The 64346-nt window shown below is 47.5% G+C and overlaps 2 protein-coding genes across 2 annotated transcripts; one reads left to right on the top strand and one right to left on the bottom strand.

Moving 5' to 3' along the window:
* Positions 1-3694: 3694 nt before the first annotated feature.
* Ndufb8 (NADH:ubiquinone oxidoreductase subunit B8) lies at positions 3695-8966 on the bottom strand. The gene is made up of 5 exons (XM_021152513.3): positions 8836-8966; positions 8455-8581; positions 7128-7227; positions 6165-6320; positions 3695-3866 (listed from the first exon to the last, which is right to left on the bottom strand). Exons 1-5 carry the CDS (start codon positions 8918-8920, stop codon positions 3774-3776), a joined length of 561 nt encoding a protein of 186 aa, XP_021008172.1. The 5' UTR covers positions 8921-8966; the 3' UTR covers positions 3695-3773.
* A 7264-nt stretch (positions 8967-16230) lies between these two features.
* Hif1an (hypoxia inducible factor 1 subunit alpha inhibitor) lies at positions 16231-29985 on the top strand. Its single transcript, XM_021152512.3, has 8 exons — positions 16231-16475; positions 16712-16962; positions 19307-19455; positions 21934-22079; positions 23043-23149; positions 23559-23622; positions 23899-24009; positions 24786-29985. The coding sequence occupies exons 1-8, from the start codon at positions 16299-16301 to the stop codon at positions 24828-24830; spliced, it is 1050 nt and encodes a 349-aa protein (XP_021008171.2). The 5' UTR covers positions 16231-16298; the 3' UTR covers positions 24831-29985.
* Positions 29986-64346: the final 34361 nt, after the last annotated feature.

The raw sequence follows: 64346 nt of genomic DNA, 5'->3' as shown, positions 1-64346 counted from the left end.
TCAAGACAGGCGGGGCCCAAGAGCTAGGGAGACCCGGTGTTGCTGATAACAGAGTTAAAACCTCGAGGCAGAGGAAAAGAGAATGTAAAGATATCACAGATGTTTTTCAAGTTGAGATAATTGTGGCAGGTGAAGATACCCAGGTTGATTCAAAAGTGCCACTTGATGCATGAATCCTATGGTGAGTTCCACCCGGGTCACCTCTGAAACTGGGGTGCCCATTATCTGATTGGCAGTTCTGAAATCAGATAGACACCCATGTGTGGCACCATCTGTGCCAGGACCATTCTTGCTACAACTATTTTTTTTTTTTTTTTTTAGTGTCCTATCACAGGTGAGCTGGCGATGGGGGTGGAGTTGGGGAGTGAACAAGGTCAATGACTGGCTGAGCCTTAGGAACTAGAGGTGTGGATTGGCTGAGAGTGCTTGCTTGCCCGAAGACTTGAAACCCTGGTTTTATTTCTCCAGCACTAGTCGTGGAGACTTCAGGGTGGAGGGTCAAAAGTTCAAGGTCGTCTTCAGGTACCCAAGCTACCCAGCAAGTTCAAGGGCACCCTGGGTACAGGAGATTCTCTCTCTCTCTCTCTCTCTCTCTCTCTCTCTCACACACACACACACACACACACACAGCTGAACCTTGGACAGTACTCCCAAATTAGGGAATAAAGCAGAAGTACCAACCACACTGATGGAGCACCACAAAAGAAATCTGCACTAAAGTCCTAAGGTTCAATTCCCAGCACCCACATTGCAGCTTCCAACTGCCTAACTCCAGTCCCAGAGTATCCAACATCATTTCCTGGCGGCACACAGCCATATACATTCATATAAATAAATAAATAAATAAATATTTAAGAATGAGATGATTAAGGAGTTTATCTTTGTTAAAAAAAAAAACTTAAAATGACATTCTGTGTGCATGTGTGGATGCACACACACTATACATAGTACACGCGCAAAGGTCAGAGGACACCTTGAAGTAATGGATTTTCTCCTCCAACCATGTAGGGCCTAAAGATTGAACTCAGGTAGGTGTTCACCACATATCTTTACCAACTGAGCCATCTCAGCAGCCCGCAATAAATCTAAGAATTCTTCAAGAAGTAACGTTTTCAGTTCCACTCCCTAATTTTTGCACTTTTTACCTGCCCAGATAATCCACTAATGGAGCCCATATCTAAGTTGAATGATGTGACGGTCTGAGTAAGATTGGCTCCCAAAGGCCTGTATACCTGAATGCTTGGTCACCAGGGAGTGGGACTCTTTGAAAAGGTTAGAAGGTAAGGAAGCATGTTCGTGATGTATGTCAATGGGGGTAGGTTTTAAGATCAAAAGCCCATGGCAGGCCCAGTCAGACTCTTATCCATCCGTCCCCCCCCACCCACCCACTCACAACCCAGATCAGGATGCAGCTCTCAACTACATCTCCATCATCATACCTGCAATGCTTGCCACCATGCTGATAATGGACCAAGCTTTTAAAACTGTAAGCACACCCCCAATGAACTGTTCCCGAGTTGTTACTGTCATGGTCTTTCTTCGGAGCAATAAAATAGTGACTTAAGTCTGATGGGTTTATTTGTACTGATGCAGGAGAAACACTGTTTTCTTATGGGTCAGGTTTCCAAAGGAAATGAGGTTAACTTAAGAAAACGCTCTACTTTTAATCTCCGCCAAAGCTACATAGTAAGACTCTTGTCAAGAAGCCACCCCTTAAACAGAGTGTGCGTTGACTCACTTGCGACTGCAGATGGGCTGACATGGGGTCAGTGGTCACGGGAAACTCGACAGGCACTGTACTCAGGTCATCCTCTTTGGATATCTCACACATACAATTTTACAAAATCCAGAAACCATACTTAGACCATTTCTTTTCAGGCATGAGCCACCATGGTTCCTTCCACCAATTCTTGAAGGTTAACGATATCTGCTTGGCTTGCCTGGAAGCCCACATAGCCCAGACTTTTTAATGGTTGCACCAGTCACTTCTACTCAACGAGCCTTATGGCTTAGACTACAAATGTGGCTATTTTGTCTGTTATTCCACGGCCACCCTGGTGACTGTTATTGCTTTCTTATAAGGTTTTTTTTTTTTTTTTTTTTTTTTGGTTTTTCGAGACAGGGTTTCTCTTTATAGCTCTGGCTGTCCTGGAGCTCACTTTGTAGACCAGGCTGGCCTCGAACTCAGAAATCCGCCTGCCTCTGCCTCCCGAGTGCTGGGATTAAAGGCATGCGCCACCACGCCCGGCTTTCTTATAAGTTTTAATCTGATTGCTATACTTTTTAATCCTTTTGGGTTTTTGTTGTTGATTTTGAGACAGGGTCTTTCTACCTTGGTCAGTCTGAAACTCACTATGTAGATAAAGAGATCCACCTGCCTCTGCCCCACCCACCAGGTGCTAGAATTAAAAGCATGTACCACCACAACCAACCTTTAAAATTTTTTTTTTTAATTTTATGAGTGTTTGCCTGAATGTCTGAGCACCACATGCAGTGTCTCTGGAAGTCAGAAGATGGTGTCAGGTCCTGAGGACTGAGTTACGGATGGTTGTGAACCATCATGTGGGTTCTGGGAGAGCACCCAGTACTCTTAAGCCCTATTTCCCCAGTGGAGCCAGCTTCTTGAGACAGCACCTCACTAGCTGATTTAGAGCCCAGAGATCTTTCCTGCTTCTCCCTCCTAATGCTGGGATTAAAGCCATCTGACCAAACACTATAAATCTGAGAACTTTAGACCGTCACCTCCAAAGGTGACAACTAGAGGTCAGGGTTGGAGTAGTTCTCAGTGACACATGTACCCTTTAGGCAAAGTGGCCATGATGTCCTTGCATATTCATCAATGATGCCTATAGATACTTTGTGGTTGACAACATATGCTTTAGAAAATAGAGATGCATTATGACAGCTTTCTTCTAAGGCTGTCACCGGAGCTTGGACGCATCCCTTATTTCATAAATAGGGACAATGCTAACTTACTAAGAAGCTGTTTTAGAAAACTTGCTCTGAAAGGGGGGGATGAAGAAATGCCACAGATCTGACCAGGCATTTCCTACTGTTCCATCGCTTGAAATGCCTTACTTTCTTTTAAAACTTATTTAAGAGTTTAAATAATGGTCTTTGTTTTGAAACCACCTTACTATATATAGTTCAGGTTAGCCTCAAACTCACTAGATAGCCTAGACTAGTCCTGAACCCATGGAGATCCTCCTGCCTCAGCCTCCCAAGTGCTGGGATTACAGGCACCACCACACGTCTTTAAATCTAACAAGTATTACTTAAAAGTTGGGTTGTCTTGATAGCCTTACTATGTAGCCCAGACCAGCTTCAAACATGCAATCCTCCTGCCTCAGCTTCCTGCATACTAAGATTATAGATGTGCTCCACAAAAATGGTTTTTAAGGAAAATGAATCTTGTTCCAAATTGGGAAGAGAGCACATCCCTTCCCTCTTGGCCCTGGAAATGGGCAACAGCGGATCCTTCACTCTCTGCTGTGCGACTGCAGCTGAAAACCACTCTCCCAGCCCCAGTGAGATGACCTGTGATTTTCTTACACTGATTTCCTAACCTTCCTTCCCATCCTTCCAATATCAGAGCAGGAAAACAGGAATGCAGGCAGGCAGGCAGCACGCAGAGGGAAGGACAAGGACCTGGATCCTCACAGCAGTGACTATTCCTGGAGAAAGAGACACAGAAACCAGAGCACTGAGCTTTATTAGGGATTTCATTACGGTTAAGCCTCTAGGAACGAGGGCACAAAGCCCATCAAGCCTCCTCAGATATCATAGTGAACCACAGGCTCAGGCTCTTTGGTAGGGTCACCGCCTCGCTCCAGGTACAGATTATTGTAAGGGTACTGCTTCGGACCCTAAGGAAGAAGACAAAAACAAAAAAAACAAAAAAAAGCACAAGGGTCAGCAAGAACAACAGCCAGCCAGCCAATACCTGACTATACCCTACTTGAGTTAACAATCACACAGAGCAAATGGGCATATAGTAGCCTTTGGTCAGACCCAGCTGAGCAAACTGGCAGAGGGATGCTCTTGCCATGCTCAACCCGCAGCACAGAGAGAGCCTAAGTTGTTAGAGAAGTGGTGTCTGCCTGCAAGTGAGCAGTGGAGGGGGGGAGGTCCAAGCCAAAGCTTTCTAAATGGGATGGTGCATCCATCCATCCATCCTGCTCTCGCTCTCTCTCCCTCTCTCTCTCCTTCTCCCTCTCCCTCTCTCTCGGGGTCGAGACAGACTCAATCTCCTCTAAGTCACTCAGCCTCTAATGGCTCCACCACTAAAGTGGCCTGGCAAATGAGGCGTGTAGGAGCAGTGTGGGGGAAAGCAGAGGAGACGCGGTTGGAACGTGCTTTCAGGGCTGCTGGCTTTACCAACAAACAGCTGTCAGAGAACACAGCTCAGAGGGAGGAGAAAAGGGTGATGTGCTTACAGAACTGAAAAATGGAAGGGCCACACTGTTCCTTGCTCTCCTGAAGGGAAGTCAGTGCTCACCACAGCCCCATATGCTTTCCAGCAAAGGGTCCCCAGGGCTTAGCAAGGCTTGTGTCAGTGAATACACTCTGCCAGCTCCCTTCAGAGGCAGCACTGGGCAGCCAACTGCAAAGACTGCAGCCCCTGTCTGCAGTTCTTCTCCTCCAAACACCCTGGAGACACTCCTAGACTAACCTTCCTAAGAGCCTGGCCCGTATCAGTGCCAGGCTTCTTGTCACAAACAAAGATGGCTCCCTGGTACTAGAGGAAGCCCAAGAAATCCCTGCATCCCTTCCCCCTAGCACACAGTCTGCATCTGGCACATAGCAGAGGTTATATAAATATTTGTTTGATTAATACACCACTCTGCCATCAAGTTCAAATCCTCAGCTCTGCAATAAAAGCTGCCCAACAGAGCTAATCAATTCACCTCATAATCTAGTGATCTTCAGTTCTAAGTGCATTTCATAATTACCTAGAAACTGTTGAGAATATTGATTCTAGAAGCCTATTGTAGAGCCATAGAATTAGGACTTCTAAGAACCAGGCCTGAAGAACATTAACATATGGGAGTTCTCCAGGGAACCTATGTAGCTGGTTATTTAGGAACTAGTTTTTTAAAGGCTGATTTAAATTTTTGGATTATTTTTATTACATTTACTTATTTACTATCTCGGTGTGTGGGCACACTGCCACCACGACACTCACGTGGCAGTCAGAGGGCAGCGCACAGGAGCCAGTTCTCTCCCTTTTACCATGGGGGTCCCAGGGATGAACTCAGGTCAACAGGCTTGGTAGCAAGTGCCTTTACCCACTGAGCCATCTCATTGGCCCTATTTATATTATCACCTAACTCACCATCTGTCCCCCTCCTACTGTCTCTCGTGTCCCTCATAGTTCTCTGACCTCTCATGACTCAGATCCTGTGGTTTTTTTGGCCCCTAGTTTTTTGGTTGTAGTTGTTTTATGTATATGAGCACACAGTTGCTGTCTTTAGACACACCAGAAGAGGGCATCAGATCCCATTACAGATGGTTGTGAGCCATCTGGGAATTGAACTCAGGACCTCTGGAAGAACAGTCAGTGCTTTTAACCACTGAGCCATCTCTCCAGCCCTGTCCACTAGTTCTAATCCTCTTCCCTCCCCATGGGCCATCCCCCTCTGTACAGCCACTGTAGGAGGACGAATACAAGCTGTGCCAGGCTCGCACACACATGTTCACATGATGCTCATTATTATATCTTCTACCTAAGGGGTCCTACTCCCTCCTTTAAGCTGGGAAGTATACTTTCTATGTCCTTTGGATGCTCTGAATCACAACTCTTTCCAGTACCCTGCAGAAAGTGCCCTTCATTGTTCAGTACAGGATAAGGTTTCAGTTCTAGAGTCTTTGGTTACTACTAGAATATAAGTGGTAATGACTGTCCTCAGATGGAAACTGAAGATTAGCCTCAGCATTCTCAGCCACTAGTTAGTGCTCAAGTCTGTCTCCTCAGTTATCTGGTCCATGCAGTGGGGCAGAGCAGTGCTCTGACGCCTGTTGGGCGGGAGGGTAAGGCCTTTCATCTTTCTCTTGTCTAAAACTCTAGGAAGCCAAGCTTGGCACTGGCTATTATCCTACCCCAGCAACTTCACTCCCTCAGGAAAGGAGGCAAATGTGCTTCGGAGAGCACGTAAGATACTCACCACAGGCTGGTAGGAAGGGAACATGTGCCCTACCCAGAACATGAAAACCATAAAAGCCACGAAGCCGAAGAGATGTTTACACATGACATCCCAGGACACAGGGGTAGGCGATGTGTCCACACGATTCCTGATGTACATGTCTAGGTCCCAGTGTATCTGTGGCAGAAAGGCACATAACTAACTGTCACAAACTGTTCTTGCAAAAGACAGGCGTTCTGGCTAGTCCTGTGTCAACTTGACATAACCTAGAGTTATCTGAAAGAAGGAACCCTCAGTTGAGAAAAATGACTCTATAAGATCAAGCTGTAAGGCATTTTCTTAGTGATTGATGGGGGAGGTAGTGCCATCCCTGGGCTGGTGGTCCTGGGTTCTACAAGAAAGCAGGCTGGGCAAGCTACAGGGAACAAGCGAGTAAGCAGCATCCTTCCATGGCGTCTGCATCAGCTCCTGTCTCCAGCTTCCTGCCCTGTTTGAGTTCCGGTCCTGACTTCCTTAAAAGATGAACAGTGATATGGAAGTGTAAGCCAAATAAATCATTTCCTTCCCATCTTGCTTTTTGATCATGGTGTTTCATTATAGCAATAGAAATCCTAACTGAGACAACAGGCAATCTGGAATGGACAGAGCCTGAGACAAGGCTTCAAAGAAGCAATACCCTTCTTAGGGCAATATTCTGAGCCAGGTCCAAGACACACAGGGCCAGCCTTAAAGATGAATGCTGGCTCCAGCAAAGGTAGCTCAAGCATGACCCGCACAATGTTCACAGTACACAGGGCTTTGAGTATGCCGGTAAGTTCCATCCTGTGTACCATATGCAGAACTTCAGGTCTCAGATCACTGGACCTTGCTTCCTTGAGCAGAAAAGCTTAGCCAAAAAAGCACCATGTGCACTGAGGATAAAGCCCCAGGAAAACACAAGGAAACTGAGAGGAAGGGAAGGGTAACTGGTAATGCTTTTCTCACCGGTTCACCCCAGTTCATCCTGAGTTCTGAGTGGTCCCACTGATACCACGGATCCCTCTCATGCTGTGATCGGTTGGGGAGCATTGGGTAGTCGCCATACCTGAGAGAGACAGCAAGAACTTCTGGAAAGGGCTGTGGTAATCCCTGACAATTCAAAGCCCTCGCCCCCAAAGATCAGAAACAAATCGACATATATATAACTACATCACTTAGAATAGAAGAACTTGCCCCCAAATCAAGATGTCTTAGTACTAAGCACAGAACCAAAGAAGTCCAAAATATAGTTAGAGGTTATGTCAAATCCTGAAACAATATGGCCTTATCTTCTTTTACAAAGAAAAGTCACACATCTCAGAACTAAAGGGAATTTAGCAATCAACTACACCCACATTTGTTGGATAAACCAAAATAGGTACACATTAGAAAAGGCTTTTCTTCTCCACAGCTACTATGCTTCTTAACCACAAGGTGATATATACCCTCATGCTTCAAACACCTCAAACATGGCGGTCTCACTTAACTTGGTTTCCCCCCTAAAAATCCAAGTTCACCTTATACAGACTCCTGCCCAGGCTGTTCTAGTCCACAACAAAGTAAAAAACAAGCAATGGAAACTGGACACGTGTCCAAAAAGTGATTGGAAAAGAAAAAGAAAAGAAAAATGCTAACACGGGAAGTGAAGATGATGTTTAACCACTATTCATAATTAACTTTGTTACAGGGAATAGAGGGAGGGCCAGAAGGGACTAACACCAACTGAAGAATGAAGGCTGACATGGAATCCTGTAATCTGCTTAACCATCAGTGACATTTTCATATCCCTAATGGCAAAAAACAAACAAACTAGCAAAACAAACAAACAAACAAACAAAAAACCCAGACGTACACAAATATAGAGTATCCCAACCTCAGCAAGGTTCTCAGGACAGGGGTCCCAGTTCCCGCCTGGTCACGTGCCTAGATGTCAGCACCTGAGCCCAGCAGATGCTCAATCTAAATGAAACGCAGTGCTCTGGATGGAGCCATGGAAGAATCTCACTATTCTAGAGTCCTCGAGGGAGCTATGATAACCTCGGTTTCCTCATTTGAGCAAACAGCCTGAGCCAAGCCAAAAAAAAAAAAAAAAAAAAAAAAAAAAATGGAAGTCTTCTCGGCTGCAGCTGCTCAGCCACCCACTCCCACCTCTCCCCCAACCTAGAAAAGCACCCGCACTAATGACTCTGAAGGGTCACTACAAGGATCCGGGAGAAAACGCCAGAGTCGCACCACCCAATCCAACAGCCTTCACCCACTACTGCTCCTGCCCGGAGTCCTCTACCTCACTCACCCCATGCCATCATCCGGGTATGGCTCGTAGTCTTCCACACGCATGTTATACTTCTTGGCGGCCGCGGCGCGTTCCTCTGGGGTCCTAGGATATGACCCCGGCAACATGTCCTTGGTCATATGGAAGGCTGGACGCAGAGGGATGCAGGTCAGATGGACACGGTGCTTCAGGCGCCCACCCAGAAAGCACTAAGCCGCAGTGACTGCAGAGGCTGGAGTTCCGCACCTTGCCGGACTACAGCAACCCTGTATCCCTTCTTTTGGGCACACGAATCCACCGCGACCTCCCCAACCCCAGCCAGGACACCTCCGCCACCGTCCCAAGGATGCCCCCCTCCCGAAGCAGTAAACTTCAGGCACCCGCTTCCCACACCGTGCACACCTCTCCGTGCCTCCAGTGGCACCACGCCCCGGGTTGTCCTTTGCAGCCATCGGACTCCCAGGGCCGCAGCCCGGGCGGCAGCCATCTTCACCTTCTCCGCGGTTCACTCTGCACATGCGCAAAAGCGGGTCACGGTGGCTGAGCCGGGCCAAACGCGATCTCCGAAGCCAGCGCAGAAGTCCCGGCGTCGAGCTGGGCGGGCTTTATTTAAATAAGCTGTAGAGCCTGGACGGTGAGCGGCTGATGAGGTGCCAGGACAGAGAGCAAGAAGGAGAGAAAACAAAGCTACTGCTTACTTGATATTTCAAGTTACGGTATTCCTTTTCGCCTTCAACCGACTGAGGCCCTTTCGGGGCTGCACCGGTCGAATATCTCAGACAGCTGTGCAAAGTAAACCAGCCTTCTGTCCTCACACACAGTTCTTTTTCACGTTTAGCTCTTGGTTTTGTTCGATCCTTTCTCCAAATAGGTTCATCTCTTTACTTATATACTCAAAGTTGTCTCAGTTCATCTAAATGTCTCAATCACCTCAACCCAACAAATACAAAAACCAAGCCTATTACTGGAGGCGGCTCTCCTGACTCAACCCCAAACCTCCCATTTTTTTTCAGGAAAAAACAGATTTCAAACAGAAAGACCATAATTAACAAACTCTTAACACAGACTGGGAGACAGGTTTGCATACTATTAAGTTTTCATTTTATTTGTACAAGTAGGGTTTGGATATATTACCCATTGTGAGTATGCACGTATTTCCATCAACTCTTTAGACACAGTTACTGTAATAGAATCCCTTCTCAAATGTATACCAGACCGACAAACACAGGCGTGTACTATTCAACATATAGATTTGGGGAGGGCTACTGCAGTGCATTTTATCCTCTTGTAGTATCGTTAGACATCATCAGAATTAATTTGACAGCATCTGCATTTAACTAATAGCAAGCCCTGATCTCATGTTGCTTAAGAAACAACATTGGTATAAGTTATTCATTTGTTTATATAGAACATAGCATATTCTTTTTTAAAAAGAAAATTATATGTATGGGTGTTTTGCCCACATGTGTGTTTGCACTCCACATGCATGTGGTAGTGGAGGAGACCAAAGGGCAGCAGGTCCCCCTGGAACTGGAGTTTCAAAGAATCCACAATTACAGTGGATTGTTGGCCTTCATTCAGGTGCTGGGAATTGAACGCTGGTCCTGGATCCTCTGTCTTCTGGAAGAGCAGCCAGTACTCTTAAGCCCCGAGACATTTCTCCAGCCCCACGGTGTACTCTTATGTGATGGTATATGCCTTTTGTAATGTCAGCACTTGAGAAATGAAGACAAAAAAATATCAGGAGTTAAGGCCAGCCTGGGCTACACAATGAGTCTAAGGCATATCTGGGCTATGTGAGACTGTCGCGGGGGTGGGGTGGGGGAGAAGTGTATAATGATTTTTTAAATGTATATTACAAAGGTGTGTGACTCTTACTTCTATCTAGATCTAAAACATTTCATCACTGCCCCAGAGAAATCTCATACCAATTAGCATATTCCTCTACGTCCACACATTGGCAAACACTAATCCACTTTCTGTTTCTATGTTTTTGCCTAAGCAGTATGTGATGGTGTGTATATGCTTGGCCCAAGGAGTGGCATGATTAGAAGGTGTGGCCCTGTTGGAGTAGGTGTGTTATTGTGGGTGTGGCTATAAGACCCTCATCCTAGCTGCCTGGAAGCCAGTATTCTGCTAGCAGCCTTCAGATGAAAATGTAGAACTCTCAGCTTCTCCTGCACCATGCCTGCCTAGAGGCTGCCATGTTTCTGCCTTGATGATACTGGACTGAACCTCTGAACCTGTAACCCAGCCCCAGTTAAATGTTGTCCTTTATAAGAGTTGCCTTGGTCATGGTGTCTGCTCACAGCAGTAAAACCCTAACTAAGACACAGTATATGTATAAAAATGGAATCTTTGGGCTGGAGAGATGGCTCAGTGGTTAAGAGCTCTGACTGCTCTTCCAAAGGTCCCAAGTTCAAATCCCAGCAACCACATGGTGGCTCACAACCATCCGTAATGAGAACTGACTCCCTCTTCTGGTGTGTCTAAAGACAGCTACAGTGTACTTACATATAATAATAAATAAATAAATCTTTAAAAAAAATGGAATCTTCTTATAACATGTGGACTTTGTATCTATCTTCTTTCTCATAATGTGAATACATCCCAATATCTATTAATATATCATTTTTATGAATAAATGATAATCTATTGTACACTCTGCACATTTATTATTTAATGGACTTTGGGTTGTTTCCACTTTGGAGTTGTTGTGAATAAAGCTACTGTAAAATGCTAGTACATACCTTTTTGTGAGTTTACATAGTGTATTTTTTTTCTTTTTTCTATGAGTTTGTTTTGCTCTTTGGTCTTGTTTGTTAGCTCCTTGAGGCAAAGTTTTCACTCTGTAACTCAGGCGCTCCTTGAACTCACTTTAAAGCTCAGAATGGCCTCAAATCCAAGCCCCTCCTGCCTGGGCCCAGCAAGTGCTCAGGTTACAGGGACACACATCATATCAAGCTTGGTTGTATGTTTTCAATTCTCTCAGCTACATCCTTAGAATAGATCTGCACACTGGGGATACCTTGTATGATTCACTTACTGAAAATCTCCCAGGTTGCTTTTCAAGGCAGCCACACCATTTCCTATTTCTCCTGGCAGCTGAAGAGCCAGCTCCGTGTCTTCCTGCCCTCACTAATGCTTGCTTCTGTAGTGACTAGTCCCGTGGGTGTGGCTGCATCTTTCTTGCTCTGATTGGAGACCAGGAACATTTGGAAAAGATGGAGATTTCTCTTTTACATTTCCAGACACTGAGAGCTCCAAAGTTGAGGGGGTCCACTCATGGTGACAGTCTCCTGGAATGCTATTTGGTGGCAAAAGGCAGGAGGTGAAAGGCACGAGGTCACATGCAAAAGCATCAGTTGAACTCCCAGCCTCAGGCCCTTTTATAATGGGGACCACTCATTCATGAAAGTGGGGCCCTGTGACTCGAATTCCCCCCATTAGGCTTCACCTCTTAATACTTACATTGGGGGGGGTACATTTCCAATACACATCTTCTTAGAGGAGCACAAGTAGGCTACAACATTATCTCACTTGCATTTGCTTAACTTGGATAAGTAGACCGATGTGTACCAAAGAGAATAAAAAACTAAAGATAAAAATGGGGTAGGGTAGGAATAGGTTAATCTTCAAGTTGATGGCATTTAGAATCAACTGTAAACAAACTTCCGGGCAGCTGGGGGGATTTTTCCAGATTAAGTTAATCAAGGTGGGGCGTGCTCTAAATGTAGGCATCACTGTCCCATGGGCTGAGTTGCTGACTGAATAAAAAGGCGAAAGGGAAACCAAGAGACAGGTTTTATCACTCTGTGCTTCTTGACAGTGAATGCAATATGACCAACTTGCTCAAGTTCTGGCCACCATAACTTCCCGCCTGGGCAGCCTGGCCCTGAGAACTGTAAGCTAAAGGGACCCCACACATTGTTTCTGTAAGATGTTGTTGTTGTTGTTTTGTCCCAGACTTCAGTAACTAATACAGGAGGGAGGGAAGGATTCCTGAGACCAGTAACATGAACATATGCTGGCTGATGTTAATGACTGGACTGTATGAGAAAGAACTCAAGAATCCACTTGCTTCCCCCGCCCCCCTGATTCTTTTCTTTCTGTGAAGATCTCACCACTCCCCATGTGCCTAGGCTGGCCTCAAACTCCTTCTGCTCCTGCCTAAACTCCTGAAGTGCTTGAAATTTCGGCCTGGGCCACCACCCTGGCTGGGAATCCGCTTTCTGCTCTCCACCAAGGCTTGCATTTCCTTTATATGCACCTTGTTACTCAAGCTGCATTTGCACAAAAGATTCTTTTGGTTTCTTTGTACAGAAATTCTATGACTGTTCAGATAGTTCCTTCCATAACAAATTGCCCTCTTCTCCCCTGAGCATCTTCTCATGTGCATTCAGCCATGATAGATCTTCTCTGGAGAGGTACCTGTTCAAGTCTTTTGTTCACTTTTAACTGAGTTTTATTCTTTATTGTTGAGCCCTGAGAGTTCTTTATGGAACTCTAGATGCAGTTTCCTTACTAGATGTATGATCTGTAAAAATTTCCCCTAAGCACACTCTTTCCTTCCTTCTTTCCTTCCTTCCTTCCTTCCTTCCTTCCTTCCTTCCTTCCTTCCTTCCTTCTTTCCTTCCTTCCTTCCTTCCTTCCTCTCTTCCTTTCTTCCTTCCCCCCTTCCTCCCTCCCTCCCTCCCTTCCTTCCTCTTGTTGAGATAGAGTCTCCTGTAGAGCAGGCTGCCCTTGGACTTGCTATATAGCTGAGGCTGATCTTGAACCTCCCTCTTCCTGTGTCTACCTCCCAAGCCCTGGGGTTTTAGACATGCACTACCGTGGCTGGTTTGTATGGTACTTGGCAGCAAACCCAGGACTTTGTGCATGCAAATAAGTGTTCTATCAACTGGTATATATCACCATTCCTGTCTTTTTACTGTCTCCATGATGTCCTTCGGTACCCTGCTTTTATCATGGAAAGTATTGTGTTAAAGCTGAAAGAGAAAAAAAGAAAAGCAAACCCGAGTATGCCCCGTAGTTAAAACATTCCTGGGAACATCTTGACCATTAAGATAAAGAGGAATGTGAGGACATAACAGGGCTATCTGAACTGAGTCAACAACTCACAGAACTCTGACACCCTGCACGTACATGTAATTTTTCTGCTGATGTTTGAATAAGCCAATAGTGTGTCACTATGCTGAATTCCACACCCCTAAGCCCCTTACCCCATAAAAACCCCTAGCTTCCGAGCCTCGTGGCCGACATCCGTTATCTCCTGTGTGGGATGCATGTCGGTCCTGAGCTCCATCATTAAACTGCCTCATGTGATTACAGCAAGATGGATTCTCATGTTTCTTTGGGTGCTCTCTCACTCATGAGACTAGAGTGGGGGTCCCCGAAAGGGGGTCTTACAAAAGCCTGTCAAAAGACTCTACTCTAAAGCTGGGCAGTGGTGGCTCATGCCCTTAATCACAGTGCTCAGGAGGCAAGAAGCAGGAGGTACTCTGGACAGCTTGGTCTACAGAGCAAGTTCCAGGACAGCCCAGGCTGTAGGCATTCCAAAAATAAATCCCATTTAGTTATAGTATGTAAACTTTTTTGTATGCTGCTAGATTTGTTTCGCTAGGGACTTTTGTATGTCTGTTCATAAGGGATATTAAACTGCTTTCTCTCGCTTTCTCATCATGATATCTGGGTAATGCGGGCCTCATAGGATGAATGGGGAAGTCTTCCCTCCTCCTCCTGTCTGAAGGATTGTTAGTAATTGATAGTAATTCTGTTCTAAGTGTTTGGTAGGACTCATCAATGAATCCACATTGTTTTGGGCTTTTCTTTATGGGATAAAAAAAATCCCTAATGTAGTTTTGATATGGGTCCAACTAGATTTTTCTTGAATCAGTTATTATAGTTGGTGTTTTTTACAGGAATTCCTCGATTTCATCTAGAGTCTCTATTTTTAACGTTCACTAGTTGATAGTATCTTATATATTGCTTTTTATATTTGTAAAGTCAGTGTTATGTTCCTACATTCATTCCTGATTTTAATAATATGAATTTCTAGGTCTGGTTTATTCTTAATTTTCAAGGCTATAAATTAAAAAAAAAAAAAACCTCAACATTGCAGATAAAATCTTGACTGCTGCCAAACCCCTTCATGGAGATAACCCTGTTATCAATTTGTTATATCACAGTGACTATGTAGCATAGGTATATAACTAAGACAGAAGTATTAATTTCTATTGCTGCATATTCAGTTAAATTTTGTTTTAGTGTTCTTTAAACAAGTCATAAAATTAGCAGCCCAAACAACACCTACTTAATATCTCACATTTGTCATGAGTATTGGTTCTAGTTAGTCAGGTCCACAGCTCAGGGTCTCACCAGTGTGAAACCAAGGCCTATGCCATGACATCTGAGGCTCTGAATCCTTTTACAAGCATAGCAGTTATTGGTCAAATTCAATTACTTGAATTTATAGGGTTACACTTCCCATATTTTTGTTGTTTATTAGCCAAAAGTCTTTCTCAGCTTGTAAAGAATTCACTTGTCATTTTCTGAAATATTTATGCATATATATGTGTGTGTATATATGTATATACATATATATTCAAGGCAAACCAAAGAGCATATATTATGGATTCAAATCCCCAAGCCTTTTGTCTCTAACTAATGTTTCCAAATTTAAAGGGCTAGAGAGATAATGTCTGCCCTACTCAAGATAAGTCTCCATTTTGATGATCTCAAATTTGACTGGTTAGGGACTTTGACTATATCTTTGCCATATAATGTTACCTAATTACAGGGACACCACCCTGTCATAGATGCAGTTCCTACTGTCATTTTAAGGGGAGAGACTTAAATAGGATATGTACACCATGGGATGACAATCTTGGCCTCCTGTAGGTATTCATTAGAATGGTCCAGTAAGGGCTGGCGAGACTGCTCAGCGGTTAAGAGCACTGACTGCTCTTCCAAAGGTCCTGAGTTCAAATCCCAGCAACCACATGGTGACTCACAACCACCCATAGTGAGATCTGATGCCGTCTTCTGGTGCATCTGAAGTCAGCTACAGTGTACTTATGTATAATAATAAATAAATCTTAAAAAAAATAGTCTAGTAAGCAAACAAAACAATTAATATCTTCTCTTATAACCAGTATGTATTGTTGGAAAATGTGGATATCTGTGGTTGCATAACATTGGTCTCATTGCAAGATTAGATTTAAGTAGGTGAGATAGTGCTAGATGCAGAAAAATCAAATAATACTAAACAAAAATGGATTTTATATTACCTTTTTTTTTTTTTTTTTTAAAGGGATGGTAGTTTGTTGTATTATTCAGACTGGCTCTGAACTCTTGGATTCAAGTGGTCTTCCTGCTTCAGCGTCTGGAGTAATTGGAACTATAAGCCCTTGATCTTCTCTAGATTCTGAATGAATTCAGTTTGTCATTAATCATCTGTCTAAGCCTTCAGGACAGCTTTACCCAAGGTCTATGTGCTAACTGATTTTTCTAGTGATTCCTTAAGTGGATCTAAGCGTTGGCTTCTCTCCCCACCCGTGAGAGTAAAGCTTAAAGCTTAATTACACTTGCCTCCGTCTTTGCCTCTGTAGGCTTGAACATAGGGAGGCAGCAATATTTCGTGGGCTTATTTGTCCCTTTTCTAAGGAACGAAGCGAGTCGGACTTATGGAGCCTAGACTGTAGTGCTGCAGGTCACCGCTAGGGAGCGCTCTTTCAACCTAGGCGCCCACCTGCTTAAAAGGTCTCGACCGGTTTCTCTTGCAGTTCATCTCTATGGTGTTCGTTGTTGTTGCTTCCGGAAAGGGCGGAGCTTTCACTTCCGGCGGGGCCGTCCCTAGAGTAGAGATGGCGGCGACGGCAGCCGAGGTTGCGGCCTCTGGCTCTGGAGAGGCCCGGGAAGAAGCCGAAGCTCCGGGTCCGGCCTGGGATGAGTCCCAGCTACGAAGTTACAGCTTTCCGACCAGGCCCATCCCACGTCTGAGCCAGAGTGACCCTCGGGCGGAAGAGCTCATCGAAAATGAGGTGGGGGGCGGGGCTGCTGCTGAAGGGGTGGAGGAAGGGACCCCGTTAGCGGAGAGGTGGCACACTGATCGGATTGTGGACAGAGGCTTGAGAGGCGGGAAAGGGAGATGCTACGTCAGGAGTGCGTGACAGGAGACACTGTTGTGAATTTGACAAATACAGATATCGTCGAGAAGAACATATTAGCGCCTTGGAATTACTTCATTGATTTTTTTTTTTTTGATGTTTTTGCTTAGGAGCCAGTGGTGCTGACCGACACAAACCTTGTGTATCCTGCACTGAAGTGGGACCTCGAATACCTGCAAGAGAATATTGGCAACGGAGATTTCTCTGTGTACAGTGCCAGCACCCATAAGTTCTTATACTATGATGAGAAGAAGATGGGCAATTTCCAGAACTTTAAGCCAAGGTCCAACAGGGAGGAAATTAAATTTCATGAGTTCGTTGAGAAACTACAAGCTATACAGCAGCGCGGGGGAGAAGAGCGGTAAGTTGACCCGTCAGTAGAACCAGGGCATCCGCTTTCCTGTACTTGTTTGAAGGTGTGGTGGAGTTGGGTAAGAAGAGATTGGCACCTCCAAGCCTCGGGGTTTCACGAGTGAATATTCTGCTCTGCGCTTTGAGTTCTTGATGGTTCTTTTTAGCTTAGTGGATGAGGGCAGCATTAGCCTTGAACTGTGAGTCCAATTTCCTGTCTTTGGTAGTTAGAGTGACACTTGTCTTGCAGGGTCAGTCAGACGAAAGAAAGGCTTTGACCGTGCCTATGTGGAACTTATAATAGGCTGATGAAATATGTCCAGTTATATCCTTGTGCGTTTCTGTTTGGGAGGGCTGTCCAGGGTTCGAAAATTTCAAGCTCAAAATGGAAGATTTTTACTTAAGATCTTTTGATTTCTTGGAAAAAAAAAAAACGATTGTGTTTTATGTGTGCAGGTGTTTGTATTTCGTTGCTATTGTTTTTTTTGGGGGGGCGGGGGATGGGCAGGGACTCACTCTGGAGCTCTAACTGGCCTGGCTGGAACTTGCCATATAGACTAGCATTGCCTCAAACTCGTTAAGATCCTCTTGCCTCTGCCTTGAGTGCTGAGATTAAAGGTGTGCATGGGTGTTTACCTGTATGTCTTGCACACCATGTGTATTTAATGCCTGTAGAGGGCAGAAGGCATTCCATTCTCTGCAAAGGAGTTACAAATAGTTGTTAACTGCCAAGTGGGTCCTGGGAACCGAGCCATGTGGGTCCCAGTCTCCTACTGCAGCTGTTACCCGATGAACCAGCTCTGCAGCCCTTTTGACATTTAAAGCGCACACACACACACACACACACACACACACACACAGACACATGCACACGCATGCACACAGAGTAAGACAATAATTGCTTGTTGGATTTAGCCCTGAAATTGACAGTCTTGATTCTCAAATACTTTTCTGGCTAGGGACAAAAAGTTGAGCCATCCTTTATGATTTGGGTTGAGGGGTATCAGGATCCTCTAGCTTTGGGAAGGTCAGAACACATTGCTTGATACACTGTTTTGTTCCATTGGTCCAAAATCATTTGGAAGAGTGATTCTTCCTTTTTGTTTTTATTTCTACTTCTGAGGACCGCCCAGTTATATAGGTTCCAGACAGCAGTCAGTCCCACATTATAAAATTGTCCCTGGAGAATTGCTTTCGCTGAGTCCTTAACAGTGACTGACCGTCCCACATTTGATGGCCATATCTGGAGTACTCTGTAGTCTCCTGTCTTGATTCTCTTTCTGGCTTCCTAGCATTAGAATGTAACTAAGTGACTAGATTTTAAAGGTCTGGGCCAATGAGATGGCTCATTGGGTACATGTGCTAAGTGCCAAGCCCGCCAGCTTGAGTTAATCTCCAAGACCACCATGGTGGAAGAGGAGAACCAGCTCACACAAGTTGTCCTGTGACCTCACATGCATACTGAGAGGTATTCTGAGCTTTTATAGCTCAGTTGTAATAGGCATATGGTTTAGATTTGTGGCTTACTTTTTTTTTTGGTAAGTAGGTGTGTTATACCTGGCAGAGTGGTGCATGTGTGTAATTGTAGCACTCAGGAAGTGGAAGCAGAATAGTGAGGGATTCAGGGCCAGCCTCTCTTACCCTGAGAGAGCCTACCTAGGAGGTTCCTTGTAGCTAGGTTTTTCCAAGTTACTGAGATTTCTAATTAATGTTGCCGTAACTGTTAGGACTTAAGGCAGTGAAGTCCCTTATTTTCACTCAGACATGCTTGGCCTGGGTCACATCAACTTGTCTATTCCTGACACAAATTGTCCCAGTAGTAACAATCTGGAATTTTGCAGTTTGGATGTAGCAAAGGGAAAAACAGGATAGTGTGAACTATTTCCTAAAATCATACTTGGAAGCAACACAGTCCCTCTGTGACATTGTATCAGTCGAACCAAGGTCCCACAAAGGAGGCAGCTGGTGGACAGTGTTAGAATCAGCCACAGCAGTCATCAGGGTCCAGAGGAGGTGGAGGTGGATCAGGTCCTGAAAGGAGTCCGGTTCATCATAGACTTTGTAGACAGGCTTCCAGGGAACGTCATTGTGTGAAATCCCCATGTGCGTGGCTCTTGTTCATGAAACCTTGATTCTTAGGTAGTCTGTATTGTGGTCCAGAGGGTGAAGAATCGTGCCTTTGAAGAGCTTGCTGTGGAGCAGAGCTCAGACACGGAGAAAGAATTCACCTCTGTGACTACTGTTCACCTTCTTGCCTTGGAGATGCTAGTAACAGCCTTGAGTTCCCGACGTAGCGGGGCACTACCAGGGACCGCTCACGCGTACTGATGGGAGTTTTCTCTTGGGGAATGTAGGTTGTATCTGCAGCAGACACTCAATGACACCGTGGGTAGGAAGATTGTCATGGACTTCTTGGGTTTTAACTGGAACTGGATCAATAAACAGCAGGGGAAACGTGGCTGGGGGCAGCTGACCTCTAACCTGTTGCTCATCGGCATGGAAGGTAAGAAATGCTTCCAAAAGCATGGCTTTGTACCACGCAAGCCTGATTTCTAATCCTGTCTCCACTACTTAGTAGCCACGTGACTGGAAACTAGGCCTTGGACTTTTTTTTTTTTTTTTTTTTTTTTTGGTTTTTTCGAGACAGGGTTTCTCTGTGTAGCCCTGGCTGTCCTGGCACTCACTTTGTAGACCAGGCTGGCCTCGAACTCAGAAATCCGCCTGCCTCTGCCTCCCAAGTGCTGGGATTAAAGGCGTGCGCCACCACGCCCGGCGGCCTTGGACTTTTTAAGGCTTCAGCGTCCTCATCTGCAAAAGGAACAAGCTAGCATAGTATAAGTAGCTGCCGCAGTTGAATGAGGTAATGTATAACGTAAGTCATTTGGATAGTGGCGTGCAGGCTTGAGGAAGTTTTCTTCCTCTCTCAGTGGTGCTGTGAGCACGATGCCAAGATAGGGAGGTCTCTGTGAAACACTGCCGCGTTCCATCGCAGTACAGGGTGTTGAGGGATCTATTCCTGTACAGATGGAAACTTGTTTTAAAAAGACAGGTTCTCACTAGATAGCTCTGGCTGAAACTCAGTCTATAGAATAGACCAGAGTGGCCTTGAATTCACAGAGATCCACCTGAGTGCTGGGGTAAAAGGAAGACATGCGTCACGGAGCCTGGCAGAGACTATACTTCTAATAAGGTGAAACCTTATCTCTTAAATACATATCTATGGGGTTCAAAACTGAAAGGATATAAATAGGCATTAGCCGTGAGTCTTCTCCCCTTACTCTCAGCTTCTCAGTTTTCCTCTCCAGAGACACTTCATGTTGTACTCCTTTGTGTTTCTTGCTGGGGGTTTTTATATATACACAAGTAAATATGTAAATGTGTTTTGACTTTTTAATGGTTTTTAAATTGTTAATCTTATCTGTATGAATGATTGTGTACATGTATGTATGAGTGTATGTCTGTGCACCTTCTGTGTACCTGGCGCAGGTAGCTATAAGAAGGAGGCAATTGATCCTCTCAAACTGGAGTTAAGGTGGTTGTCAGCCATCATGTGGATGCTAGGAATCAAACCCTGGTCCTTTGTAAAAGCAACAAGTGCTCCAAACTGCTGGAGCCACCTCTCCAGCGTTTAAGTGCTGTTCAGGAGAAGGAACAGTTTGCAGGGTGGGGTTGTTTTTCAGTGCCTAGTACCAGCTCAGCGCTAAACCATCAACAGCTGTGCAGTGATTACTGTGTAAACGTGGAGAACCAAGAAACACAATGATGTCACTGACCTGATTGAGCCCCTGAGTCGTCTCCTTTGACTGGTATTTCTCAGATTTGGACTTTTGATAGCAGTATTAAAGAGGTTTCACACAGTGCAGCTTAGGAATTGACACTCACCTGCCCATTTAAAACCAACTTTGGCTTTTTAGAAAAACTCTGGTTCTGCTTTCCTGGCTCTGGGCCAATCTTTCATTTGCTGTGGCCAGGTGCCTCTGGTGGAGATGCAAGGGCTACTTTGAGGACGCATTTGGACTGTCCATAGTAGGACGGCAGCCGTCTTGGCACACTAGGTGTTTAGTTTGTGACAGATTTTCACTGTATATCCCTGGTTAGCTATAAACACTCTACGTAGCTCAGGATAGCCTGGCGCTCATATCAGTGCTTCTGCCCAGCCTCCCTAGAGCTCTGACTGTAGCTGTGACCTTAGTTATACAGGATAGATGGAATGTGCATTAGGACAGAACTAAGTAAAGGTACCAGTATATGGATGTGTATATATATTTACATTTGTGACACTGGGGATTGTCATAGGTCCTTGCATGCAGACAAGTGCGGTACAATTAAGCTGTCCCAGCTGTTTTAAAAACATTTTCAGGTTAAATCAGGGTTTCACTAAGTTGTCTGTGCTAGCCTTGAAATTATGATCCTCCTGCTTCAGACTCTTAAGTAGCCTGGCCAAGGTGACATTCTAAGCAATGTCTCTTAAATTCTGCAGCCCTTTCCAATAATTGAGTCATCTCTCTCTCTCCCTGCGGCTCAGCAGCCCAGTGTTGCTCTGAGCAACTCTGTATTCTGCAGGTGTGTCGAGGCAAGAACACGAGAGTCTGTGGGCGCCAGAGAACTCTTCATCGGAGAGTGTGTGTGCCATCAGTACCAGTCCTCTCACTTCTCATTGTTTGCTGCCCTTGGATTCTTGCCACAGTCAGGAAGAGTGTACGCGTGTTGCCTGTCAGACGTATTTAGTGAACTCTTGATACTAGTAAGGGCATCAGCCACCAAGGAGAACAATTTCCCAGCTGGTGATGTACCTTGCCCTTGATGGTTGGTTGCTCAAGTTTACTGCACATAAAATGGAACCGTTGACTGATTCACTACGAGTTAAGTTAACGCTTAGCTGGGAGGAGAGCCTGCAGCACTCAGCTGTATCTGCAGTTCACCTGTGCAATGGGAGCCACTGCCTCAGCTAAGAAAATGTCCTTTTTGGTTTTTTTTGCAGGAAATGTAACACCTGCTCACTATGATGAGCAGCAGAACTTTTTTGCCCAAATAAAAGGCCATAAGAGATGCATCTTATTTCCTCCGGATCAGTTCGAGTGCCTCTATCCATACCCTGTCCATCACCCCTGTGACAGGCAGAGCCAGGTGAGCTTAAGTGGTTGAAGAGGGTGTATAGCTCTGGGCTCTAGGAATGCCTTTGACATCAGAGGCTGGAATATCTTTGCCCTTCCCTTTGGGGGTGCCCTTCCCTAAAGGTCTGCTTTACTACTGGTCTTGTCTACAAACAAGCCCAAAGAAGAACTTCACAGTGTAGCCTACATGTTCCAGGCTCCCATGATGATCTCAGATATTTTTAAGTATAAACAGAGCTAATTGTTAGAGGACAGACCCCTTCATTAATGTTGGAAGACTTAGATTCCTTAGTCTGGGTTGGTTGGCTTGTTTGTTTGTTGCCTTGGTTTCATCAGTTGCGAATGCCTCCACTGACTTTAACAACTGTTCTCTTTTATTGTGTATGCTTCTTCTTTTTGATAGGGAGATAGGTAAATACAATATTTTCTGTGTATGAGTGTTTTGCCTGAATATATGTATATTTACCATGTGCATGCCTGGTGCCTGTGGAGGCCAAAAGAGGAGGTTGGATCCCCTGGGACTGGAGTTACGGATGGTTGTGAGGCCACCATGTGGTGTGGGAACCAAACCTGGGTCCTCCACAAGAGCAGCCAGTGCTCCTAACTGCGGAGCCATCTCTCCAGCTTCTGACATCGTCTTGAGGAGGAGAAAGATGCCTTGCTATTTCATGTAGCAGTCTTCCGGTTAGAATTTGTTTGGGGGAAAGTTTGGAAAGGTGTGGGTAATGGATGAATCCTTACTCCTTGTGTCTTAAGGCTTTGAGGAGTTCCTCAGAGCGCAGGAGCACTGAAATGTAGAAATCGTTATAGTGTAACCTGTGAGTTGCTCTCTGAGAGGCCAGGTAATATCTACTGTGTCCTCTCCATACAAACGGAAATCTTTTCTTTCTTTTTTTTTTTTTTTTTTTTTTTTTTTTTTGGGTAAGCTGCGTTAGCAATCACTGGACTGACCTTTTTTCTCTTTCTTGACCCTTAGGTGGACTTTGACAATCCTGACTACGAAAGGTTCCCCAATTTCCGAGATGTGGTTGGTTATGAGACAGTGGTTGGCCCTGGCGATGTTCTTTACATCCCGATGTACTGGTGAGGAGGAGAGGGACGAGGGTCTCTTGAAACACTTCTTCTCCTGTTCCCAGAAAGCTTTGCCTGAGTCCCTTTTCAGTTGTGTCAGGATTATCTACCTGCAGGAAGATGAGCATGTCCACACTGAGCACACTGACCATAGAGGACAGCTCTCTCTTAAAAGGAAGACATTTCCTCAAATCCAAAGAGACCTGTAGTCCCTGTACTACCCCTTCATTATTTGGAGACCAAATGCCCCAGCCCCCAGCCCCCAGCCCCCTGTATGTTTCACAGAACGAGCATAAAGCACCTGTCTTTACCCTTTCCTTTAACTGAACTATATGAGTTTTTCATCCTTGTCTCTGGAAAGTAAACAGGAGCCCCCCCCCCTCCACCCACCTCCTATTCTTTTTCTTTTTCTTTTTAATAGGTGGCACCATATAGAGTCATTACTAAATGGGGGAATTACCATCACTGTGAACTTCTGGTATAAGGTGAATATATTAGTGAAGTTTTGTTGTTGTTGTTGTTGTTACTGATATGTACAGACAGACCGACATAATTTCTTTTATTTGTGTTTGTGTGTGTCGTGTCCATATGGAACTGGGGCTGGGGTGAAGTAGCCATAGAATTAAGTGGGCTGGCGTGGGCTGGGGTTGTTGACTCTCCCTGGAAGTGATTTGCAGGGAGTTAGAAGGGAGGCTGGGACTAGAGAGGCAATGCTGCAAGCCTGGTTAAAGGTAGTTCCTGAGCTCCTGCTTCCTTTGTAGGGGGCTCCCACCCCTAAGAGAATCGAATATCCTCTCAAAGCTCATCAGAAAGTAGCCATCATGAGAAACATTGAGAAGATGCTTGGAGAGGCCTTGGGGAACCCACAAGAGGTAAGGACTGACAGCATTCTCTGTAGCTCCTCTGTTTTAGTAGCTGCTGTCTTCTCCATAGAGTTGATTTGTATATTTAGGAAATCTTGTTTTCTGTCGAGAGCAGGGCTTGACTGGTGGATCTATTATAATCTGTTCCATGCTAGTAGTAATGTCTGCCTCGGGGCGTGTGTGCCATCTGGGGACCCCTGAGCGGATTCTTCTGGAATGGGAAGTGTGGAATAAGGCATCTCCCTGTGCTCTCCCAGCTGGGCCAGGGCTGCTCTAGGTAGTGCTGAGTCCTGCTTCATCCCCAGGTACATTACTGGTCCATTGGTAAAAGAGGGAGGTGTGTCTTTTACTTGCCTTACCCTCCTTCCTGTGGTTTGTCTCAACATCAGAGGTGCCTGTGGGGCTGAGAGCACCAGTACTAACTGCAGGTGGCCTTTTGAGGATGGAGAAGCATTTAAGATTCTTCAGGCACATTGGAGAAGCCCACAGACACACTTTTCGGTGTTTAGAGGTTATTGGCTCCTCAGACCATTTCCTGTTTGATGGGTGCTGCTTGCAGATACACAGGGTATTATAAAAGGGAAGGAGAATAAACTGGACCTCCAAAGGGTCACTGTCATAGAGTATTAAGTTGACATTCAGGAGAGTTGATTAGAAAACTTACAAGAACTGAAGAGCATTTGTCCCTGCCCTTAGCTGGAGATTGCATGTCTCTAGGTACACCCAGTCCTACGCCAGGATCGGGAGATAGGCAGTTCTGATTGGCTTCTCATATCTCTTTACAGGTGGGGCCTTTGTTGAACACCATGATTAAAGGCCGTTACAACTAACCTGCCAGAGGTCAAGGCCTCCTGTCAGGTGACTGCTATCCTGTCCACATGCTTCGTTGATGATGAGGACAGGACACTCCAAGCACTAGTATTGCACGCTGCACTTAATGGACTGGACTCTTGCCATGGCCCTGGAGGCAGGTGTCTGAGGCGAGGCAGGGTAGTTGACTCCACTCCCATTTGGAAAGGTTTCTCACCCTTGCCTCTTGAGCCCCAGAACCTTCCCTCTTTGCCCCCCTGAAGTCCTGCATTTAGTGTGTGGAGTCCCAGCTTCTGGTTGTAATCATGTCTGTGTTAGTCTGTTAACCTCAGGGTGTATGTGTGTGTGTACATGTGTGCATATGCATGTGTGTATACACACACATGCATGTATCTGTTCCTTGTTCCCTCTTCCTGGGTCAGGATGTCACTTCTGGCTCTCAGCTCCTGTCTCCTGAAGCCTCAGTGCCTCAGCCTGGGAGGAGAGATGCTCCTGTGTCCCTACAACATCTGGGCTGTGGTGCCAGAATGACTCCGCACATCAGTCTGCCTTCTGCCAGTTTTTGCAGCATAGTCAGGCTACAAACCAGGTGGCAATAACTGCTGGGGCCCTAATGGGGACATTGAGAAGGAGGTTTATCTTTGGGAGGTAGCCTTCTAGTGGAAGAGGATTAGATGAGATTCCAGTTGAAAACTACATGCTTAAGCCATACATAGAAGGAAAACTTGGGGACCTGAAACCAGGATTGTGCATATGTCCAAATACAGGCATTTGCAGCCGTTCTCTTGAGTACCAGCTCCTGTCCCTGTGCTGCACTGAGGGATTCTAGCTCTGACTTTTTTGGGCTCCAGGGGTATGAACCTCTGCATGTGTGTGTACACAGCTGCACACTTGTATGTATGTGTGATCACACTTGCCATTCTTCTTGCTCACTAAGGTTCTCAACTGCTAACATTGTCCAGTGTGACAGTACAGCGTGAACCCCAGATACTGCCTGACTCAGCCTAGAGCTTTTACACTCAGATTTTAGCCATCCCGTCTTGGTCAGATCTTACTGCAACCTACCTAAAGCTGACTGGCTCAAGCCTCCTAGTCCTGTGTCTTTCCCTGTCTGGACCACATCCCTGCTCCTGCTGAGTAGATGAATTGGGGTCAGACTTAGGCAGCTAACTCAATACCTTTCATCCACCTCAGGGCAAGGGGAAAAAATGTCCTCTTGCCTCTTATAGCCAGCGCCTCTGCCAGACCCAACAAAGCGTCGCATGTGAGCTGGAGTAGAGCTGGGAGAGCTTGGAGATAGAATTTACTTTTCTGTTGGTAGCTGTTTATGGGAGCCCTCCTCAGGGCTGCAGCTTATAGCTGGGCAGCTCAGCGTTACACAACACAGAGCGCAATCATTTGTATCTGTTAAGAGGGAATGGGGCCCCTGCAGCTTGGCGAGTGGTGGCCCCGTGTCCACTTACCTCAAGTTCCTTCTCTGTCAACCGTCAACCTTTTTTTCTCTAAAATCGGAGTTGGAAGTCTGATTTTATTCTTTTCTTTGTCACCTTTTAATCCCCTTCCCTGTAGCTTTGACCTCCGGTGTTCAAGCTGTGGGTCTTAGCCCTGAAGCTCAGCTTCAGTGCCCCGTGGACTGAAAAGATGCTTGTGCACCCTGTGTGCGTTTAGGGGCGGGAGCTTTAGTGCCCCGTTCTGGGGGCTCTGATGCAGTGTGGTTGTGCAGACCTGGTACCTTCTTGAGTATGGCTCTTTAAATACAGCCAGTGCTGGACAATGTGATTGCGGTAAAGGCATGCCTCCATCTCTTTTGGGAAAGAGGAATGCAGCAGAAGAGGGGGGCAGAGTGGTATCAGTTTGGCCACCGTGGTGGATTTTCATTCTCCGCAGATCTATGGTCCTGGCTCTGCCCTCAAAGGTGTCTGGGATGTGTGGCAGGGAGTCTGGATCTGCTCGGTTGACCCTTCAGTGTAACTCTGCTCTCACGGGTCTGACCTAGGGTGGCTGAGGGCAGGGAGAGAGAAGGTGAGCTTAGGCACCATCACAGGATTGGCCCTGATGCTGGGATGATGTCATGGCTGTTCCTGATCTTAGACACCTGATGTGTACCTGTTGTTTCCAGCTCTGTCCCTCACAGTGCTGCGTGGTAGCCCCTTTACAGATGAAGAAACCACTGAGAGTAGGTGAAGAGTGGTAGACAAGAGCAAACCTAATGCCATTTAGCTATAAACCCACTACTCCCCTGCTCCTCCATTTCTTCCAAATGCTGTTGGTTCTCTACCTCACCTCAAGCCTCGTTCCCTAGACAGTGTGCAGGTAGACTCAGGCAAGAGGGTGTGGACGGGTGAAAGGCTTTGGGGGTTCCAGCTAGAGACATGGAAAAGCTGCCTAGAAAGCCATCTTAACAAGCTAAGGGTTCTGGGAAGCAGCAGAAAAGTGAGCTCCGGCCCTGCTGAGGAAAGGGGTGCTGTATGCCCCGTAGCTCCTCTCACCACACCTCTGTGTGCTGAGAAGTAGCTCTAGTAACTCCATTCATGTTCTGCTGGGCCACTTCCTCCTGGGGATGGCAAGCAGGGTCTCACCTAGGCTAGGGTCTCAACCCTAGGGCTGTTGAGGCTCCAGTTGTACTTGCAGCAGAGCAGGCATCTCTATTGTGTACCCATTCTAGCCAACGGCCTGGGAGTCAGACGTGCCAAGGAAGGTGGAGAACTGGGCTTGTCCAGGGGTCAGCCATCTTGCAGGCTCTCGTGTTTATACCAGCAGTACAGTGAAAACTACTGTTTTGTGAAGTCAAATATTTGCTGGGGGGTTAGAGTTATGGGGTGGAGGAGGGGCTGTTCTGGGCATCAGTTGAGCAGATGCCCAGGATGCCTGGGGGAGACCAGCTTCCCCTACAAATCAGAGCTCTAAATTACAAGGTTTTTACCAACGCGAACAGTTGGGGGAAGTCGTCTGCTCTCATTTGCGTAATGGTTTCTGTCACTGGTGATTAGACACAGGATGAAGGAAAAGAAATTTGACAATTAGGAATGAGCCATCATTAATCTGAATCTGTTAGGAGACAGAGAGGGGAAGGCTCCTTACTATTGGGCCAACCTAGTATGGGGAGACACTCCCTATCTCTGACCCCAGAATCTTGTGGGCCAGGTACCCTTTTGGAGTTCCCACAAGTGTGGGTAGAGCTTGCATGCCTTCATAGACTGGAGTCCAGTCCCAGCTTGAGGTGGGTTTGCAAACAGACATCTTTCTGCCTGAGCCCTCGCAGTTGAAGGTAGGTAGGCTGGCTACCACGTGTGCTTAGTTACAGGAAGGATCTCTGTAGTAGTCAACACTGTTGCGCTCCACCTGTGACAGGGATCTGTCACTTTGAAGCACTTGAGCTTGTGCGGGAAGCCTGAGCTTCATCAAACCCCAGACACTGGTGGAAGTTGGAAAGGAAACCGTATGAAGAGTAGCAGAGCCTAGGTGTGTGCAAGGAGGGGTGTGAGGAAGAGCTGGGTCCAGCACAGGCTGTCTGGGAGGAGACTCAGCCTCTCAGCAGCATTGTCTTACTCTGGATCAGCAAGCCACTGCTGTGGGGAACATTGAGGTTCCTGGCTCAGTGACCCAGTGATGTGGCTATTGAAAAATGGAGAGTCCAGCGTAGATCTTCCAGTGTTTGCGAGTTACCTCACCACTCACCCCCGTCCCTGTAAACGCCTAAGAATATTAGTCTGTACCAAGTAGTGGTCCTCACCATTAGTGTGTTCCTTAGACCCCAGGCCCCCTCAAGGCTTGGAGGGGGCTCCTCTCTCTCCTTTCATAATGTGAACTTCTCAAGGATGGTGCTATCTCAGTCCTTGGTAAGTTCCCTACCTCTGTTGTCTTTCATCCTTCAAAACTTGGTGCAGAATTTAGCAAGGGCTACCAGCAGGGACCCTCTGACCAGGTGTGGGGATGGGGATAGCTCAGGGTTCTAGAGGCCAGGCCTTTCCAGTTCCTGTTTCTCTTGGTGTCCTCTTAACCCATCTTTAAGAGGATCCTTGAGCTTTCTCCTACCTAGGCTCTCAAGTGGCCTCTTTACTAAGGCTCTTTTCCTCAAAGACGCTCTCTGGCTCCAAGTGCTGGGCAGCCTGGCTGGAGGATCCCTCTCCACAGGGTCTGTCCCTGCCCCTGCTTCACTTCTGACCTCAGGTAGCTTTGTTGCTGTGTCCTTGCTGAGTTGCTGTGTCCGTCTGCTCTGTCCACTTACCATTCCTCGGTCTTTCCATGCTGGGTCATTGTCTTACTCTGGCCATCCTTCCTACTTTTTCTTCAGCCAGCTCTGTTTAATTATAGACCTATAGGGTCCTGCCTGGAGCCCCGTTGAGCACTTTGGGGACGTTTCTGGAGGAACAGAGGCTCAGAAACTGGTGTCCTCAAGGCCCATGGGCCTGTGGTTAGCGAAGCCTCGGAGACAACTGGGGAGGAACTTGGAGAGGTGAAGGACTTGGTGAGGAGACTTGGAGAAAGAGGCCAGGCTTGGGAAAGCAGGGTGGCAGGAGCGAGCTCTGTGTTTCCATGAGTGTGTCCTTGTGCCTTAGGGTCCAGCAGTTCAGGGATGAGGGGCATTTTCTGAATGTCTCCTAATTTCTCTCAGGTCTTTGGCTCAGTGTCACCAAGTTTGACAGACCCCTTCGTTCCTGAGCTTGCTAGAAGGGAAGCAGCACGTTGAGTGGTGTGGTGTGGTGTGGTGTCACGAGCGGAGGCCTCCCATGCAGAAGGCTGGGGTGGTAGGGACAAGAGAAAGGGCCCAGTGGTCGGCTTCTCACCGATGACTCTCCATGCCTCAAGAGACTAAGTATAGTAGTTGGTTCAAGAAGTTACTCTAAAACTGCCTGCCCTCTTCACCTAAAGTCTCTTCTCATTTCGGGGAGGAATGCAAGTCCTTAATTTTCAAGGGAAGACAGTCAGTCTAGTGTTTAAAAGCATTGTCTGGGGTCTGGTCCCTTTGGTACATTTCTAGCTTGCTACTACTTACCAGCTGGGTTTGACCTTGGTTGATTGATTGAACCTGAGTCTCGGTTTCCTTTCCTATAATGACTTGTGGGGGTGGGGGTTTGAAAATATCTACCTCAGGGTTGCTGGATGAACTGAAATGATGTCTGTAAAGCTTTAGCACAGTGCCTGGCAAGCACTTAATAAACGGCTGTGGTGGTGGTGGTTTGCAGTATGTGACTTATTTTAACAACTTGCCTTCAGTGGTGTGTACGATGTCCAGCGACTCAGCCTCTCCAAACCCATGCATGCCTCTTCTGCCTGGTCAGCCAGACTCCGGCTCATTGCCGCCTGGTGGTCTGAGCCCCTCACTGACACATGGTGGGAGCTCAGTTGCCCCTCATCCCACCCGGGGAAGCTACTGCCTCTCACATACAGAGGCACTGGCAGAGGTGTGAGCACCTACCCCTGCTCATGCCTGTCTCCCAACTGTCATTAGGACCTGTTGCCACTCCCTTCCAAATTCCTCTGGAAGAGAGTGACAGCTCAGGCCCTTGTGGCTCACTTTTATGACATTCAGCATGTTTAAATGACACAATGTGTTAAGATTGCTCTAGGGCATAGGGAATTCCAATTGAAGAAAATTGGTGGGTGTTGACATACTGTCTGTTAAGTGCTTCTGTCCAGGCACTGTGCTAGTCCCTTGCACTGGGTGCTCTTGGCTCAGTAGGGAAGTTAAGGATGCCCTGGACAAGCACTTCACTCAGCTGGGATATTCACAGTAGGGTAGGCCTTCTATGGAACACTACAGCCTGAACTGATAACTGGAAGACAGGTAGCTCCTTGGGTTGCAGAAAAAGTAGAAGGCATGTTTGTGCCCAGCTTTCTCTTACACTTAGTCCAGAGTGTGCCAGAGAAAAGCCTAGGTGGAGTAACACGAAAAGAAAACTCTGGTTAGTCACAGAGATCTGTCAATCCGTTTGGTTGCTGGGCTGCATTCATTGTGAAGGGCAGACAGATTGGACTGGGCCATTTAAAGTGCCCCGCTGTCCTCAACGTTTAGCCTAGCCGCTAACTGGGTTACTCAGGCTTCAGCCTGAAATTTACTTGGGTGCGTGGGGTTCCCCGCACCTCCCACAATGGGATGCCACTGATCTCCTGGATTCTGCACCACCCCTGGCTGCCTCCCTTTGTCTTATGGTGTCTCTGAGCAGCAGGGCATTTAGAGTCACCTGCAGTCACTACTTTTATGTAACTCAGGCCTTGGCTGTCTACCCTATTGGACCAGCCAAATTTATTGATTTATTCTTTTTGCTTAAGACCCGTTCACTTGGTCATCAGGGTCAGTCCTGTCTTTAGAGAAGCTCTGTACACTAACCTAGAATCGCTGTGTGTGTGGACCAGGTTTTTTATCCTGTTTGAGTATATGGTGTGTAGTGCGGTGCAGGGTCGAGGTTGAGAAATGACAAACACACACTGGGTCTGCCATTCTGTGTGACTTTGGAGAAATGACAAGTGCCTGGATTTGACCTCTTCGTAACTGCATACTTTGTGATGGTTACACAAAACAAGGTAGGTGAAGAAAGGCTTAGCAGAGGGACAATGGTGGCGAGACCCAGTCATCCGCCTTAGCCTCCAGAGGTTCAGATGTCTGTCCTTCCCAGAGTGGATCTCTTCTCCATCTGCCTTCCCAACTAGGTCCTGTGGCCAGTCTTAAGGTGTGCCTGGTTGTCAGCACCTGAGCAGGGCCCAGAGTCGAGCATCGACTCCTGCTCAAGGCTCCCTTCCTCTCGTCAGTGACTTCCAGCTCTCTCAAGGACCTTATCACCATTGCCATCAGGCAGTGATTTTATAGAATTCATTTTCCACACTATATAAATACAGAACTGTGAAATCAATACATCCTCTTTTCCTCTCTTCAGGAATAAAGATAATTGCTTGAAGGTTTGTACTAGCTGGTGACAGTAGTCTGGGGATAGGAGACACTGATGTGGGAGGGATGTCACAGTAGGGCCACAGTGGTGCAGACAAAGTTGTCATAGGCTGTTGTGCTAGTCTGGAGGCAGATCACCCCAGGCTAGAAGATGTTGCTTCTGCACACATCTTTGAAATTTCACTTCTGCCAGTCCTTCATAGTCAGCATGGCTGTTGCTCTCCCAGGGACGTGCACGATCCACTGCTGTGAATGCCACACATGGGTCTGAATCCCCACCTAACCACTTCCTAACTCTAACCTTAGTTAACCTCTCTGGGCCCCAGCTTCCTGGTTTGGTCTGTGAAATAACAGGTAGCTTGCAACATTGAGGGTTTGTGAGGCAAGCCTCAGACCCAGTTCAGGGAGGGCACTTGGGAAATGTGTTTTATTACAAAAACTATAGTGTTTTGTGGGTGCAGGGAGAAAAACTGCTGATAGCAGAACTTTTCTTACTCTGTCCTGATTTTTCAAGTACAGTTCTCAAAGAATTCACACAGAAGAGCTGTACTTGAGGTGAAGAAAGAAACATGGAGACCATAGGTGGTAGAGGGGACTGGAAATCCATAAGCCAGAGCTGGGGTCAAAGATGGTTCTGCCAGGACAGGATCTCAGGGAGCAGGGATGGAGACCAGACCTGTTGAAGGGGCAAGAGGGGCAAGAAGGTGTGTGTGCAGGGCACAGATGCTGGGTGGGGAGAACTTGGGTGTCAGGAGTGGTGACTATAGGCTCTTTGGTCCTGCTAGGCCTCAGCCCCTTATCTTTAAAGTCACCACTTCCACTGCCTTTCAGAGCTGCTGGGACAGAGTGTGACGTAAAATGAACACTGTAGAGGCTCCTTCCTGAGTTGTTACTGAGAGCGAGGATTTAGGGGAGCTTCTATAGAGAGGTGGGCCACAGAAGCTCAGAGGTTTTCAGACTGCAGTTTGTCATGGCCTGAGCTGGAAATCAGGTAGCTGGAAATGGGCAGCATCTCCATCAGAACACTGCCGTCCCGCCACATTTGACCGGCTCGAATTCTCTTCAAGAACTAAAAGCAGTATATGTAAGAGAGCCCTTTGAAGTTGTGTAGGACTAGGTTTGAATTATGGTTTCATCTTTGCCTTACGTTGACTGTTCAGTTACACTCTCGGAGCTTGAATACATTAACAGGTACCCTCGGATGGCTACTACTAGAAATGAGCGAAGTGAGATTGTAATATGAACTCAGTGTCTGGTGCCCACTAAGTGCCCAGTATATGTTAGCTTTCTTTGCTCCTTTGGAGACAGGTTGTTTGTCCAGCAGAGGAGAAAAGACTGGGTTGTCTGTGTTTCAGCTTGAACATTGCCAAAATTTCTTTTTCTCTTTTGGGGAGATCTATGGTCCCAAGGGAGTATGAATAGAGTTATGGGAGGGGAGTGTAGAACTCTACAGTATTGAACATGGGGTGGGGTGAATACAGCAGACAGAGAGAAGAGAGAGGGTACCACTGTGTGCTATAAGGAAAAGCCAGGCAAAGACAAAACTCTCCTATGGGTGAGGAGACAAGAGCTCTCAGCATAGAAACTGTGACCACAGGTCAAGGCTGTGAGAGATCCTACAGCCAGCCAGGTTTCCTCTGAAAACCTCTAGGAGCTGTGGCCCACCAAGAAAGGAAACAATGGAAAGCAGACATTATGAAAGTGGGAAGATGTTTTCATTATTTCTAGAGCCCCAAAATTGCACCACCATAGTCAAGATGTACAACAAATCGCCTAAGTTGGGTTCTAGACTTGAGCAAGTACAGGTGGGTGCAGAAGAGCAGCAGCCCAGCACGTGGGCCAACGGCAGCTCTGATTTGTGCTGGGACCCGTGTGACTGTGCTTTATTATCCACAAGTGGACATTTCTAGGTTCCTTAGCAGTCCTGTTGGTGCCTAACCAAGGTTTCTGGCCATTTTGCAATCTCGGGCATCTGAAACAGTATCCCAAATACATGGGGTGATTTCATTGCGTTCTTGCTAGACAAGTGTCTAGCTGGGGGCGGGGGGGAGGCCAGAGAAAAAAGGGTAGGCATGTTTAAGTGCATCAAACCCATGTACTACTGTTTGCTTCAAATAATCTGTAGGTTTGGGGATTTTGTTTTGGTTTTGATTTGTGTTTTTCCTTGAGATGCCCTCCTATGTAACCCTGTCATACTTGGAACTCACTCCGTCCTGCTGCCTCAGCCTTTAAGAGCTAGCTTAAGTGTGTGTATTCGCACATGCTCACTTACTTAAGCCCTTGACGTACAGAAGAGAGTTAGGATACAAGGTTTGCTATGTGATGCCAACATTTTAAAAGTACCGAGTCCTTAAATTGATTTTTTAAAGTTGAAGTCTCATTTCTTTCTGAGTCGTTTGGAGACATTTAAAATGACTAAGATTCGCCTAAATCCTTACAGAAGTTAGTTTGGGTCAGATGAAAGAAGGACTTAAGAAATCAAAGATGGCTGTGTTGGTGTGTGCCACCCGTAATCCTGGCATCTGGGAGGCTTTGCTGAAAGCTATGACAAGACCTGTCTCAAACAAGACAGAAAGTCAATACATCAAATAATGTTTTCCATTTGCATACTTAAGGGGTTGAAATGTAATCAGAATATCCGGTTTTATAAACAAATAAATTCAGAGACTTGTAAAATAAGTTTAGTTCTTCTTACAGGAAGAACAAGAGCTTGACTCAGCCTCTGAGTAGTTGTTTCTGTGAGCAGAAAAGTCATCCCCATGGCCTGAGAGCTCTCAGGACTGGATTCCAGCTGTGTCAGCCCACCTCCCAAGGACACACCGCTGGCAACCAAGAGGGGGCACCACTGTTAGTCAGAGCACAGGGCAGCCAAGAGGGGGCACCACTGTTAGTCAGAGCACAGGTATTGGCCAATAACTGCTTTAAAGGTCTTCAGAATTGATACCATTTAAGTTAGGAATCCCCATTTAAAGAGGTCTAAAATCAGCCAATCTAACGACATCAGGTTCCCTACATGACAGCGATTTGTGTTCATACCAAGTGCTCAGTCTCCATTTTTTATTATTGGACCTTAACTCATGGTTTGTTTCCTGTGACATGTGTGACCCATATAGACACGAGTGAATGGGTGACCCCCGAATTTAAGCTCTCTGAGGTTCCTAATGGCTGATACTGTCTAGCCAGGAAGAGCGCAAGCCCTGCACACCTCTCTGCTCTCATTATCTCCAACTAGGCTGATGTTCCATCTCCTCTGGGCCCAAGGGCTGCTCCCAATCCGTGTAGGAAATGTGAGAGAATCACTTGCTTACGCTAGTGCTGCTCCAGTCTATGACCAGGCAGCTCAGTGGACTTCTGGCCACCTGCCTAGTCTGATTGATGTAGCCTGACTGCTCTGAGAGCTAATAGGCTCTCCTGGTCTACCTGTGTGTCCTGGGCTTCTGAATCCTCTCCCTCCATCGCTGTCATCACAGCCCACTGCATTACCTAGTTTAGAAAGCAGACGACCGCAGCTTAGGAGACAGGAAGTGGTTTTGGAAGTGTTTGCTAGACTCCAGTGACCCTTTAAGGGGCAGCTGGTTGAGGGAGGCCACTGCACAACTGAGAGTAGATCTGCAGAGGTAGAGTGGTAGTATGAAATAAAATAGCAGACGTAGAGACCCTGAAGCCCAGCAGGATATAAAACAGCAGAGCTACTCTCAGGAGACCCTGACGCTCAGAGTCAGGAAGGAGGGGGCACCACGGGAAGCCTACAGTCCCCTGAAGTGATGACTGAACACATGCTTTGGGGTGCATAATGAGGGCAGGTGTGATCCCAGGGCAAGAGAAATCTCCAAAGCAACTGACGGGCTCCTCATGATGTCTGTAGATGTGGCAGATACATCTGAACCGAATGGCCATGAGGTTTCAGTTCTGAAGAGCTAGATGCGGTGAAGCTGATTAATGGGTCCACATCAGGCTGAATGGGAAGGAAGTCTCCAGAAGGATACCTTAGGGCTCAGTCTAGGCCTGCGTCCTGTCTGACATGTTTATTGACAGCTGACCAAGGCAGCAGGCTCATCAGATTTGCAGGTGTCGGAGCTAGGAGGTGGGAGGGGCAGCTAAGACTTTGCATGAAAGAGTCAGGATTCAAAAACGATTGCAACAGGCTGGAACACTGGGCTGGAACCAACAAGATTAAATTTAACAGGGATAAATGTAGAGTCCTGCACTTAGGTTAAAACAAAATCAATGGCATAAGTACTGGATGGGGGGCGGGGTGGACCCAGCTTGACAGCGGTTCGCGGAGAAAAGACCTGGGGGGGTTTAGTTGACTGAAAGCTCAATATGAGTCAACGGTGTGATGTGATTACTAAAACCCTAATATAGTCATGTGTAGTATTAACCAACACAACAGCGGGACATCCCTTCCTCCGGGCTGCTGCTGTGTGTCGCTGTGTGCTGGGATGGTCGAGCCACCTCTGGAATACAGGGTTCAATTTTGTGATCATTGTTCTGTTTTCTAAGGGTGGGTGCATGTGAAGAAATTCAGTTGATAGGCTGCCTGCAGGGCCTGGGTATAGATACCGTCAGAAGCTTGCCAGAGGCTCTGGGGTGCTGCGATTTTTGGAATGGACAGGAGTCTACTCTGATGTCCACAAAGGTGCGGTTAACTGAAGCACTTTGCTGAGATGTGGAAGAGAGGATGTAATTCCGCATTCCCTTACTTCCGATGGGTGGACGTGTCAGCCTTCCCAAAGTCAGCATGAGGAACAGAAGGGAGTCTAGGAGGCAGTGAGGTGGGAGGGAGTCTGTACATCCAGACCTCAAGTGTCTCCAGTGTGCTCCCTTGGGGCGAGCCGCCCCTGCTGTGGCCACAGCGTGGCGCACTTGCTCCATGCAGGGATCCAGAGCCACCTTGGGTGCTGCAATGGGCAGCACTGTGCTACCCACACTGACCACTTGGGGGAGCCTGAGAGCCCGCTCTGCACAGGCCAGCTAGGCCTGAGATTTCCTGTATGACAAAAAGACAAACGTCTGGAGATGACTCCACAGCCTTACCCCTCCCTGTGGTACCTGCTGGGGCCAAGCTTCTCAATATGAGCTACATTTTCACATGGCCCACCATGCCAGGGGCCACTCTTCTCACAGGAGTGCAGAGATCAGGAGCACCACAGCTGTGGGGTCACGGAAGGCCCCAAATGTCAGTGACAGGTCATGTGACTGGCACTAACTCACCTCAGCTCTGATAGGTCTCAGAGCCTTTAATAGTGGTCGTTCAATAACACTGCCACGAAGTTCACAGTCTTACAAGTGAAGAGTCATCGCCTAGGGCAAGGCCTGCAGGAACAGGGTTTCCAGAGGAGGGGCTAGGAAACTCATATTTCTAGTTACATCTGAAGAATCACTTCGAAGTTCTGGCTAGAGCCTAGGAGTCTGAATCCTAGCCAGTTTCCCAGTTGATTCTAATGTGCTGACTACATTACCTGAGAGCCCAGCTGGGCACAACGAGGCACTCATGGGTCTGGGCTAGCAAAGAGAACACAAGTTTGCTTTCCAGGTAAGCAGGAGAGTCTGAGCATGGGGACAATCTCCCAAAGTTTGAGCCCTGGCAGATGGAAGAGCCACAGAGGAACTTGGGTATAGGCACCCAGAGAGGGGACACTTGATAGCTGGGTAATGGTACTAGTGTCTGTTGAGTGTAATGAGTTGATGAAAGAAATGCAGTCAGAATGTATTAGATGAGGAACAGGAAGCAGAACCAGAAGGAAGCGAGGAGTACACTGAAGGACCGAAGAGGAAGGTTTGCCACATCCCGACGGTGCCAGAAGGGCTGGAAAAGGAGATGGCTGTGTTCACCAAAGCCCCTGGGGGCAGCCATTCTGTGGTTTGTGTGGAGGCATTGAGCCACAAGTACTGACTACTCAGGGTTCTAGATTAAGAGGGAATAAGGATGCTCCTTAAGGGTATCTTGGAGAACTTACCTGGTCACCCTGGGCGTGTGAGTGAAGCTGAAGTGTGTGTTCTGGAAGGCCGGCTCACATGAGGAGATTCCAGAAACCTCTTCTGGCTTTGTGGATGGACTCCAGGCAAGGGGAGCCACTCCCATCTCCTTTGCCCACTGTTAACTATTTTACTCTTGTAGGGCTCAGCTCCCAGAAAGGTGAGCGCTCCTTCAGCAGTTGCTGAACACATGGCCATCTGCTGACTGGTGACACCTTCAAGAGACTCTCGAAGGGCAACATCACGGAAAGATGCCTTGATTTCCAAACCATCGATCAATGGGGCTTGCATACGGAGGGAGCTTGCATCTCCTCTAACGATGGATGTCACTCTAGCCGAACCTTAGGAGTGAGTGCCCATACAAATACACAGCCTTGTATACCTCAGAGGATTGCACGCAGCCTGATGTGGGAGATGAGACAGAAAGAGGAGGCATGAGAGTCGAGTAGAGGAGTTCTGAGAGTCAGTTGGCAAAAGTGTGAGGCAAGCAACACACCCTACAAAAGAAAGCTGCAGCTGTCAGACCTTCAAAAGCTAACAGCACTTGCCGCTTTTCCAGGAGAGCTGTGTTTAGTCTCCACACCCACGTCAGGTGGTTCACAACCACCTCTGATACCGGTTTTCTGTATCACCCTCACCCACACACTCACATAAGTAAATCTTGTGGGGTGGAGGGGACGCCTAGGCGGAGGGCAGCTAGAGCTACGCTTACAATGGGTAGGGTTTATTGGAGGAGGTGTTCTGTGTGTGAGCTAGCTAACCAAGAGGAAAGAAACACAACAGTATGATGTTCTACGAGAGCAAAATGACAGAAGCGAGGACGAACCCGAGGCCAGTTTGATGGGAGAGCAGTTTGATGGGAGGGGAATCAGAGACCACTGTTGAGGTGGAGTGAGGGAGAAGGGCCCAGAGGGCTGGCACAGACGCTGTATGGCTAGTACCAGAGGAAACTGAGGGCTAGACTCAGCCGAATAGGAACGGAGAACACTAGACAGGTGAAAGCACCCAAGAGAGGGATGGTTTAAACACACACACACACACACACACAAATGTGAAAATACCCAAGAATCATTTGCCAAGTAAGTGGGGGTGGGGCCATGAGAGTGGAGGACCTTCATGGCCTGGTCTATGGCTCAGAGTAGAGCACTTGCCCTGCACACCCAAGGCCCTAGGTTCAATTCCAACCACCACCTAAAAAGAGTAGAGGTCACTGAGACAGAGGGAAGGAAGTAGTCAAGATTGACTCTGAGAGTTCATTTATTGAGACGCGGGGTCTCGCTGCGTAGACCAGACTAGCCTAGAACTCCTAGAGATCTGCCTGCATCTGTCTCCCAACTGCTGAGATTAAAGGTGTGGCTAACCACCACGCTCAATCCAAGGTCAACTCTCAGGGGCCGTTTGGGTGAGCAAAGGACACTGGAATTGGTGACTGAGAAGTCAGCTAGACGGAAGGCAACTGAGAGAGAAGGTGGAGAGAGAGGAAAGGGGGGCTGCAGGGAGAGACGGTCGCAGGCTATCCTTCCAGAGGTACAGAGGACGGGAGGCAGGTTGGTATTTTGAGAAGGATTAGACAGTTAGAAGGAGCCACTGGAGGGGATAAAGGTCTGTTCTCAGAGGATCTGAGTGTTAGAAAGGGGGTGGAGGAAACAGGGTGGGGGCTGGAAGACAGCAAAAGCTGGGAATGCTGGGAAGAAAGGGATGGAGTTATTAGGTTCAGGTTGGACCCAGGCTTCTATCTCCAAAACCAGTCAATGTTAAGGTCAGCCCTTTCCAGTCAGGCAGCCCAGGCTGCGGCTAGGGGGTGACAGGAGAGGGCAGAGTTGCTGTGAGGAGAATCTAGCTAGGAGTCCCGAGAAGTCTGCCATGTTTGGGCGTGGGGAGGGAAAGAGGCAGGAGGATGACAGTCTGGCAAGCAAGCATGGTGGGGTGTGATGCCTCAGCGGCAGATAGGTGGAGCTAATGTGCGCTGGCTCAGTGGGTAGAGAGGACCAGGAGAGGTGCAGAGAGGCACCCCTGCTCTGTGCTGAGAGCTGTTCTATATTACTAACTCTCAAACACCTGTGAGCCAGATGCCATCTTATCCTGGCCAGTTTACAAATTGGGCAGGTAAAGGTCAGAGAGGAAGGTAGCCTGGCCAAGACCACGCAGAATCGATATGGAAAGGGTTTCTCTCAACACCTTCATCTGTAGGTGACCCTGGGCAGGCTGCGTAAGTCTTCCATCTCCCCACCTGCAAGTAAAGACGATAGCAGTAGCATCTCCTGTTTTAGGGACTGTCGGGGTTATGACCTCACTTCTGGTCAAATCTAAGGATGTGGAGGCAGGTGGAAGTCCCTGGTAATTAAGAGAGGGCCACAGGGGGAAAGGTATAGAGAGCCATCCACTGCTGTTCTCAACCAAGGACATTTTTGTTGTCAAAGTTTCCAGAAGGAGCTTTTGAAGGACAGGGACCAGGAGTGTTAGTGATCAGTTCTACCTCAGTCGAGATGCTCATGAGGAACTGCCAGAAGCTGTTAGCTCCCTGGAAGAGTACCGATCCCAGTTCCTGGGGCTCTTGGGTAAATGTCCATATTGACATGAACTTGGGATCCAAGAAGAATGGTACCCAGCAGAGACAGAACAAGACTGACAGCAAGCCAGATAGATCTGAGAAGGCAGGGCTCTCATCTCTGAGCAGAAGTGGAAAACCCAGGGTTCTAGGTGAGGACTCTTGGGCAGCCAGGCAAGAGGGCAAGTTAGAAGGGTGAATCTAGCACCCCTTCAGAGAATAGAACAAACCTGGTCTACGATGGCACATGAGCTGGTCTGGGGTCTGGATCAGAGTGTGCAGAGAAGCAACAGTGTGAGAGGCTCAAAGGAGGGTGGACAGTGTGAGCAGATGGGAATACGGAGCAGTCTGGGCAGATCTATCAGGCTCATGGTGGAAGGGGGGGAGTGGTTTGAGAGAGATGGGCGTTTGAAACTCAAGATGATTATGGTGAATTTAAAGTATGAAAGGTCCTCTTGGGGGAGATGTCCAGTGGGGGAACTGGAGCTGCTGGTTGGGAGCCAGGACTGAAGTGCCAATTGGGGAGTCAGTCCACATCCATCGGGTACCCCATGTTCAACTCATTGTTGGTATGGGACCTTTTTGAGGACTCTTCCTATCATGAAGATGCTAGTTGAGTTTGAAGTCCTGCTTGTAGATAGCAGTGGGAGGGTGTGTGTGTGTGTGTGTGTGTGTGTGTGTGTGTGTGTGTGTGTAGGGGTGCGGAGCACTGAAAACCTTCAGACTGAACCTAGGCTTCTCACAGAGGCTTCTGTGGCTCTAGCACAGCTCCCTGTTGCTAGCCCAGTTGCCGCAGGAGTCGGGCAGAGCATCCGACTGCCCCCAGAGCCTGTGACTTGAGAGAATGGAAGTGTGGTGGCTACAAACAGTGGAGATGAGCCAATGAGGGGAGAAAGGCGGGGGAGATGGATGGAGGCTGGGGGCAGAGAAGCTCAGTAAGCAGGACAGAGCTGCAGTCCAGGAGGCAGGCGCTTGAGTGACAGATGCTAAGACTGGAGGAGACAAAAGCAAGAGCCCCCCCCCCCCCCTAAACACACTTAAGACCCAGCCTGACTGTGACTTCCTTTGCTGGAGACTCAAGAAACCCAGAGAAAAGCAGCCAGCATCCTGGGGTTCCTGGTACTTCCCTGCCTTTCAGCTTGCTCGTTCGCTAAGGTGCATGCATTAAGGGCGTGTCCTGTTGGTCATCTTCAGTGTGTGTGTGGGGCTTTGGCTTTTCAAATAGTTCACAGCTCCCACCCCTTCCCCATTATCCGCAGCTCCTATTCAGGCCCCAATCCCACTTGTTTGTTTGGTTTTTAATTATTATTTTTAATTTTATTTAAGCCGTTGCTGCTTTGATCATTGTCCCTTCCAGGAAGTGGTACCCTGCCTCCCTCAACCCATTAGGGCACTGGTCTCTGAGTCTGTCACCAGAGTTAGGAATCTGCATGGGACTATGAAAATTCCTCCAAGGAATCCCTCTCCAACCGGGCTCATTCACTGCCTATTGCTCCTTTCCTCTGCTGAGTCTGCTGATGGGGGTCTCCCAAAAGAACCTTGCAGAGAAAAGGCAGCACGGGTTCTGGTCCGTATTTCAACTACTTTTGTTTCTGTTGCATTGCAACATCCCGGAGGGGAAACTAGAAATAACCCAGTCTACAGGCTCCAAAGCTACTTTTAACTGTAAACCTTCTGTTTAGTCCTGAGTGCATCAATACAGGGACCCCTGACGTTGGAAGGGCTGGGTGTGGTAGAGCAGGCCTGGAATCCCAGCACTTGTGGGGAGGGGGGAAGCAGAGGCTGAAGGATCAAGAGTTCAAGGTCATCTTCAGCAAGCTGTAAGTCAACCTGGCCTACATGAGACTGTACAACAGCAGCAGCAACAACAGCAGAAGTACTAGGCCTGAAGTGTGCTCACCCTTGCTTCATGGTTGCATGCATAGCTCTGGTCTGAACCCCCCCCCCCCCAGCATCACAGAGCCCTTCTGCAAAGCCAAGTGCTTCACAAATAGGCAAGGAAGCTGATGGGATTCACTCAAGGTCACACACCAAGAGCAAATACGGGGTTTCACTAAACTACTTCAGATTCTCGTATTCTAGGACTTAGACTGTGGCCAAATGCTCTCTCTGCTGTTCTTTTATGTGCATCGTGTTTGTCACTCATGCACTTAGCAGACTTTGTTGAGGACCTACTGTGTTCCAAGTAGGCAGTACGCTCACTCTCTTGGGCCTACTAGGTGCTAGTCCTGACAGTGAGTGAGAAGCAATGGCAGACACAGTGGGACCCCATGGTTCCCTTGGTTAGGGTGCCATGCTTGGGGCATCAGGCAAGCTCTGTGTGAGAGAATTGTCACTGACGGAGGCTGAGCATGCATTAGGGGAGCCTCGTGGGGGTAGATCTCACCTGGCTAGGGCGTGACCCACAACTAAGGGTAAACTAGGAGAGCAGAGAAAACCACATGCCCCATCCCTGTGGCTGGAGCCCTGGAGCCATGGCAGACATGCGCATTTATTTTAGTATTAAATTTATGTTTCAAAAGTTGTTGGCAAAGGTAACTAAATATCCTGTCCCAACTCAGTCCAGCTTAGGCCTTTTGGGAGGGCAGGGATTGAGATAGGGTTTCTCTGTGCACCTCTGGCTGTCCTGGAACTCTCTCTGTAGCCCAGGCTGGCCTCTGCCTGGTGGATCTCTGTGCTGGAATTAAAGGCTTGCACCACTACCACCTGAGTTAGCATCTTTATTTCTATTTCTATTCTCTGTTTTTCTGATCTGCTTGGGGTGTTCTTAGCTGGGCCTGTCTTGATTTTTGTGGGATATATATATATATATATATATATATATATATATTAGTTTTAGGATATATGTGATTCATAAATGTATTGTTTCTATACTTTAGAGGTTGTCACATTTGACTACCATAATGTGTGTATCATCAGTGCAAATGTGTGGTAACTATTACTCATTAATTATTAAGTCATCAAGAGCCACTATGAACTAAGCATATTACATTATGATATGGTCAGCCAGCATCACTGGTAGTTGTGTCCCCGTGTGGTGTTAGTGTTACTATGTCATCGTGTGTAAATATGTTGCTGTAGCGACAGCCTCTGCAGACAGCATAATGTATGGCCACCACCGAGAATGTTGTGTGTAACTTTATGTGGTCTCTGTCGTGGCTCAGGGAGTAGGTATGTGTATAGCTGTGAAGTACTGTGCTATGTGTGTCCCAGAGCAAGGTTTGAGGTTTGGCTGGTGTGATGTGTCCTTGTGACTATAGTGTGGAAAGCCCTGACTCCTGCTGTTAGTCCAGAGGAGTGTGAACTTCCTGGGACTGTTGGGGGGGGGTTCCTCCATGGCACCAGTTGTGACTGAGAGCCCACTCCCCCACCTATCAACTCTTAGATGTTGGGAAGGTGGAGCTTCCCCTATGGGCACTGGGGGGGGGGGCAGAGAGCAGACGGGGGGGGGGGGGTGAAGGGGGTGGGCCTGGCTGGTCAGATGGGACAGATGAATAAGAAGCGAACTGGAGGAGGGAAAGGAGGGGCAGACTGCAGTGGCTAAGGCAGGCAGGAGGCCCATAAGATGAAAGTAGCCTGCCTGGCGGGTAGACAGGTGGCCTCTCCCCGCCCTGTCAGCACTTTTTAATGTCCCCTTAGTTAGGGTGTGTGGGAGGGGTGGGGCAGAGAAGCTGGGGCTCACCTTTCCCAGGCCCCAGGAGGTGTGTCTTGGTGGGGTAGGAGGAATGCTCCCTGCTGAAGGTGGGAGAGCCCTGCGCATGCCCCTGCTCCCTCCCTTGGAGCCTTCACTCTGGCTAGTCTGTCTGGAGGAGGCAGGGGAGCAAAGCAGCTGAAGGAAAGAAAAGAAGGAGCAGAATGCCAGGGGGTTCCATGACTGTGGAGGGGTGCGGGGGGGGGGGGGACACTCGAGCAGGTTACTGTCTACAGATGTATTTGAACCTGAGTAAATAGACACCGGTCAGGCTTGGTTCATGAGGACGCCCAAGCAAGACCCTATGTGTCTGTATGTTGGAATTTGAATTTTAAAGCCACTCCGGGTTTTGGCTTGGCCTACTGCTCATGGATGGCTCTGGGCAGGTTGTTTAACCCACTTGAGTTCTGTGGCCTCATCTCTAGAGTAAAGATGAGATGACTGGCTCACAGGATCCTTGTGAGGCTTAAATAGACGGAAATGTCCAACAGACATCACTGCAAACATGTGGTTCTTGCACATGCTTGGCAAGTGCGCTCCCACTAGACCCCACCCCTGGGCCCAGCCTCATCGTTAATAATTGCATGTAGGATGTGCTGGGTGGCCATGAATGGTGAGGCTGGAGGACTTGGAGGTCTGAGTCTTTGTAGGCCAGTCGTGGGGGCATCTGGCCAAGAGAATAGGAGGTATGTGGAGGTGGGTTCTTTGGGGTCAGTCAAGGTGGGGGTACAGGTATGTAGATGTTCACATTGTGGCTGTTCTGGGGTATAGGAGCATATAGATGGGGGTCCAGGGTAGTGAGTGTCCCCCCTTGTCACTGTGAGTATGAGTTTGTGCTTGTGAGATGATTTCTTTGTGTCTCTTGGGGTCCACCTGATTGCCCTGGAGCCTTAGATGGACGTGCGTATGCTCAGAATGTGTACTGCCTGTGTGGGACAGCTTGTCTTTGTGTCCCACTGTGAGTCTGACTGAATGTGCCTTTGTCTCCGTCGTGTGAGTGCGATGGCGGTCGGTGTATGGAGCTTGGTGTGGCTGTGTGTGCCTGTGTCTGTGACAGTGTGTGTGTGCATGCGCGAGCTTGAGTGTGTGTTTGGTGAGCGGCTCTGCTGCCTTAAGCACCTTTCGAATACATTGGCCACAGCTCATTGAATCCTTTAACAATCTGACTCTGCTCTTCCTTGCCGTTTTTTTCTAATTCAGTTCCTCTTATTACAAAAATAAAAAATAAAGCGCTGCCCCTTTCCAGTGGCTGGCCCTGCGGAGCCCCTGCCTCGGGACCAGCCTCGTCTCACTCCATTTCGGAGAAAACGGGAAGTCGGTAATTTTAAAAAATATTTTCTACTTTATTTGGGATTTAATGTTCTCACAGAATCCTGCTGCCTCCCTCTGTACCCCCCCCCCTACCCTCAGCCCCGCATGCAAGAGGTGTAATGGCCCGTTCAGCATATTAGGGGAGCCAGGCATGTGCGTGCCTGTATGTGTGAACGTGTGTGTGAGTGTGCATTTGGATAAAGCCACACAGGGTTCCACAGCGGACAGACATACAAACACACAACAGTCCAAATGTACACACAGACGTGACCCGAAGCACTTCACCCTAATACTAAAACACCCCACATCGACTGAGAGCCAACCCTAGATCCAAAGACTCGCTCAATAGAAACAAAACTCAAAACAGTCTCAGGGGACCTTCTGGGGACATGTGGAGTCAGGCAGCCAGAGACAGGAGGAAGGAGAAAGACACACTTACAGTGAGAGACAGATGGGAAGTGACTCTGGTGCCAGACAGGGACGTGGATAGAGTAGAGAGAGGGGATGTCTAACCATCTCTACTCCACGAATTGCCCTGGTTATACCTGTGTGGTCAGGAATGGCTATTCAAGGTCGCACAGGGGTGGGAAAAGAACAGGGTGGGTATATTCTGTACCCTGTTTGGAGGTCCCATGGCAGTAAGTATCCTCTCGCACATTCTTTTTCTGTGTCTTTATATCTGTCTCTGTGTCTGTCTCCCTGACCCGTGTGCGTGTGTGTGTGTGGCATGTGGTGTGTATGTGTGTGTATATGTGTATATGTGTGTGTGTGTATGGTATGTGTGTGTGTGTATGGTATGTGTGTGTGTATGGTATGTGTGTGTGTATGGTATGTGTGTGTGTATGGTATGTGTGTGGTATATGCATGTGTATGGTATGTGTGTGTATGTGTGTGGTATGTGCATGTGTATGTGCATGTGCATGTGTGTGTGTGTGTGTGTGTATGTGTGTGTAGATACACTGCTTTGGAACAGCCCTGAAATGCCACCCATATACGAGGCTCAGTATTGGCAGAGGCTCACACAGACCGAATGCGGCTGTACATGTGTAAGTGTCTATCTGAAAAACTGGTATCTAAAGCTGTGTAAGAGCCAAGTGTAGAAATCCGTGCTTCTAGTCTTCAAGCCCAGCCTTGGCTACATAGGAAGTTCTAGATGACATAGTCAGGCCCTGCCTCAAAACAAAGAAGTCATAATACGATTGTGTAAGTGTAGTCACATCTGTGTGTAGAGTATGAGGCTCATGGAAGTAGAAGTGTGTCTATTTGGTTCACTTCTGAGTCTCCTCCCCTAACAAAGGGCCTGGCACAGGGTAAGCCCCCAATAAATATTTATTTAAGAATAAATGAGTGTCATGATGAAACCCACTATTGGGGAAAAGGTAATTAAAAATGAATAAAATAAGTAATTCTAGCTCCACCTCCCAAGAATGAAGGGACTCTCCAGAAGGTCCAGCCTGGGAGGACCTGACCAGACCAGAGAAGCTTGGTTTTTGGACACGACAGAAGGGAGCCATGAGCCGTCTGGTAGGGAGATAACTATGGCACCTGGCCCTGCTGCCATCCTTCTTGCTTGGGCCCTGTGCTCTGTGATCTGACTAGGGTAGTGAGTTATTTTAGAGTGTTTCATGGGAAAAAAAAATAAACAAGAGAGCCATCTACTTGTTAAATGTGGGGCAGGCAGAAGAAGGAAGGACAGCAGTGGCCAGAGACACAAGACAGATAGATGGGCATGCTGACTAAACACACAATTGATGAGTGGATTTATTTCAAGATAGACCAAGAGACAAATAGAGACACAAAGAGACGTGCAGATAGACAGGTGGACTGACATAGGTAGGCAGGCGGGGAGACAATCCTGAAGACTGATTGACAGATGGAACAACTGACAGGCAGACTAATCAATCGACAGATGGATAGATGGGCAGCTGATCTCTCAGAGAATGGATCTACAGCTTGGTGTACAGAACGGAGCAGGCTATATGAACAGCCTGCCCAACAGCGCGGCTTCATTTCCTGCCTTCCCCTTGCCAGTGGAACCCACTGATGTTTGGAATCCAAATGCTTTGAGGAGGAGTGAATACTCCCTTTGCCCCAAACGCGAATCCCCACTGCTTACTGGAGTATCCTGATAACTCCATGTCTTTTGCTAGAGACTAAGACTAGAATAATAAGCTTGGTGTGGCAGAGCACACCTTTAATCCCAGCACTTGGGAGGCAGCAGAGTCGGGAAGATCTCTGTGAGTTCAAAGCAAGCCTGGTCTACTTAGTGAGTTCCTGGTTAACCAGGGATATATAGCGTGACCTTGTCCCAAAGAGCAAACAAAATACATACATCTTTTTTTTAAAAAATGGGAATAACAGGCTCTGGAGAGATAGTGGTTAAAATGCTTGTTATTCTTACAGAAGACCTGGGCTCAACTCCCAGCACCCACATGGTGGCTCACAACCATCTGTAACTGCAGTTCCAGGGGATCCCATGTCCTCTTCTGACCTCCTCTGGTACCAGGCACACATGTGATACACAGGCAAAACACGGACACACATATAAAATAAAATAAATGAAACTTTAAAAAAAACCAAAATAATAAACTTCTGACTACTGAAATATGGGAGGTTGTCCGTGTAGGAGTCCTTTGAGAAACTTGACCTCAGTCTTAGAAATGTCCACTGGTCTAGGGCTGGGGAGGTGAGTAAGTGCCTAAAATGCTTTGCATAAGCAGGAGGACCTGAGTCTGGGTTCCTGAACCCATATAAAGTGACAGTGTTTATCAGTAATTCCAACATTCAAGAGAGGAGCCAGAGGGCGGGAGAGATGGCTCAACGGTTAAGAGTACTGACTGCTCTGCCAGAGGTCCCAAGTTCAAATCCCGGCAACCACATGGAGGCTCACAACCATCCATAAAGGGATCTGATGCCCTTTTCTGGCATGCAGGTGTACGTGCAGCAGAGCACTCATATATGTAAATAAATGAATTAAAAAAAAAAAAGCTGGGTGTGGTGGCACACGCCTTTAATCCCAGCACTCGGGAGGCAGAGGCAGGCAGATTTCTGAGTTCGAGGCCAGCCTGGTCTACAAAGTGAGTTCCAGGATAGCCAGGGCTGCACAGAGAAACCCTGTCTCGAAAAACCACACACACACACACACACAAAGACAAGAGGCAGCAATTGGAACATGCCTAGAAGTCCCCAGGCCAGCTAGCCTGGCATACACTGGCAAACTGTGGAAGACGAAGAGCAATGCCCAAGGCTACCCCCTCTGACTGCCCCATGTGCACTTTGGGCTACGTCCTCATGCCCACACCACACACACACACAAAGATTGTTCAAAAAAAAATATCACACAGGAGACATGAGCCTTTTCTCTGAGCACTTTGTACTTTTTGCTATTTGAAGATGCAATGTGTGGAGCTGCTGCAGCCTTTTTGATGTCCTGAGGGCAAAATTCAGGTTTGGCCTGAGGTTCAAAAGCTAGTGGGCAAAGAACAGCAGAGGAGATATGTGAAAAGGATCCAGGTGCTGATGATATCTTTCACTCCATTAATGAATCTGAGGATCTCTCAGTTCCCAGGTATCTTGCTGAATTAGAGTGCACTCTCCTGACTTACATTTAAGCTCCTTTTGGAAGTTCTATTTGCTTTTTGTAACTGAGAGCATCCTAACACTGCACAGAACAACCAACAATTTGGTAAAGAACAAAAACAAACAAAAAAAAAATGGAGAGATGGGTGAGTCTGGGAAAGATGTATGGATAGGAAGATGGTCAATATAGACTAGAAGGAGATCACCAACAATACATAGACTGACACAGGCTCTTCACCTGACAAAGAGACAGGCCTACAGCAAAAAAGATGGATTCTAGACAGGGTGGCCACAGTGGAAGAATAGTAACACAGATTGGAACATGGAGGCTGTCTTAGGGTTTTACTGCTGTCTTATAGGGCAAATCTTATAAAGGACAACATTTAATTGGGGCTGGCTTACAGGTTCAGAGGTTCAGTCCAGTATCATCAAGGCAAGAACATGGCAGCATCCAGGCAGACATGGTGCAGGAAGAACTGAGAGTTCTACATCTTCATCTGAAGGCTGCTAGCAGATACTGGCTTCCAGGTAGCTGGAACTAGGATCTTAAAGCCCATGCCCACAGTGACACACCTATTCCCACAAGGCCACATCTCCTCCATATAGTGTCACTCCCTGGGCCAAACATATACAAACCATCACAGAGGCATAAATAGAAGGACTAACAGATGCAGCCATGGGTAGACATCCAGGCACTTGCCACAGTCTCCAGGAAATCTTCAGTGTGAGGAAGACCCTCCTCTGTGTGCCTGAGCACAAACAATCCCAAGTCAGTCCAGAATCACTGTCATTCTCTTTCATGGCACGTCCCAGGTGACAGATTCCTTGAGTATGGAGATTGCATCTGATCTACCTTCAATTTCTCCCTTTAGACCAGTGTAGAGCTGAGTACACAGTAAATGATCACTGCTTGGTTTTGGAATGAATGGTTGTAGATGGATGGAAGTAGGGGCAGAAGGAAAGGAAGGAGGGAAGGCCAAACAACCGGAAGGTAGACAGACTATTGTAGCGAACAGTGGATGGATAGATACTTTGGCAAGGAAGTTGACAGGCCATCAAGGAGGGAGATTGATAGCTGAGTCATGTATGTACCGATGTGTCAATTTCAGATGGGCAGGCAAAGAGAGAAACAGGCTGATCAGGACACAGATAAATCAAGTATGGTAGAGGGAGGATGAATAGAGGCACGTAGTTCGCTAACACGCAGGCAGATGTATTATGGATGGGTGAATGGATGGCCAGCCAGATGGTTAAATAGATCCGAGAACAGGTAGGGCAATCAGGGGGCAGGTGGACAAAGGCAGGCACGTGGTCAAACTGGCCACGGTAGATATGTGGCGAGTTAGACCAATTAAAAAGCAAAAGGAAAGAAATGGGCACCTGACTGCGTGGACTCACATGTGGACAGAGAGGTTAAACCAAGGAGCAGAGGGTTGGAAGGCTAGCCAGAACTCACAGATCCTGATGGCTGTGTTTATTGCCTGTTAAATATTTCTATTAACTATGCCATTTTCTTGTTTGGAAAATATTGCTCTAGCTCCTCTGTTTACCTCTAATTCCTCTTCTGTCCCCCCTCTCTCCTCTGGGTCTTCTCTTTCCCCTTCCTTATCTTCATCTGTCTCTCAGTGTCCTCACAGTGATGGGTCAAACCCCAGCCACCCACATTAGATAGCTCACTATCTGAGCGACTGCTGAGCAGGGCCTGGGTGTGGGAAAGTGAGCTCGGGCATGGGATCTGCTGTCTACCTCTCACCGGGCTCTGGGTACTTGGTAGTCAGTCCTCTGCACCTGGGGACTCTCAGCCTGGTTTCTCCTGATTATCTCTTCTGCTTTCTTCCTGCCAAGAGTCCAAGAGTCTAAGAACCTGAGGTTAGACCCCTGGAGTAAGTTGCCTTCAGATCTGCTCGGCCACAGGTCAGAGAGTGACGTGGGGCAGCGCGTGCTCAGTCCCAATGTTTTTAATCACAGGGAAGTGGTTTTCTTAGTGCCTTAGTTTCCTTAGCAGGGAGGGCCCTACCACCCTCCCCACCCAAGCCAACTGCATCCACGTTTGTACCTACCTCAGGTCCTGAACACTTTGTGAATGTACGCTAAGTCTCTAATGCAGTAATTCACTATTTGAGCCCCTGTGTGTACCAGAGAGCACCCCGTGCTCTGAGAACAAATGAGAAAGCCGGTTGAGCCCCACTTCTCAGTTTCCCCTTTCTCTTCTCTACATGGATCCTGCCTGGGGTGTCTCTGTGTTTCAAGGGATGTTCATGCAGAAGGGCTCTCCGGGCTCTCCGGGCTCTCCGTCCTCTCCAGCTCTGCCTGCTGCCTCTCCCCCACCCTCCCTCCAGCAGCTTCCTGCCCACTACAGGCACTAAGAGAACTGGTTTTGTGAAGTAGGTGACTTCTAAGGGCCATCCTGAGATGAGTCTCAGGCCCCTGAGTCTTTCCACGGGATTTCCAGGGACTAGTAAGTGGCTAAGGAGACTTGACAAGGATTCAGGCTGACGACATCCCCACGAGCTCCCGTGAGAGCCTCTGGCCTCATCTTTGCCCCATCCCTGCTGCTGTTTCTTTTTGTAGCATTGATCCAGAAAGGTTTCCTATCAAGATGGATCAGTGTGGCATTTGAAGCTCTGGCCAGCATGGTCCCACTTCTGCCATTTCTATTCCCACAGCGGTTGGGGCTAGCTAGCTAGCTTCCCCAAGAGGGGAAAAGTCCCACCAACAGGTTTTGGACTTTCCAGACTCTCAAGCACAGTTTGAATCTTCGCTCCACTGATTCCCAGCTGTGTGGACGCAAGTAAATTAACTTCTCTGTGGCCCGTTTCCTTATCTGCAAGATGATAGGTTATCAATAGGACAACCTCACAGAATTGTTGAGAGGACTGATGTAGTCTGTATAAGTAGGGTGCTAGGACAAGCTGGCATACAGTCTGTTGTGCAGAAGTCATTCCTCCACTGTTCTGCTCTGTGCATACAGGCTCTCAAGTTTGGAGCAGGTAACCATTGCAACTGAGAGGCCCCTGTGTGTGAAGGATCCTACTGCAGTATCATTGAAAACAAAACCGTGGAGAGAAAGGGCTTCTGGCAGCTGAAGGGACAGGCCTCAGGCCTCAGAGCCAGCAGGTAGAAGATGCCAGGTTGACCTCCAGCCGCTATGATTCCGGACCTGGCATAGCCCTTCTTACTGCAGCACTGGGGCCTGGTGTTGGAGACTGTAACTCAGACGTGAAGTTGCCTTGGCTAAACGCCACTTGAAAATGAGTACCTTGTTCTCAGCGTGGTCACGGCCTTTGACAGACAGGGTGCTGAAATCTCACTGCCGGGTGCCCCGCCTCCCACCTGCTGAAATCAATCCCGCTGGCCTCACAGTGTGGTTTGGGGGCTGAGGGGAGGGGGGGGGTCAGTTGAGTCCAGGAGAACAACAACAGTCACCAAATTAATGACTCACCTGGGGTCAGGAAGTCCAGGACCACCTGGAGATGAATTATCTGGTTAAGAAGCCATGACCGGGTGGATCAATGGAGACTGGCTTTGTGGTTTTATTACCATGCTGTGCCCCCGGGGCTGGAGCTCCCAGGAATCCTGCCTTAGAGCCCAGGAGGACTGCTGCCTTTTTCAGGGGTACCCAGCCCTGGTTCTCTGACTATCTGGGGGATCTCAGAGCCTGTCGAGAAGACATAAGTCCTGATGGTCCCTGCCCACCCCCTCTAGGATCAGATGCTGGGATGAAGATTAATGTGAAGGGACCCCTTGGGGTGAAAAACTGTGGAAGGAAGAGGAAGCAATCAGAGCTGGGCCCAGGCCCAGGGCACCCAGAGCAGCTTCTCAGTTCTTCCCAATTGGGGCTGGACAGCTCAGTGTTTATACCCCACACAGAAGCATCATGGGATGTGGTGGCCACAAGAAGCAGGTGTCATCTTGGGGGAGGACACTCTCGTTAGCGGAAGCTATTCTTCTATGGAAGCATCTTTGGCCAGTACTCCCCACACCTGAGGATAAGGACCCTCATGAGAGGCACGCGGGAGAGCTCTTAGAGCATGCGCGCGCGCGCGCGCACACACACACACACACACACACACACACACACACACACACACACTTCCAGAGCTGGGGAGAGAGAACAGGGTGGACACAGGAGATCCCCCATCTGAGGCATTGCCCACACTGATTTTAGAGGAAGGCGGGAGGGTTATACAGGCCAACGGGCAGGAGCAGGGCATACAGGGAACAGAACTTCCCATCCAAAGTATAGCGGGCATTAAAACCCAGCAGCCGGGGTGTCACAGAGGAGGGAGGGGGAGGGGTGTGGCCGCTTGCAAAGGTCTGTTGCTCTGCTCTGCTGAGGAGCTTAAGTTTTTAATTAAGGGGATTTCGAAGACGTATGGCGTTGTAATTGCAAGTTGGGCATCAGGATACTTGAGCTGTTTCCCAGATTATTCAACCATGCTCTGCCTCAATTCCCTAATCTGTAAAATAGCGATAATAGCAGTGTTTCTGCAAGACATCGTAGTAGAAGGATAAATAAACACAGCAAGCAGGAAACAAAGAAGGAGGGACAGGGTTCACCCTTCAAGGCCCAGCCACTGCCGTACCTACCCCTCCAACATGGCCCTATCTCCTAATTTCTCCCAGCTCCCAATTATGTTATCTAAGTCCAACTCTACTGATGGAGTAGATCATAGTGCAGCCACCTCCTTAAAGTTCTACCTCTGAGCGCTGTGTTGGGGATAAAGCCTTCAACACAAGAGACTTTGGGGGGGGTGCGGAGACACGTCATATAGAAACCCAACACCATCCCTGACTGGATTGATAGGAGACAGCTTGTGGTAACAGATGCTGAAGACGTGGTAAGTTGGAAGTGCCAGAAAGGGTCAGTTTAAAAACTTTTAAGGGCAGAACTCACAGTCCTTGGTGATTTCTTGGATGGAGGACACAGAGGAAAAGATGCTAGCAAACACAGTAACTCCTCCCCCTAACCCCCATCCCCAGCTCATACCTCCAGGCAGCTGCAGGGTGAAGTTTACCTATATGAGGTGAAGCTAACTTTTTTGGGGGTGTTTCATGAGAGAATGCTGCTTCCTCATTCACCTCTGAACTGAAAGAAGGAAACAAGTGTGTTTGTATCCAGGCGCACGGGCGGCCATGGGCCTCTGAGTGATCACCAGGAAATGCGGGAAGGAAGGAATCGGGGCCAATGCCATTGTCCCATGGAGAAGGCGGAGGCTTTGGGGGGAGACTGACAGACTGACACAGGAGAGAAGAGGAAACAGAGCTGCTGCTGACATAGACACCAGTGAGAGAAGGAGACTCAAAGAGGTACCAGTCGGCACCGCTTAGGTGCCACGGATGGCAAGAAAGATGGCAGGGGATGGTGTATAAGTTATAAAATATAAAGATTCTCCTCTAATCATGAGTAAATTTGTCCTCATTTTGAAAACAGGGGATGAAGATTGTTGGAGAAACTTGCTTAAATGTAAACATGCATAAGTAAGTAGAGGCAGGATTCCATCAACCGCCAGGCTCATCCGCAGGCTGGGTGTGCTGTCTACCAGGAATAACATGTCTACCTGGCCACCCTTCCATGGTTAGTGTACTAGTGTGTGGGAAGCAAAGAAAGGTCTGAGTGACTGTGTAAGGGAGGATAAAGTCCTGACTGAGTGCTTATTTTTGGCATGAGCACAGTTATGTCAAGAACCCCAGTGCCTTAGACCCATGGAAATGACAGAGCTTTGGCTGGCCTGCACATGAGTATTGATGGAGTGTGCAGAAAGCATGACCTCAGCTTCCTCCAGGATGTTTCTAGCCTATGACAACTCTCCCCAGCGACCTCACACTGAGATGAGCTAACCCTTCCTTGCATTGTAGAATAAATGCTCCTGAGTCTCCAGGTTGCATAGCCCGCACCCTCCACTAGAGTGAGCACAACCCACCTGACCCCAGCTTTTTTGCATGGGTGTCTCATCTTTCCCGCATCACCTTAGTGAGGTTTCCAGGACCACATTATCAGGATGTGGCACTACTGGGCATGAAAACCGGTTGAGACTGGAGAACACTTGTGTAAATAGCAGACCATTATCAATCACCTGGCGCTTGGACTCCTTCCCTTGACTCCTTCCCTTACGGTTCTTTCCGTGACATCAGGCTGCAGCCTCGCTGTGTCTGTCTTGTTCTTCCTTTTTCTGAATCTCTCCACAACATCAGCATCTTACAGCCTTAACACACAATATCCACACAAGCAACTCAACTCTGGGCCTAGTGTTACTTCAAGCATCCACTGCAGTTTAAACCTAAATCTGGTTTTCTAGATCTTGCCGTGCATTAGAAACAACTGCGCATGTGCCTCACGCAGATTCCTGGGTCCCACTCCCAGAGTCTCTGACTTAGGCTTAGTCCCAAGGTGGGGGGTCAAAGAGCACACCTCTGCAGCATCTTAAGGTATGACTGGTGTGCAACAAACGTCAGTCAGTGGTTCGAGGTGTGAACACACCCGTGTGAACAACGCCACAATCGAGATGATGAGCATTCTCACCCCACACCGGCTCACGTTACCTTCACGATTCTTTGTCCTTCAATATCCAACCCCACCCCTCGGCATCCATAAACCTGTTTCTTTTCTTTTCCAAGATTTAAGCTCTTTTTATTATATTCATTCATTCATTCATTCTGGAATCGGTATGGTGTGCCACTCACTGCGAGCCTGCGGAGGTCAGAGGATAACTTAAGGTTTTCTTCTTCCACCATGTGAACCCCTGGGATGGAACTCAGGCCATGGGGCTTGGCTCTTGGCTGCGTGTGCCTTTACCAGCTCTTTTCCCATCTCTCTACTCAAGAGTTTTTTTAGAGTGTGTGTGTGTGTGTGTGTGTGTGTGTGTGTGTGTGTGAGTGAGTGTGACACAATACGTATATAGAGACTAAAGAACAACTTTCAGGAGTCACTTTTTCTCCTTCCACCAGCCCAGGCATGTGAGTGTAGTGCCCACAGAGGCCAGCAGAGAATGTCTGTTCCCTGGAGCTGGGGCTGTGAGCTACCGAACGCTGGCGCTGCGAGCTGAGCTCTGGTCCTCGGTAAGAGCAAGACAGAGACTTAACCTCTCCAGCGGTGAACCTGTTTCTGGCACCGTGGATTCATTTGAGTTTCTAGAATATTATGTGGCTAGAATGATATCTATTATTGACTCTTCCCTGATCACCTCACACATTCAGAGTTACACTGAAATTCTCCTGTGATCTGGCTCATATAAATGGCTCTCTCCCTTTTATTACTGAAGAGTGGTCCCATCATATGGACAGACAACAAGGTGTCTCTTCATTCGTCTGTTGATTTAGGGTGTTTCCAGCCTGAGCTATTAACCAACGAAGCTGCTGAAATGTGTGTGCTTTCCTTTCTTCTGAAGGTGGAACGCTGTGGCCATACTAAGTGCCATTTAGTGGCACACTCAGTGGCATTTGTCAGACTGGTTTCCAGATTGGTTGTACCACGTTACACACTCAACAGCTGTACAGAAGATTCTAACTGCCCGTCATACTTGCCAACATCTAGTGAGGCTGGCCTTTCAATCAGTCTTTGCAGTAGCACATCCTGGTGGGTTTTTAGTCCATTTCTTTACCCCTCTTTGTTTAGTTTTAGCTGGGGTAATATCTCGGTGGGTACAGTGCTGGCCACTGACTGCAAAGCACCTAGTTTGATTCCCAGACCCGGAGCTGGTGCCCAGGCCTGTCTTTCCAGGAGAGCCCAGGAGTTTAAGGTCACCCTGGCTTTAGCTAGCTCCAGGCTCACCTAGGCTACATGAAAGAAATCTGTTCTCAAACCCAACCGCACACCAGGAAGTTAAGTCTCTCGGCAGAAGAGATGGCTTTGTGGGTAGAAATGTTCCCCACACAAACCTGGTGACCTACATTCGATTCCCAGACAGAACTGGCTCCTGAAACTTGTCCTTGAAACTCCACATACGCTGTAGCATGCTTGCCCCTGCGTGCACACAGACATATCATATGCACACAACAACAACAACAACAACGATAATACTAGCAAATGCAATCTTTAAAATATTTAAAATCATAGTATTTAGGGTTGCATACAGTGCAGGTGAGCAGGGGATGGGTAGTAACTAGAACACTCCCTGCCTGTAACTAATTCTGTCTGCATTTTCAGGTGAATGAATATGTAAATTAATGAAAACCATTTTGCATCTGTTTATCAGGTGTATTTGCTATCTTTTATCTTCTTAAAGTTACATATTCAAATCTGTGCTTTCGAACAACAGACTGGCTGGGGTGTGGCTCACTTAGTAGAGTTCTGGCCTTGGAGGCTTACCGTCCTAGGTTGGATTCCCAGCACAGCATAAAGAACTGGCCTACAGCCCACAGTGAGCAGTCGGACGTTCTGAGCTGGGAGCACACCCTTGAGACCCACAGCACACCCAGCAATCTTGCTTCCCTTCATAATCTCTTCCTTGACTACACAGAAAGTTTGAGGCCAGCCTCGAATACATGATCTCCTGCTTCAATATAATAATAGAAATGAGTCGTCTTGTGGTTTTACTGTGTTCTCTTTAATGCCGGTGTGCATCTGTGTGTCTGTGTGTGTGTGTGTGTGTGTGATATGTGCACATTGATGTGGGTGTGTGCGTGTGTTCACACAGTTGTGCACAGGAGGCCTCAGGTAACAGGGTAGGTGGGTCTTTCTAGATTGTTCTCCATCTTTTTGAGGCAGGGCTTCTCCGCAAACCAGGAGCCCACTGGTTCAGCTAACAAGCTGAGGTATGTCGCTGCCTCCCCTGCCCCCAGCACTGGGCTTAGATACACCATGGTGTACACAGGTTTTTGTGTCGTTCTGGAGATCTGAACTCAGGTCCCCATGCTTGCATATCGGGGACTTTTTTGACTGAGCCATCTTCCCAGCCCCCTCAGGGTGTTCTTATGTTAACAAGTGGTTTGCTGGGTGTGTACTTCGCAAATAAATTTTCCCTTATGCGGTTCACACCTTCAGTGTCTGTTTTGTTTGTGATAGGGTCTGACTCTACAGCGCAGGCTGGTCCCCAACTCTTGAGCCTCCTGCCTGCACCTCCCAAGTGCTGAGATTCTAGGTAAGTACCACAAGGCCCAGCTTGCCTTCTTAAAAAGCAGTATCTTTTGAAGAATGAATGTTTTTAATTTGATGAAATTCAATTTATTGATTTTTTTAAAAAGTTTATCTTTTTGGTCTTAGTGAGAAAATCTTTACCAAACTTGAGCACCAAGGTTCTTTTCTCACCTTCTTATGGAAGGTTTCTTGTTTGTTTGTTGGGTAAGGTCTCAAGTACCCCACCCAGTCTGATCCCGTCCTGCGGTAGGGAGGATGGCTTTGAACTTCTGACCCTCGGGATGGATTCCTCTTCCTGAGTTCTGAGGTTCTAGGCATGTGCTACCACATGACCTGGTGTGTGTGCGCACCAGGGAGCAAAGCTGGAGCTCCACACATGCTGGCTAAACACTGTGCCTGCTGTCTGAGATACACCCACAGCTCACCACCCACAAGTCTTGCTTGTTGTTGCCGGTGGCTATCGATTGTCCCAGCGTCATTTGTTGAAAACATTATCCTTCTCCCATTGAATGCCCCCCCCCCTCGACTTTTTCAAGAATCAGTTGGCCATTTTATTTTTGCAATTTCTATTTCAAGACTACTCTTCCTCCATTGAATTATTATCTTTGTCAATATCAGACTGTGTTGCTTGAAACCAGGTAATGAAAGCCTTTCAACTTTGTTCCCTCTCCGAGTTGGTTGGTTGTCTTGCTTTCTGAGGGCTTCATCATTCCCATATGTATCTTAGGTTCCGTGTATCAATTTCTAAAAATAAAAAGTCTGCTGAGACTTTGAGATGGAATTGGTTGCAAACATCAATTTGTAGATTACGATGACTTCAACAAGAATGGGTCTTACCGTGAGTAGACATTCTATTTTTATCAGGTTATCTGGGTCTTCTTTCAACAGTGTTTTACATTATTGGAATCGAATTGTTTCTCGAGTGTGTGAGAATAGGTCTTTCATGCTTTTGATCTAATTACTCTCTCATATTTAATGCTACTACTTTTATGCTGTTGTAAGTAGCTATATTATAAGCTCTCTACGTCCTATTGTTTAAGGCTAATGCATAGACACATAACATATGTTTTCTGGGTCCCTGCCCCAGTTTTTTTCTTTTTATTCAGTACTGCCTGTGGGGCCAAAGCTTTGCATTTCCCGCTATTTCCCTGGAGGCCTATTCTGTTATCTGGGGAGCTCCCTCAGTGAGCCATTGGTTCTGTTTTCATTCCCTGAACCTCTTGTTCCAAGTCAAGGTGCCTGGCTCCAAATGAGTCCTTCCTCTGGTCCCTCCTGACCTAGAAATAGCCTCACCGTGCAGCTCTACCATGGCTGGTCAGCTGTCAGCCACCACCCACGTGATGCAGTCCTGAAACGTACCTGCTCTGTGCCCTCTGCTCCTCACTTCCTCTCACATGGCTACCTCTCTTCATAACCATCTTTTAACTGACATCTCGGGGTCTAATCTCTTCTCCCACCGTAAAGCCTGCTTCATAGTCCAAGATGCAGACTGGAGTTCCTGCATCCCAGACTTTAAGGGGAGAGAGGGAATCCATCCAGTTCTCTGTGAATGGAGTCTGTCTCATGGCAAAGAATCCATCCTGAGGCTCTCCCTTCCTCCTGAACGGAGCCTATACTCCTCATTCCGATGTTGCATGAACTGTCTACCCAGGAGCCGTTCGCCATTGGTTACCCAGGAGCCGTTCGTGATTGGTTACCCGGGAACTGTTCACGATTGGTTCTTTGGCAACCAAATTTATACCCACAGGATAAAATCATCCAGGATTTTAAAACTCTATTTCTCAGCATACCTTGAAGATAAACCACCATGGGATTCAATTATAAGCCAATACAAGATTCACAGCAAGGCAGAGACCTGGGTGGACTGCCTGCCTTCCCTTCGTTTTCCCCCATGTCTGATACACGGACGTCCCAAGAAGCGTGTTGGACTATGAGGCGACCTTAAAGTTGCAAGCACATTCAGAGGCCATGCTCCTGGTGACGTCACATGCCACAATCGCCAGGGTCTAAGATGATGTTGCTTATAGAAATAGAAGGCTTTTATGGTTAAGCCACTGTAATTTGGCTGCATTTGGTCATCTTCAATCCAGACTGGTGCATCTGGCATTTATTCTGATTTCCTCTAATGCTAGCTAGCATCCTGCAAAGACATTGTGTTCTGGTCAGGCTGTGTTGCTTCTTATCTTGATTCTGTGGTTGGGGGAGAGAGTAGGGGAAGGTGTGCATGTGTGTACACAGGGTGAACACGTGTGTGGAGGCCAGAGGACAAGCTCAGGCAGGTGGGACCACCTTGTTTTTATTTCACTTCACTTATATTGGGTTTGTGTGTGTGTGTGTGTGTTTGTGTGCCATAGCACATGTAAGGTCAGAGGACAGCTTTCAGGAGTTGGTTATCTTCCACACAGTGCATTCCAAGGGCCAAACTTAGGTCGTCAGGTTTATGCAGTGAGAGCTTTTTACCAGTGATCGGTCTTACGGTCCTACCTTGTTTTTCCATTACATTATTTGTTTGTTTGTTTGTTTGTCTGGTTGGTTGGTTGATTTTTGTTCTTTTGGGTTTTTTTGAGACAGCCTTTCTTTGTATAGCCCTGGCTGTCCTGTAACTCACTCTGTAGACCAGGCTGGCCTTGAACTCGGAAATCCTCCTGCCTCTGCCTCCTGAGCCCTAGGTCGCCACCCCCTCACTCCGTTTATTTTTATTTTATGTGTATGATTTGAGTGTTTTGTCTACATGTATGAATGTGCACCCAAGTGCATGTCTGGTCTTCAGAGGCCAGGATTGGGTGACAGAGCTCCTGGAACTGAAGCGACACACTGTTGGGAACTGCCATGTGTATGCTGGGAACAAAACCTGGGTCCTCTGCAAAAGCTCTTACCTATGGATCCGAATCTGCAGCTCCAGCCATCTTGCTCCTGGGGTCTACCTGCCTCTGCCTCTCAGTACTGGGGTTATAAGTGAGTACTAGGTACCATGCCCAGCTTTTTGATATGGGTATTGGGTGTCAAATTAAGGTCTCTGTCCACAGTAACCACTCCACCAAGGGCACCATCTCCCTAACCACTTGTTTTCTGAGAGCAAGTGATGCCTTTCTATCTATTTCTTCGCTTCCTACTGATTGAAGTCGAACTCGGATGCCCTCTCCACCATTACCCCTCTGCTGACTCTGCAAACTTGATTTCTTCCTGTTGTGAACATGGGGGTGTTTCGACTGCTTCCTTAGCACTGAGCCTCTGGCCCCAGAGCTCAAATATTTGTCCCCACCAGACTCAAAGTGCCAGGCACAGGATTAGCATTCAACAAGGATGTGCTGATGTGATGCACAGATAGATGAAGGAACGAAAACAAACAGAACCTTCTGCCACCCTTCATCCTGTGCATTTGTCTGTCTCAGCCCTTTCAAGGAGATGACAGGTTATGAAGGTTTTCATAACCAGTAATGGAGGAAAGAGGGGCACAGGCACAAAGGCAAGAGGCTACCTCTGTCTAGAAAGGACAAGGCTAAGGAAGAATTATTACACTTGGCACAGGCTGCCTTGTACGGACAACAACAACAAATATTTACTAAGCACTTGCTACATGCTGACACCATGCAAAGTGATTTGTGCGCACAATTTCATCAAATCTTCCAGCAGACTACGAGGTTGGTAGTAATTGCCCTCCTGTTTTTAAAAATGAGATGGTTTCAGAGAGGTTAACTAACTTACCCAAGGTCACAGAACTTGGAAGAGACAGAGCTAGAATTGGGAATCCATCCTGACTGATTCTGAGTCATATCCTTAACCATGCATTAGGCTGTATGAGACATGGCTGTCTATCCTGCAAAATGGCATGTACCCGCTATTCAAGAGCCATGGTTGGTTTATTCCTGCTCAGTCTGCAGCTCCTACACACTGTCTCCAGAAGTCTCCACTGCGTCTGGAAGTCTCCACATAATGTTTAGCATCAGACTGATCAACAGGACTCTGCCCCTCCTGGGAAGATGGACACACTTTAGTGTCTCCACAAACTACTACTAAACTACTACTAACAACTTGCTGGTGAATTTTTCCAGTTTTCTTTTTGTTTTACAGTATAGCCCAAGCTCAAAGCTAAAGAAGCCAGCACTGTGCAGAATAAATAAATCAATAATGGCTGTCTATTCTTTTCTCTCTAGTCAAAGACTTATGAAATGAATAACCAAAGGAGACACCAATAGCTCTGCTTCGCCAAATACCACAGGAAACATTGTAGCCTACTTCCTACCCAAACCAATAAAGGTTGGGGGCATGAGCCTGCATTTTAATCCTGGCAAATGAGAAGATGGGGTAGTCATCTCACTGGTGCTAACAAATACTCACTAGAGGTACGTGGAGGGGGGGCAACAGCAGTGAGGCACCCCTCCTTCCCTCTCTACACTGGGGTGATGTCAAAGGAGATTTGGTTGACAATCTTCCTTGCCAGGGTGATATCATTCAAGGCCTTAAATGGGCTCGGACTCCTGCTCTCACCCAGCAGTCACTGGAGTGGGCCAGATGGGAAATAGATGTCTCCCTCACTTTCCAGTTACTAGAGGATGGTCCTATCTCTTAACTGCGCAGCTGTGTTTAAAGGAAAAGTTTAAATAAGATCAAGAGTCATATCATCCCCCAAATGTCTGAGTTTCAAATGAAAGTCACTCTTCATACTAAGAAGCAGGAAGATCTCAAACTGAATTTTAAAAGACAATCAACAGATGTCAACGGTGAAATGGGAAAAATATGTGAAGATTATCCAACAAAGACTTTAAATCAGCCGTCAGACACGCATAAAATGTTTCAGAGATGCTGGGGACGTAACTCAGTGGCAGAGCCCTGGATGGATCTCCAGCGGTGGGGAAGGTGAAGGGCTGGGCTGTAGCTTAGTGAGGATGCTCTTGCCTAACCGGAAGAGGTTCTGGGTTCAATTACCTACATAGGAAGGAAGGAAGGAAGGAAGGAAGGAGGGAGGGAGGGAGGGAGGGAGGGAGGGAGGGAGGGAGGGAGGGAGGGAGGGAGGGAAGGAGAGAGGGAGGGGAGGAAGGGAGGGGGGGGGAGAGAGGGAAGAAGGGTGTAATGGCTATTCCCAGTTGTCTGGAATGAACTACAATCCAGAAGTGGAGAGCACCACTGTGCTCCAGATCTTGAGACTGGAAGACACAGGCTTTTGATCTGGATCTTGACATAGGATGACTAGAGACCCTGACTCACACACATGTAGATATACACATGCACATTGTGGAATGGGAAGAAGAAGAAGAAGAAGAAGAAGAAGGAGGAGGAGGAGGAGGAGGAGGAGGAGGAGGAGGAGGAGAAGAAGAAGAAGAAGAAGAAGAAGAAGAAGAAGAAGAAGAAGAAGAAGAAGAAGAAGAAGAAGAAGAAGAAGAAGAAGAAGAAGAAGAAGAAAGGAAGGAATAATGGGCAGAACTGTTTATAAGTACAAAAGATTTTTCTTTGCCTCTTAAACATTCCAAATTACTTTTAACTATTGAACTAAAAGTTATAATATTCTCTGATGTATGTAGAAGCAACACTTAAGACAATTATGATCTAACGTAGGAAAATAATGGAATTAAAGGGAAATGGTTTCTACTTTTATCTGTGCTGGTAATTTTATGATGACTGTGATTATATGTATACATATGCACACATATATGATGAAATACTAAAAAAAAAAACCAGTATACAAAGATATTACGGCCAAAAACACTATAGAAAAATAAAAGCGAAACTCTAAAAAGTGCTCAAGTTACCCAGAGTAAAAGAAACACACACAAGCAAAAAGTAAACTAGGGGGTGGAGAGAGACAGGGCTCAGGAACTAAGAGTGCTTGATGTGCAAGCCTGAGGACCTGAGTTCAAGTCTCTGGTACCCACAGTAAAAAGCCATGCATGGCCACACATGCCTATAACCTTACCATTGAGGGTAGGAAGGCAGGCAGATCCCAAGAGCTCACAGCCAGTTAGCTTAGCCAAAATGGCTACTTGGTTCAGTGAGAGAGCTTATCTCAAAAGAATGGAGTGGAGAGCGATGGAGGGAGACACCTGACTCTGGCCTTATATGTGCATATACCACATATGTACATAGACTTCACACACAAGCATGTACACACACGTGTGCATCCACCCCACACAAGCCTGCACACACATATGTGCATGCACCCCACACAAGCGTGCACACACCCCACACAAGCCTGCACACACACACACATGTGCATACACCCCACACAAGCCTGCACACACACACATGTGCATATACCCCACATATAAGCATGTACACACAAATGTGCATGCACCCCCCTGTATTAGGATTCTCTAGGGTCACAAAACTGACTCTCTCTCTCTCTCTCTCTCTCTCTCTCTCTCTCTCTCTCTCCATATATATATGGATTGGAATGACTCACAGGCTTCAGTTCACCTAATCCAGCACTGGCCAGTTGTGCATGGAAAGCCAGTCCCACAAGGCTGGGCAT

The sequence above is a fragment of the Mus caroli genome, unplaced genomic scaffold (assembly GCF_978045245.1).
Source record: "Mus caroli unplaced genomic scaffold, Mus_caroli_1 scaffold_20, whole genome shotgun sequence".
In the NCBI taxonomy this organism is placed as follows: Eukaryota; Metazoa; Chordata; class Mammalia; order Rodentia; family Muridae; genus Mus; species Mus caroli.
This window is presented reverse-complemented; position numbering and strand designations above follow the sequence as displayed.

What these genes read in the sequence shown, in the direction of transcription:
- Hif1an (XM_021152512.3), top strand. Translation starts at nt 16,299, where the DNA reads ATGGCGGCGACGGCAGCCGAGGTTGCGGCCTCTGGCTCTGGAGAGGCC. An exon ending in CCTGTGACAGGCAGAGCCAG is followed by an intron (nt 22,080 to 23,042) that starts GTGAGCTTAAGT and finishes CTTGACCCTTAG; the next exon opens with GTGGACTTTGACAATCCTGA. An exon ending in CTGTGAACTTCTGGTATAAG is followed by an intron (nt 23,623 to 23,898) that starts GTGAATATATTA and finishes CTTCCTTTGTAG; the next exon opens with GGGGCTCCCACCCCTAAGAG.
- Ndufb8 (XM_021152513.3), bottom strand. Translation starts at nt 8,920, where the DNA reads ATGGCTGCCGCCCGGGCTGCGGCCCTGGGAGTCCGATGGCTGCAAAGG. An exon ending in GCCACTGGAGGCACGGAGAG is followed by an intron (nt 8,582 to 8,835) that starts GTGTGCACGGTG and finishes CTCTGCGTCCAG; the next exon opens with CCTTCCATATGACCAAGGAC. An exon ending in TACCCGGATGATGGCATGGG is followed by an intron (nt 7,228 to 8,454) that starts GTGAGTGAGGTA and finishes TGTCTCTCTCAG; the next exon opens with GTATGGCGACTACCCAATGC.